The following is a 72,089-nucleotide window of genomic DNA, read 5'->3' on the forward strand; positions in this document are numbered from 1 at the left end:
AAATAAAATATTAAAAACAATGCTCAGTGGCTAAGTGCCCACACATTCATAGCCTGGGTAACAAGATATGTATTCTCTTCTTAGAAAACAAAAGGAGGAACACCTTATGACAACTGTGAATTTATACAAAATGATCACACTGATTATTTTATTGAGCCTGCACTGAACAAGGAGGCTTTCCTATGCTTGGGCCCCACTAATAATGATAGTCCCCTGAAGTCTTTTGGGGGTACATCTAACACTAAAACAACTGATTGTGGTTAGTTGAATCACTCTGTAGTTTTCGCCTCATGCTCCTGCCTGGGATACATGTATCCATATTTAATTATATTATGTTAATTCACTGCTGAGGGTAATTCAATTTTAAGACACACAAAAAAGGGAAAACTGCTGCCACATCTCACCTGGATTCCTCTAAAATGATAGTGTGCCCAATTATTGTCGAGGACATGTATCATTACATAAACATATGTGTTGTAAAATATGTATAATATACATAAACACATACAAAGTTTTATATATATACAATATAAAAATAAAATTTTGTGGTGCAAAATGTAAAAAGCTTTTAAAAATTGAAATGTTTTTAAGTATCTTGAAACTCAAAACATACATACCCACAAAAAGACAAATCAGAAGGCAGGTTGTATCCATACAATTCCTACAAGTTCCTCATGGGCCCCACACTCATTATCAAGTACTTAGGGTCTGTGTGATATTGGTACTACTGTGAAAATTTGAAAAAAATATTTTTTCTTATGATCTAGAGACATTAAAAAAGGACTTGAAAATTTCTATCAGCCTGGTAGAATGGGTTTGGAAACAGTAGTCACAACTTATAGAATTCCAAACTGTCATTCCTTTAACTTAATCACTTCAACTGAGTTCCCTGCAAATGTGACTGCCATTGGGGTAAAGGTTCAGAGACCACTTTGCTCCTGTTTTAGATGAGTGTGAGGTCAGCTTGGGCAACAGAGTCCACCACTGTCTCAGGAAAAAAGGGGGGAACCTTGGTGAGGGTGTAGCTCAGTGGTAAAGCAGACATGGGTTCAATCCCCTGTGGAGGCCAGTGACAGAGATTGGGAGACAGTGTCTGAGATTGGGGTCTCTGATGACTTCATGGCAGTCCCATGCTCAGTGACTGGGAAGGTTTCTATGCAAAAGTATAGGATGCCTGGTTGCTATGGCAATGCTCTCCATGGGGGTGACTCTGTTGTGACAGCCTTCTTGGCTTTGACCTTATTCTCAGTCACACAGCTCCTGGGAATAAAGGAACTTCCTGGCTAAGACAACCACAATGTTTCACCAGGTCTGCTGCTACTGGATCTGCCCCAAAATTAGTAACTTTAAAGGATGGACTTTCTTCAGAGCTGCACAGTGCTCATAACGTTGTGCATTGCAACTGAAGAATGTAACTGAGGAAATAGCTGCATACTGTTGCTAACTGTGTAACTTTCATGAATACAAACAATAATGCTTGCATAGTCTTTAATCTGATTAATGAGACATATGTAATAAAGATTGCTGGTGTAATTCTTTAGACCTGCTGCTCCATCAGAGAGCAGCGCTCCACCAAATCCCAGCTGTTCTATCTTCAAGTTCTGCATGTGTTAGTCTTTATTTTTTCCAATCTCCCATCAGCCTTTCCAGAACGTACTACTTTGTTCACACTGGTCACAGCAATACCCAGTACCAAAAATAAATAAATAGATAGATAGATAGATAGATAGATAAAACAAACACCATTGATCTCCAATTAAATTACTTCATACATTTTTTGATATGTTAAAACAAGTTTTATGGAAACTAAAATTTCCAAGGAAATGTGATGTGCTTCTCAGAATATTTAATATTTTCCAATTTGTTAAATATGGAAAAATCAAAATTATATCTAGGCATCCTGAAATCTTTAAACACAGTCACTGATAATCACAGAGAAACAATGAAATTCCAACTACAGAAACACAGGTATTCTCTATCTCAACTTTTGCCCGGGATAGATAACTGCTAATTTCTTGTGGCTCAATCTCTAAGTATCCATGCTCAATAAAAAATATAATGAAAATTACTAATCCTATCTAATTAACAACTGGTATATATGTTGGCCTCAGATTTGGCTAATATTTTCTGGTTTCTCTATTTCAATAGCATTCTAATGCAAATTGCCCTTATCACTAACAGGACCAAATAAATTTTCAGACTACTCATCAGCTTTTCACAAATGAACTGAGCAGAGACTCACAGCATCAAGTTGTTGCAAAAGCACATCCTAAATTGCTGACTTCCACCTCCTAAAGTCCTTGACACACTCCTTAAAGACAAGAAAATCTGACACTCTTGGACTGCACTGGAGCATATGGCAACGTGTTCTCCACTTATCAGTTTCACTTGAGCTCCCCAATGACATCATCTATAAACCAGAGACCTCCTTACGGAACTCCTCCACCAAAAGACTCTGAAAAGACAGGCGCTTTTAGCACCTTCAGAAACTCCTGCACAACAGAAGCTTCCACAAACTCTTTATGATAAGGACGTTATGACGACTTGTGAAGACTACCAATTACTGAGGGTTCCCAGAGCAGGAAGCTGCCCTTCATGGACCTTGCTATATTATTATTTTTTAAAACCATACCCTTGCTTTTTATTGAATTGATAAATTTTACAGAGTTCCTGAATTAGTAAACCATGCCTGAGAATCCAAAGAAGAAAACAGTATAATGGAAAAGCGCATCCACCCATCATACAGTTTGTTAAATCTTGTTTCCTAATGTATTTTTCTTGGAGGTACTGGGAATTGAACTCGGGAGACTCAACCACTGGGCCAAGCCCAGCCTTCTTTTTTATTTATTTGAGTTAGTTTTTTACAAACAGGGTCTCACTGAGTTCTTTACTCTTTGTAATCCATGTAAGTACCTTACAAATCACAACCCTTGGGCTAAGGATGTGGTTCAGTAGTTGACAACATGCCTAGCATGTGTGAGGCACTGAGTTTGATTCTTAGGACCACATGTAATTAAATAAATAAATGTCCACCAACAACTAAAAAATAATTTTTAAAAAATGAAAAAATGGGCTAGGGATGTGGCTCAAATTGTAGCGTGCTCACCTGGCATACATGGGGTACTGGGCTCCATACTCAGCACCACATAAAAATAAAGATGTTGTGTCCAATGAAAACTAAAAAATAAATAATAAAAATTCTCTCTTTAAAAAAAATGAAAAGAATTCATAATCCACCTGTGTAAGAATCTTGAGCAACTGGGATTTCAGGTGTTTACCACAGCATCTGGGGATTCACAAGAATTTTGAGGATTTCACAGTCTTTCACAAAATTTTAACAAGAGTAGAATTTAAGTCTGCTGCAAGTCTTTAAAACTTCTAATACACTGTACCACTAAAAAAATCTCTCCATATTCATCTCAGTTTGTTTCACATAAGCATCACACTACAAAAGTTTGTGACAAAATGCATATATAAAAGGAAAATATGTGATTCAAGGTCCAAGAGGTTACATGTTATTGTGTTTGGCCCCCAAATCCTGTCTTCAGTATGACACAGAATATTTTAATTCTCATTTAATCATTATATAGTGTCACTACTTGCTCACCTAAAAAACCCAAATCCATCAGAAGGTGGCCATCCACCTGCTGACCCACATGACAACACTATTCACCAAAATGGGGTAGGCAGATCCTGTCAGGAGATTCTGTAGCCCTCCTAGGAGTCTGATTTCTGCACTGATGTACTCACCAAGACTGAATTCCTACAAAGAATGCCGGCACCCTAGGACAGTTGCATTCACTCCAGTTCCTCACACTGCCCAGGAGCAAGCTTGCAACTACTGATTTGACAAATGAACTTATTACAAAGAAGTCCAGAATGCATCAAGTACTCATACACCAGTATGCAATATTTCTACTAAATCAAAGATGTAAAACTAGGAAATTGCCACACTGTCTCATTAAGTGGAAAGAAAGTTTAGAGCAATCCTGGATGTCTTAAGGTGTATTTACTAAAAACAGAAGTGCCACAGCACACTCTTTTGGCCTTCCTTTCCAAATGAACACTGAGACACTGCAAAAGCCTGGCAAGTGATATAGCAGTGACAATTATCCCATCGTTGGCATGTTGGTTACCTTAAAAATTTAAACAAAAGTATGTAAGGAACTCTTAGCTATGATCACACAAGATCCATGATTCCTGAATAGGTTGTGGATGAGGTTTTGCTCAGGATGCTTTGAGTCCTTAGGACAGGTCATTGAATTTCCTTTAGCCTGAGCAGAAACAGCCCTCTCCACATCATGTACTGCACAACATCACCTGGTTGGAGGCTGCAGCTCCTTTAGTGATGTAGGGCACATGAGGCTAGACACCCAAGGAATGTTCCAGGAGCAGATTATTAGATGCAGGGTTCTGAGGGGTATCACCTAAAATTTTTTGGATCGCTGCTTGGAATTTCATTGATCTTTATTTACACACAGTGTGACAGGGAAGGAGGTTTATATTTTTTGTAGGGGTACACATAAAGGTGTTTTTTTTGTTTTCTTTTGTTAGTTCACAGAAAGTGCTTTGTGTACAAGATTGGTCAGAGGTCTTCAAAGCTTTAACACAAAAACTGAAGTCTGTGTAATAACCCCCATTGAGATCTTTGCAAAATCTTTTCCTGACATTCTGTTAAAAGAAGATTATGGTGAAGGTCTCTCGAGAACCTTATTTAAGATTCTTTGGTGGAGAAGAGAGGGCCACTATACTAGGACATCTGACTGGGATGCTCCTTACCAAGCCTTTGGTCATGTAGTGTGCATTAAGAAAACCATCACACAATTTTCCCAGGGCTACTGAGCTACTCTAAACACAGAGAGAAATGAAGCCTGGGTTTTCTGGAATATTCAACCTAAGTATTATTCATAGGAAGAAAAGGTAAGCTGGATGTAGGTTTTTTTTTTTTTTTAAATCACTTGTATAAAAAAACCTTTAAGAAGGAAGAGACCATCTGCAATTGTGGATGAAACACCTGCAGAGAAGCATCTACTGACATGGACAGTAGTGGGGTCCACACACACAGCAGCAGCAAACTCACCATTTGAGTTATGGGAGTGCTCAGTGCTAGGATGCCTGCCTATCATGCACAAGACAAGATTGGTCCCCAGAACTGGTAAAAGAAAAGAGAAAGCAACTCAAGCATAGGGCAAAATATATTTTGAGATAGTGCCTCTCCAAATAATACACACAAGTGACATGATATTAAAATGCTTTTTAATGTGCCTATATACAACACAACACATGAGACTTAGAACAACCACAAATGATATGAGTGGGGTCCCAGAGTCATCAACAGATCAATAAGCAATCAGGTTAAAATAAAGAGGCCAGCTGCAGGATACATAAACACATCCCTATGGTCCCAGTGGCCAGCCTCACCCCATCTCAAAAAATAACAATTAAAAAGAGTGTGGAGCAACTCAGTGGTAGAGCACTCCTGGGTGGAATCTGAACAAAAAAAGAGAGGAAGGAAGTTCAGAAGACACATTTCACCAATTTATACCAAAGGCTGGAGTGGAGAGGCCTAAACTAACATACATAATATGTAATGAAACATGAGACACAAAAGACTTAAAATACAGGAAAATGGAATCTAACAATAAGAGAGATTTAACCCAGAAAAACATGCTGCTTTCAAATCTTCATGCTGATGCAATGCTCCTCTCCAATGCAGGGTGCATTTTTGTTACCTCTGAGTACATAAAAAAAAAAAAAAAGAAAGAAATGAAGGCAGACACCTTTTCACACACCTACAGTGGTTTTATCAAAATAAATAAATAAAATGAAATAAAAGAAAAATTTCCTCAAGTCTGAACAAGTTCAAATGGATCTGAAACGAGCAAAGGTCCTACCACATTTCTACATACAGGGCTTTTGTCTAATGTGATTTTATTTGATTTTTTTATTGGTTGTTCAAAACATTACAAAACTCTTGACATATAATATTTCATACATTTGATTCAAGTGGGTTATGAACTCCCATTTGTACCCCAAATACAGATTGCATAATCACATCGATTACACATCCACATTTTTACATAATGCCATATTAGTAACTGTTGTATTCTGCTACCTTTCCTATCCTCTACTATCCCCCCTCCCCTCCCTCCCATCTTCTCTCTCTACCCCATCTGCTGTAATTTAATTTTTTTCCTTCCCCCTCACAACCTCTTATATGTAATTTTGTATAACAATGAGGGTCTCCTTCCATTTCCATGCAATTTCCCTTTTCTCTCCCTTTCCCTCCCACCTCATGTCTCTGTTTAATGTTGATCTTTTCCTCCTGCGCTTCCTCCCTGCTCTGTTCTTAGTTGCTCTCATTATATCAAAGAAGACATTGGCATTTGTTTTTTAGGGATTGGCTAGCTTCACTTAGCATAATCTGCTCTAATGCCATCCATTTCCCTGCAAATTCCATGATTTGTCATTTTTTAGTGCTGCATAATACTCCATTGTGTATAAATGCCACATTTCTTTATCCATTCATCTATTGAAGGGCATCTGGATTGGTTTCACAGTCTAGCTATTGTGAATTGTGCTGCTATGAACATCAATGTGGCAGTATCCCTGTAGTACGCTCTTTTAAGGTCTTCAGGGAATAGTCCAAGAAGGGCAATAGCTGGGTCAAATGGTGGTTCCATTCCTAGCTTTCCCAGGAATCTCCATACTGTTTTCCAAATTGGCCGCACCAAATTGCAGTCCCACCAGCAATGTACAAGAGTACCCTTTTCCTCAGATCCTCTCCAGCACTTGTTTTGTTTGACTTCATAATGGCTGCCAATCTTACTGGAGTGAGATGGTATCTTAATATGGTTTTGATTTGCATTTCTGGGGAGAAGATGGCAGTAAATAGAGTGCATCACCTCCCTGTACTGCGTCACTGCGCAGGTCAAAAACGAGGTACAACGACCAAAACCTATCTTGTTAGGAATTTCCAGCAAAATTGGGGTGCACTGAAACCTAGAGGAAGGATTTCCATCACCGAGGACCGGTTACTGGGTCACAACCGCAACTGAACTGTGTGACTGGAGATCTAGTGTGATTTTCAAAGGGACCTGGAGAGTTGAAAGTCTTACTACAATTTTTAAAGAGAGTAAAAGGATCTTCCCAGATGTGAATTCACTACATCTTTGAGTAAAACTCTGAAAGCTGAATACTGCCCCACATGGCTTATCCTCACTATTTTCTACACTATGCGTCCTTTCATACAACTGAACAAAACTAGAACAGCTGAACCCTTTTTATTTCTTACTTGCATAGGATTTATACTTTTTATTCCAAAAGAATCTTCCAAGTCCTTAGTAAAATACTGAGATAACTAGAAGATTTCCCACATTTCTCACACTCAGAGGGCTTCTCTCCGTGAGGGTTTTTATATATGAAAATGAAAACAGGGCTGAATGGGAAGCTGACAAGATGTAGAAAATCCCCCACAGACTGTTTTTTTTTTTTTTCAATGTGATTAAAATGGCTTTGAGGACAACAGGGGAAATGGAATGATTTGTGATATTTTTTACATTTAAAGAGTTATTCAGTTGGATGTGGTGGTGTTTGCCTTTAATTACTGAGACTTGAGAGATGGATTCTGAAGGATCAATGTTGGAGGCTAGCCCCAGCACCTAAGGAAGACCCTAAGAAACTCAGCAAGTCCCTGTCTCAAAATAAAAAGTAACTAGAATGTAGCTCAGTGTAGAGCACAATCAGACATAATCCTCAGTCTCTCTCTCTTACACACAAACACAAACACACACACACACACACACACACACAAACACACACACATTTTCCACAGTGTGAGCTTTTTCTTGTCTTTGAGGATGAAATGAAATATTGATTTACCATGTTTTACATTCAAAGGATTTTTCTCCAATAACGTCCTACATGTATATGAGTGAAACAGTAATAACAGAAAAGTTTACTAATTGTTTTCATGCATACGATTTCTGTGCAGTATCTGTTCTTTCACATGTGTGAAGTGGACAGGATGTGGCAAAAGCTTTTCCACATTGTTGTTATTCATAGGGCTTTTCTCTGGTATGTATTCTTCCATGTTTGTGAAGCTGAGAAGATGTAGCAAACACTTTGCCACACTGCTTACATTCATGGAGCTTCTCTCCAGTATGTATTATTTCATGTTTGTGAAGGTCACCAGACCTAGCAAAGGCTTTTCCACACTGCTTACAATCATAGGGCTTTGCTCCAGTATGAATTTTTTTATGTGAGTAAAGGTGAGCGGACTGAGTGAAGGCTTTCCCACACTGCTTACATTGATAGGGCTTCTCTCCAGTATGAGTTCGTTCATGTATCTGAAGGAAAGAGGCAGTAGAAAAGGCTTTCCCACACTGCTTACATTCATAGGGCTTCTCTCCAGTATGTGTTCTTCCATGAATCTGAAGGGAACCGGATGTAGAAAAGGCTTTGCCACACTGCTTACATTCATAGGGCTTCTCTCCAGTATGCATTCTTCCATGAATCTGAAGGGAACCGGATGTAGCAAAGGCTTTCCCACACTGCTTACAATCATAGGGCTTCTCTCCAGTATGAGTTTTTTCATGTGAGTGAAGGTGACTGGATCTAGAAAAGGCTTTGCCACACTGCTTACATGCATAGGGCTTCTCCCCAGTATGAATTCTCTGATGTATTTGAAGTAAACTGGGATAATCAAACTCTTTCCCACATATCTTACATTTGAAATGTGCTTCCCCTGTGTATGTGATCCTGTGCCTTTGAAAACTTGTGTGTGAAATACAGGTCTGAACACCTTGTTGACATTCATAGAGTTTCTCTCCAGAATGAGTTTTTTCATGTCTTCTAAATAAAGAGGAGAAATGAAAGGCTTTCCCACATGTGTTCCATTGAAAATGTTTACCTCTGCTGTGTGTTATCATGTGTCTATGAACACCGGTGGGATAAGAAGAGGCTTCAACAAATTGTTGCCATTCATTGGGTTGTCCCCCAGTATGAGTTTCTTCATGTCTTTCAATGTCATTGGAATAATGGATGACTTTCCCACATACTGTACTTTCATAAGATCCATCTACCGTTTGTATTAACATTTGTGTGTGAACACTTTTGAGAGAAACCAGAGATTTCCTATATTGTTTCAATTCACATGGCTTCTCTTCACATTCCTCATGCTTGTAGTATTTGTGTCCAGAGTGAGATGTGATCTGCCTATGAAGGAATGAAGGACATATGAAGTCTTTTGCACACATAATGAAGTCACATGGATTTACTCTATTAAAATTTTTCTTTGTTCAATAAAGAATTGGAATTGATTTGAAGGTTTCCCCACACTATTCTGTGCCTTTGAAGTTTACCATGACTTCTTTGAAGAAGTGACCAACACATAATCAATGCTTAATTCATTCACAATTTTGTATGTATTTATAGACCCTTACATTACTACCAATATCAGGTAAAGGCTAGGTTTTCTGACTTGTTCAACTTTTCTGAAAATAAAGAGATTGAAAGAAAACAATCCTTCGCAACACAGCTTCTCTGTGGCTATTATCCAAATAGTGATATTCACATATGCAATTTTATAGTACTTTTTGCATGCCAAATACTTTGAAAAGACTGAATATCTGTTATAGCTAAGTATATATTTCTGGTAAAAAAAATATTATATGACAGTTCTCAGATTCCCTCACGAATTCCTCTTGTGAGTACAGTTACCTTACATTGCTCCCAGAGTTTTCAATCTGATATTCAGTGGTTTTGTCTTCCCACCTGTTTCCTAAAACAAGGGAACAGAACAAACTTTATGAATATTTAGGAGCTAGAAATGTTTTGCCAAATCCTAGGTGCCATTTATGCTGCAATAGTTCACCAACTTATTCCCTTTTCACCTTCTACATAAATGATCAAAATAAACATGAATTCTCTATTTGATTAATTTTAAAAACATCATTATTACCTATAGAAGCCAGGTTTCTGAGGACTTCCAGCATCACATCTCTGTAAAGGTTCTTCTGGGAAGGATCCAGCAAAGCCCACTCCTCCTGGGTGAAGTTCACAGCCACATCCTCAAAGGTCACTGAGATCTGAAATATCCCACAAATGTATAGTGGAGGCCAGGAGAGATTGACAGCATGAGAAATCAATACTCAACATGCATGATGTTCACATGATTCCCTGGCCTCTTGATTAATTCTATGATTTGATCCATCAAATCTTTACTGTACTCAATTTTTTTACACCCATTCCAACACTAGAAATTGGCTACTCAGAAGGCAAACATCCTTTTAGTGCTTTATATCCTTCCTTTGGTGAGTTCACAGGAAGTGAGATGGGCTCCCAGATCACTCCTAACTTCTTTATTGGTTGCACCTCTATTACATGTCTTAGAAACATCCTGTGGGGTACAGAGCTAATATAAGCAATTCTGATAGTACTTATCTTTAGAAAAAAAAGATGATGAGTAGGAAATTGCAAGAATCATAAAACTAAGCATTTGAGATAGATTCTGCAAACTACACTGGCTCCCTGTACCTACAAGGTTAATATAAACAACATGGTATTTACTAATGTCTTGTTTCCTCTAAAAGTCTATCATTCCAGACTTAAAGAAGTGCCTAGAACCAGCCCACACCCACACCCTCTGGGAATGGGGTCAATAAGGAGATTCCTTCATAGACAACATTTAGACAACCTTTCACACAGGTTGTCACAATATGGTAACTGGAGATTGAGTTCATCCTGTGTGATTATACACAGAACAATTAGAACTTTGCAGGTGCTTTACTCCAGAACAAATTTAGTCAACTAGCTTACTATTAAGTGACAAAAACAAACATAAGTTCTCTATTTGATTAATTTATTTATTAATAAACACAACAATTTGATAATTTCCTGTGGTTACTGTCAAAGAGAATGGGGTAAGTGCAAACATGGCACGTGTCTTAGAAATAACTCAATGACCCAAAAATGTCACCTTGTCCAAATAACAATCTTACAAAGTTTTATCTCTCTCAAAAAATCTTCTTAATAAACAGCAGGCACTACATTTCTAAGTCTCATAGTAAAAGTAAATGTCCAATGATTGTCAAACTGTTCTTAACAGCAGCCAGTTAATTACCATAATGTACAGTCATGAGACACATACCAATGCTCTGCTCAAGGACATTTTGATCAAGGTTGGGCCACATGTGCAATGATTGTCTGTTGTGAAAGAGATTCATGGTGCCTGCAGCAAAGTGGTGCAAAAAACCATAAAGCAAAAGCTCTTCCAGAGTGTGGTAAAGTAACAAGTTTGTAGACCAGAATCCTGAACTATCCCACACAATCTGGGTGTAAAAAAGGCCACCATTCACAACTGTAAGCATGTTATGATGTCTGCACAGTGATGGAACTGGCAAAAAGAAAATGTCCCTGCAAGTGACACAGAACCATACTCAAGGACTGAAAACATACAGAACTGCCCAAAACAATGAAGAATCCACAATTACACTCAGAGACATCAGCCCAACTCTGTCAGGACAATGATGCAGACAGGAGGGCTTCATGGGCCTTGAAGCAAATAGGAAGCACACTGAGGTCTCAGGGTCACAGCAACACTCCACAGGACATAAACCACACCCCTACAAGTGCACCACCAGTGAAATCCCATGTATGCTCAAAGAACATGAGAGCTAAAGCAGAAGCAGCTGAAAAGCCTCCAGGGAAGGGGACATGAAACACAAGACTCTAAACAGACACAGGACAAAGAGGGGACTCAAGATTTCTCTTGAGTTTTTTCTGACCATTTTGAAGGAAAAAATGTAAAAGTCCATCTTCGGAAATTCTTAGAGAACACCAGAGGTGGTCCTGTATTGCTTTCTAAGTCATCCAATACACATTTCAGAAAAGAAGAGCTAAAAGCAATCATTGAAACTGCCACTTCAGAAAAACAGAGAAAGAAGAGCAAGAAAACCTAAATTAACCACAGGAAGGTAACAGAAGGTGTTGATGAAACCACAACCAGGAAATCCACAGTCTACAATATCAAGTTCTTCATGAACATCAGCATCACTGATACACTGACATAATGCTAAGAATACAGAGGACAGGGACTGGGGTTATGGCTCAGTGGAAGAGGGCTTGCCTACTGCTTGGGAGAAAGTGGGTTCAATCCTCACTGACACATAAAAAGAAAAAAAGTGTAAAATATACAATAACATTAAAGAAAAAAGCAAAGAAGACTGAAAACCTAGTAACACATTTAAAAGTATCATCATCAACAATGCATTGGGACTTCAAGATTATCATAAACGTGCTTGATACAAATTAGACAACTTGCAAAAACTGGACCATTTATTTGAGAGAGACAATTTCCTATAACTTACACACAAGGGGAAATACTCAAAACAGATGAGCCCATGACTACTGAAAAAAACAGACTCAATAACTACTTACTACCCAAAAGCAAGGCAAGGCTCTGACATCTCAAACAGGCTTCCATGAGACACTTAAGAACTGCCACCAATTTTCTACTTTTATTCCAGAACATAGAAGCTGAGTTAACACCTCCTAATTCTTTCTGAGGCATAAGTTACCATATTATCCAAATTAAATAGATAAAGAAAAGTATTAAATAGATAAAGAATAGTATTAAATAGAAAACAAAACTATGAATGATGCTCATAATCATAAATGTAAAAAACTGTACAATTAAGTCATCACACTCCAGGTGTCTATGCAAATGATGGGGAAATTATGGGCACAGGAACCCTCACTACAGTGACGCAGCAGCCATATCCAGAAGTGCTCAAAGCTAGATGCGAGGAAGATACACCTTGCAATACTGAACGGACAAGTTGCAGTTTACCCACACCAAAGAACATCACCCAGAAAATGAGCTCTGCAGCCTGGAACGACACAGCACCCTTAAAGGCAGACTGGTAAGAGAGAGAAGCCAGTTTGAAATGGCCAAGTGCAGTAAGATTCCAAGTCAAGAATATTCTGGAAAAGACAACATTATAGATGCACTAGCAGAACTGATGGGTACCAGGGACTCATGGAGCAGAGAGGGAGGGAGCAATGAGGAGGAGTGATGAACAGGGGGAACACAGGTATCCCAGAGCAGTGAAACTCTTCTGTATGACATTATCTTGTATACTACATGACACATACAATCACATCACACAGAGGAGGAACCCTAAGGTAAAGAATGAACTTTGGCTTATCATAACATGTTGCTTCATCCATTCTCCTTATCAAATGTTCAACAACGGTTTAGTAACCAACAAACACCCTACACCAATGCAATATGTTGGAAACAGTGGAGACTATCAGCTGGAGAGAAGGGGTATTCGATACTATGAGTAATGTCACATTTAATTGTCACCTTGATTGGATTAAAAGATGCCAATGATTAATAACCTTATGGGTGTGTCTATAAATGATAGGCATGTGGAACAGTGTGTCTAAAAATGATTGTCATGTGGAACAGTGAACCAAACTGGAGAACCTCCTTAAGCTAGGCAGCACCATCCAAAAGGACGGTGTCTTGGGTGAAAAAAAGTTGGAAGAAGAAGGAAGCAGCAGCAGAGCAAGCTCCTTTCTTCTCCAATTTGTTCTTGATGGCTGCTGCAATGGCCTGAGGATATCAGACTCTGCCTCCTTCAGTCTCCCAAAGTGGACTCTGCCGGTGATTCTCCAGGGAGTTTCTAAAACCTTAGGTCTGGATTAGGGAAGTACCATTGATCCCTCTTGTTCTGAGGCTTCAGCCTCTTGGACTCTGCAGCAAGCACTCCTAAAACTCTCTAGCTACAGATGGCCACTGTGGACATCCAGCTTTGGGTCAAGTAGGCCAATCTAAAATTCCCCTTTTATAATCATACTTCCTCTTGTTGCTATTCCTCTAGAGAACACTGACTAATAAACTATGTAAGTCAAAAATTGCTCTGAAAAAAAATAAAGTTTTATTATAAAGAAGTGAATAAACTACCAAGCCAGGAAGTTTTACAAACATATACATGAGAAACAATTTTATATGCTAAATACCATTTTCATAATAATGCAAAAATAAAGCAAAGAGGAAGAGTCAGAGTAACAAATTTCAAAACAATGGACAAAAGCAAGGAAACTGATTTTCAATACTATTACCATCTTGAAAGAAATTGGATGATAAGTCTTCAAAAGTCATTGTGTGGTCACATACACAAAGTGTTAAGTTTTGCTGTGCTTAGCAAAACAAAGGGGTACTGTGAGAAACTATGAACTCTTTGAACTGTGTCCTTGTTGCCATCTTAAGATAAAAGAATGTTCTGCCAAGTTTAAAATATATATATATTTGTGCTTGCCAAGAAATAACTAACTACAAGTAGTATAATAAGAAGTATAGAGCACTGTGACCAGTAACAAAGTTATGCTGAGAATGTTTATCCATGCTGGAAAAGATTAAGCTGCCAAGAGGATGTGTTTTCTTTTTTGCTATATAAAAGAAGGGAAAAAAATAAAGAGGTGCTCATTCCTACTGTGTGTGTGTGTGTGTGTGTGTGTGTGTGTGTGTGTGTCTTTCAGCATCTCTGCTGTTATTGCCTGATCAGGAACTACAGATTGTCAGCAGGGTTCATTCCAACTGCTGGTGTGGTGGTGTGCACCTGTAACTTCAGCCAATAGGGAGGTCAAGGCAGGGAAATGGAAAGTTGGAGGCCAGTCTAAGCAATTTAGCAAGACACTCAGAAATTTAGTGAGACTGGTCTTCATTAAAAATTAAAAGAGGGTACTGGGATGGAAGCTGAGTGGCAGAGCACTTGCTAGCATGTGTGAGGAAAGGGGTATGATCCTCAGCACCACAAAGAAATTTAAAAAAAAAAAAGGTATTCTGTCCATCTATAACCATACAAAATATAAAAAAATAAATAAATACAAGGCTGAGGATGTGCTCAGTGGTCAAGTGACTGTAGGTTTATTACCCAGTAAAACACCTGCCCACCGCCAGAACGCTGCTCACAAATTGAAATTCATTTCTGGAAGATAACTAAGCATGAGCAAGTCCATGGCATCAATCCCCAGCACTCAATAAGTAAGCAAATAAATAAAAAACAGTCTACAATACTAATTCTCTTGGGCCGGAGAGTAGCTCGGTAGTAGAAAACTTGCCAAGCATGTATGTGGCCCTCAGATCAATCTCCAGCAGGCTACACACACACACACACACACACCAAAAAAAAAAAAAAACCCAACTAAAATACATGTAATGAGAGATAAAAATGATTATAATATAAAAGGTACACAATTAGAGGCATAAAATACAACAAAATCAATGGAAAGACAACACACTTTCTCACAAGGGAGATTGAATGTTTCCATAATCTACACTCTCTAAGAAAACACTGAGCATTTCAATAAATTCTGTGAAATTTAGGGCATGATTTACTGTATATTGGAGGTAAACATAAGAAAAACTACATTTAAAAATAAAAACAGTATTGTTGGGGGCTGGGGATGTGGCTCAAGTGGTAGCCCGCTTGCCTGGCATGTGTGCGGCCTGGGTTCAATCCTCAGCACCACGTACAAAGAAAGATGTTGTGTCCACCGAAAACTGAAAAATAAATATTAAAAAAAAATTCTCTCTCTCTCTCTTTAAAAAAAAACAATAGTAGGGCTGGGATTTTGGATCAGCAGTAGAGTGCTTACCTAGCACATGAGAGGCCCTAGGTTTGATCTGTTAAGGTCGGGCGAGCGTTGGAGGAAGAGACCACCAAGAGACTGTCTCATGCAACAGCAGGGGGTTTATTGGGGGTCCAGCATGCTGGGGCTCAGAGCTCACTTGAGAGGAGCTGAGAGCCCCGAGAACAACTTAAGCAGAGCTTATATACATTGTTTGAACTGGGGAGTTCATGAGGAGGTCAGGGAATGTGGGAGGGGTTGTTTGCACAGAGCAACCAGATGGTCAGGAGACATTTCTCAACATACATTTAACGGTTTTTCCAGGAATTGTTTTGACACCTACATAAATTTCAGGTTTCAGGAAAACAGAACTTCAACCAAGAAAACAAAACTTAACCTTTACATTCTTAACCTTTCTTTCCCCACTTCTTTTTGACTACTTTTAATCTTAAAAGTGATAAATTACTGAGGGGTATCACACTCTGTTTCTGCCAGTGAGGTATATTGTTGTCTGATTACCATAAGTTTAACTTGTCCAATTTGAGCTTGGAGAAAGGAAACTACACGGTTGAGCAGACAGGGTCCTACAGTTAGTAATAGTATGAGGATTATTAAAGGGCCGGCTAGAGCTGATAAAAGCGTGGTTAACCAGGGGGACTGTGTGAACCAAGACTCAAACCATCCTTTTTGGGCCTCTCTCGCGCGCTGACGCTCTTCAAGGCTTTTTCTTAATTTACTCATAGATTCTTTTACAACCCCAGTATGGTCGGCATAAAAACAACATTCTTCCCTCAGTGTAGCACAAAGGCCCCCTTCTCTCATGAAGAGGAGGTCTAACTCTCACCTGTTCTGTAAAACAACTTCAGAGAGAGAGGTTAGGGATTCCTGCAAAGCTGTGATGGAGGTTTTTAATGCCTTTAAGTCCTGGTCTATTGCTGCTTCTAACTGGGCCATTTGTTGTGTCCCATGGACCAGGGCATCAGTTCCCGTACCCACTCCTGCAGCAACTCTTACCCCCAATAGGATGGCCAAAGTGAGGGATATAGGTTCCCGGCGGAACCGGGTTGTGTGTCCCCCTATTTGATCTTCGAACGAACCTGCATCATGATAGAGCACGCTGGGAAACATCTGAACCATTACACAGTAATTTACAGAGCTGTTAACTATCTGGGCTGAAATGCAAGGAGTTAACCCTGAGTCACATGCCCACCAGGTTCCATTTTTAGGGATAAGGAAGCCCCATGTGGTACTGATTCTTTTTGTCTGGGTACATAGGTGTTGTTTACTTTTAGGTGGGGAGCCTAGACATAAGCCTGCCCCAGTTACTTCTGGGAGGGTTAACTTAGGGTTTTCACCCCAGTTACAAGAAGAACTTTGTGCTTTTACTGCATAAGTCCCGTCAATTGCTATCCCTTCATAGTAATGGGGAGCAGTGGAGAGACAGAGCCAGCAAGATTGAGTGAAGTCTGGTTGCATGGAGTTCAGTGCAGTATAGGTTCCTTCGATTAGCCCCCAAGGGAGGGGCTGGCCTCGCTCTGGATTGGGGGAGTAGGTGAAGATGGAATTTGGGAAGTATGGGATGGTGGAGGGGTTCTGGTAGATTTAGGCATGGGAGGTTTAGGAGGCCTAATTCCTGGCTTGAGGGGATTGGGTCCTATTGCTGAGGGATTTTCTTTTTTTTTTAAGCTGGATGGTGAACCAGAGGCCAAAATCATATGTTGGGGCATAAAATCGCATTCCCCAAGTATTGCCTGTAAGCCATGACTGGGTGTGCCCCCTTCCTTTGAGAGTGAAGGTTATATTTAGAGGGTTACATAGACTATTTGTTCCATAGCGAGTGCTTGCATATTTGCTAGTGAAACAGTTATTGGGGTCTATCCAGGTGTCATTTTGTCCTACCCGAATCACACTGTCAGGGGAGTTCGGGTTCCACCAGGCAGCCCCTGTCTGCTCACATCCCCATGAATTACAGTAGAAAGCGTCTTGTCCCCCGCATAACCATGACTGCTTGTGGCTTCAAAAGTCTCCAGGGCAGACATAGTAATCTAAGCTGGCTAACCTGCATCTGGCTTGTGGGTCACCGCAACCATAAGTCATGAGGTTACATTTGTGTGTGTAGGGATCAGTAAGGGGGTCGGGGTTCAGCGGGATTTTGTTGGGATCTTCCACATCAGGAATATCCCAATAGGAGATACCTATAGCAAGCTGACAAATGTCCAGGTGAAGAGATGGCCACCAGGTCCATAGGGGGGCTGTATGTGAAATGGACCATACTTCTTGCCCAGTAGGATTTATAATTTGCCATCGTTGTTGAACAGGCTGATGGGGATTAGGGCTGCTGGTGGCCAAGGGGAGAATCCATAGCCCTATCCACATGGCGAATATGCAATTTGAAAGGCTTACCAGTCTTTTCCAGTTTCCAGCTGGAGTCTGGGGTGGGTACAGGCTTAAGATGGGAAGCATGGATCCAGGAAGTGATCCCGTCCACTTTCACTGCTGTAGGTGTTATAAGTAGCACCTGGTATGGTCCTTTCCAGCAGGGCTCCAGGGATGACACCTGATGCTGCCTCACGTAGACAAAGTCTCCCACTTGGTATCGATGTGGGGTTCCCTCGTCTCCAGGGTGGTAGGCAGTGGCCAGCTGTTTCCACAGGTATCGCTGGGTTCTTTCAAGAGCTTTAAGTCTGTCAAGTAAGGGGGTATGGAAGGAATCATTAAGTCTCAGAGTTGGGGTTAGGTCCCTTACCGGAGGAGAGGCACCATAGAGAATTTCATAGGGGGTGAGGTTACACAAAGAAACAGAGGGAGTATTTCTTGCATGAAACAGTGTGTAAGGCAGGAGCATAGTCCAATCTTTTATGCCGGTCTCCAAGCTTAATTTCGTTAAGGTCTCTTTGATAGTTCTGTTCATTCTTTCTACCTACCCTGAGCTCTGGGGTCTATAAGCACAATGTAACTTCCAATTGATCCCCAAGGTCCTGGCCAACCCCTGACTTACCTGGGCCACGAACGCCAGTCCATTATTGGACCCTATTACCTTAGGTAGGCCATATCTCGGAAAAATATCCTCCAGGATCTTCTTGACCACCATTAGAGCCGTTTCTTTTTTGGTGGGAAAGGCTTCGACCCATCCTGAAAAAGTATCTACAAAGACTAGGAGATATTTAAGTCCATACCTTGCTGGCTTAATTTCAGTAAAGTCCACTTGCCAGAATTGTCCTGGTCTGGTTCCCCATAGGTGCTTTCCTGCAAGAAGCTTGGAAGGGTAAGCATTGACTAATTGACAGACCCGACAGGTTTTTGTTACCCGTTCAGCCAGTTCCTTTCGCTGTGAGTCGGTTAGTGGAAAGCTCTGTTCTTGATCCTTCAGGAACGCCTGTAGTTTTTTTTGAACCAAGGTGAGTGAATTGATACACGGTTTTAATATAGTTTAGGGCTTCCTGAAGTTGCAGGCAAGGCTCAGAGAGGGGTTCAGTGTCAGTGTCCTTTGATGGTGAGTAGCCTGGGTGCTCTGGCATGGCTAAGTCTCCTGATTTTTGTTCCCCCAGTGTGGAAAGTGTTAACATGGTTACTCTGTTTAGGGCTGCCAATTTAGCCTCCTCCTCTGCCCTTCTGTTTCTGACCACCACGGGATCGTTTCCTTTCTGGTGTCCTGGACAGTGCACTATAGCTAGTTCCCTGGGGCTTTGCACTGCTGAGAGAAGGCAGAGAATCTCATCTTTTTTATTTTTTTCCCAGCTGAGGTTAATAGACCCCTTTGCTGGTAGATAGCACCGTGTACATGAGTGGTAGCAAATGCATAGCGGCTGTCAGTGTATATGGTGGCCTTTTTGCCTGCTGCTAGTTCCAATGCCTTTGTAAGGGCGATCAATTCTGCCTTTTGAGTAGACGTTCCCTCCGGGAGACCAGAGGACCAGATGACTTTAGTTCTGCTAACTACTGCTGCCCTGGCCCGCTGCTTACTGTCCTGGAGGAAGCTGCTGCCACCCATGAACCATATGATCTCAGGATGGGGCAGTGGCTGATCCTTCAAATCCTGTTGTATACTGGTTTCTTCTGCCAGTATATGCTGACAGTCATGAGTGACGGGTCCTGATGATTCTTCAGGTAGTAGTGTAGCCGGGTTAAGTGGGGCTGGGGGTCCCAGCGTTATTCTGTCCTTGTCGAGCAATAGGCTCTGATAGTGAGTTATTCTAGAGTTTGGCAGCCATCTGTCTGGAGGCTGGCAGATGATGCTCTCCAGGGCATGGGGGGCTACAATGGTTAGCTTCTGTCCCAGCATTAATTTATCAGCATCTTTTATTAGAAGGGCTGCTGCTGCTATAGCTTTTAGGTAATGGGGCCACCCGCTAGCCACTGGGTCCAGCTTTTTAGACAAGTAGGCTACAGGCATTTTCCAGGGCCCCAAAGTCTGAGTAAGCACTCCTGATGCTATTCCTTTCTTTTCCTCAATGTAGAGAGTAAAGGGTTTTTCTACATCTGGGAGTGCTAAGGCCAGAGCAGATAGCAGCACCTTTTTGATATTATCAAAGGCTTGTTGGTGCTCAGGGGTCCATTGGAATTGGGCATCTCCCTTTAACAGTGGGTATAAAGGAGCGGCCAGGGACGCGAACCCAGGAATCCATAACCTGCAAAAGCCAGCAGTCCCAAGAAACTCTCTGAGTTGCCTCCTATTAGATGGGGGTGGTATCTGCACAACGGTTTGTTTTCTGGGCTCAGTGAGCCATTGTTTGCTGTCCCTAAGGGAATAACCTAGGAAGATTACTTCTTGCTGGCAGATTTTGGCCTTTTTGGCAGAAGCCCTATATCTGAGCTGAGCAAGCTCGGATAGTAGTGCTCAGGTCCCAAACTCAAGAATTTTCCTTGGTGTCGGCTGCCAGTAGCAGGTCATCCACATATTGAAGCAGGGTGACTTCTGGGTGTGTAGTTCTGAAGTTATTGAGATCCCTGTGGAGGGCTTCATCAAAGAGAATGGGGGAGTTTTTAAACCCCTGTGGGAGTCTAGTCCAGGTTAGTTGGCCAGATGTTCCTGTTTCTGGGTCTACCCACTCGAAAGCAAACAGCAACTGACTATCCTTATGTAGAGGCAAGCAAAAGAAGGCATCTTTTAAGTCCAGGACAGTATACCATTTCTGCTCAGGATTCAGAGTGCTGAGCAGATTATATGGATTAGGTACCGTGGGGTGAATGTCCTGTACTCTGTTTTTGATCTCTCTTAGGTCTTGAACAGGATGGTAGTCCCCGGTTCCTGGCTTCCTTACTGGTAGCAGGAGAGTGTTCCAGGCTGATTGACAGGGCCAGATATTTCTGAATATGGGACCTTATCCCATCTTTAGCTTCTTTGCTTAGAGGATATTGTTTAACACTGATTGGGGAGGCAGAGATTTTTAATTCCACTACTACTGGAGGTTGTTTTACTGCTAGGCCTAACCCAGCAGTTTCTGCCCAGGCACCAGGGTAATCTATTATCCATTTCTGGGGTAGCTTGCCTGTTTGATCAGTCTTCGGGGGTGTGAAGAGTTGATGTTCATCTTCTACTGACATAGTCAAGGCCGTGACTATGGGAGTTTTTCACTGAAGGATTTAGAAACTCCACTTGGGGACCATCAGGGTTAAAAGTTATTCTAACCCGGAGCTTGGTGAGCAGATCTCTGCCCATCAATGGGGCCGGGCATTCTGGGATTACTAGGAAAGAGTGATGGACTTTTCCCTTCCCTAAGTCCATAGTCCTCTTAGTTGTCCAAGCCCAATATTTACTGCCATTAGCCCCTTGAACCAGAGACCTCTTGTTTGACAGGGGGCCCAATGGAGTCTTAAGGGCTGAGTATACCACTCCTGTGTCCAGTTCAAAGTCCACTGGGGTCCCCTCCACTTCAAAAATTACCCTGAGCTCGGGGAGGGGATCTGAGCCCCGACTCCCCTAGTCATCTTCCGGAGTCAGAACGGCTGGCTGGCGTGGATGTTTCTTTTTAGGGCACTCTTTGGCCCAGTGTCCCTTTTCTTTACAGTAGGCACATTGATCTGAGGCCAGGGGGAGCCTTTGGCGTGGGCCCAGGTGTCCTTTTCTGTCTCCCTGCTTTCTAACTTTTGGTCTATTTGCTGTTGTGACCAGGACCTTAGCCAACACCTTAGTCTGCCTTTTGCTTCTTTCATCTTCCCTTTTTTCCCTTTCTTTCTCCCTTCTTTGTTCCCTTTCTTCCTCAGTTTCCCTCTTATAGTACACATTCTCAGCTTCTCTGACTAAATCTCTCAAGGTCATATCTTATAATCCATCTAAGCGTTGTAACGTTCTCTTAATATCTAGGGCAGCCTGCCCAATGAAGGCCATCATGACAGATGTCCTCTGATCCTCTGCCTGAGGATCAAAAGGAGTATATCTCCTATATGCCTCCATAATCCTCTCTAGAAACATAGGAGATTCATCAGGCCCTTGAATAATCTCTCTTACCTTGGCCAAATTAATCGGTCGCCTGGTGGCCGCTCGGAAAGCCACTATTAGAGCCCGGCAATAAGTGGACAGATGCTCCCTACCTTCAAAGGTGTTGGGATCCCAGTTGGGTTGAAGGGGAAGCTGGCTTCAATTATGTTGGGAAGTTGGGTTGGTTGCCCATCTGGTCCGAGGATATTTTTCCTGGCTTCCAGGAGGATTCTTTCTTGCTCTTCGGTCATGAAGAGGGTCCCTAGGAGTTGTTGGCAGTCATCCCAAGTGGGCTGGTGTGAAAACATTAGTGACTCAACCAAACCTGTGAGTCGGGTGGGGTCTTCAGAAAAAGGGGGATTGTTATTTTTCCAGTTATATAGGTCAGAAGAGGAGAAGGGCCAATACTGGTAGGCTTGCATTTCTCCCCCATGTCCATCATCAATCATTGGCCTGTAGGGACAGAGGGAGAACTTCACTGGAGCCTCAGGGTTTTCAATCATTCTCTGCTGGTGGGTTCCTCTAGCTGGCTCAGCCTCCCCCAGGAGAGGAGGAGACTGGGTCTGCTGCAGGGGAATCATCCGGAGGGGGCTGGGCTGGCCCAGCTTCCTCCAATGATGGAGAGACTGGGTCTTCTGCACGGGAATCATCCAGAGGGCGCTGGGGATCAAGGGGCAAGGGATAAGGGGGAGGAGGAGAGTCCAGTAGGGTCAAATCTTGAGACTCAGGGAGAATGGAGGGTGGAGAGGGAGGAGCAGAGGGTTTGAGTGATAGAATAGTGGGGGAAGGAGTGGGGGTAGGGACAAGGAAAGGCTTCACCCATGAAGGGGGAGATTCGCAGAGGTCTTGCCAAGTTAGGATATATTGCTGTTAATATGGATGGCCATGTGGCCCCGGTTGGAAGACAATATTTCTGATTTTTTGTATTAGAGAGAGTTGGAAGAATCCTTCTGGGGGCCATCCAGCTCTGAGAGTGGGCCATTATGATGTGCAGAGAGTCTGCCAGGTTTGGCATTTTACTGAAAAAGAGAGATTCTGGGCCCTAGAGTGGACTTCAGTCCAGTGATCAAGGGTCAGGGACAGAGGAGTTGAGGTGCTTTGTCCCATAATAAGAGATGCACAAACAGTGAAAGCAATGACACAGACAATAAAGACAGACAACAGACGCGCAACACAGGTTTGAGACAGAGACCAAAACTGAGTAGCCGGCAAAACCTACAATAGTGTCACCGAATCAGAGGTAAAATACAACCAAGTCAAGGAGACTATTTGTTCCTCGACCTCCTGAGTCCTCTGAGGCATCCCCCAGGGATGTGGCCTGTGGCTCTATGACACACCTGTCAGCCACTGTCAGGGAGAACTCACGTTCTTCACCGACAGCCACTTTGCCAAGCCCTAAACCGAAAATCGTACGAAAAGAGGCACCTTACTTACCCCAAGAGGAGTCCATTGATGTCTCCCATCCGCCACTGCCAGATCTCGATGGAACCTCCAGATGTTAAGGTTGGGCGAGCGTCGGAGGAAGAGACCACCAAGAGACTGTCTCATGCAACAGCAGAGGGTTTATTGGGGGTCCAGCATGCTGGGGCTCAGAGCTCACTTGAGAGGAGCTGAGAGCCCCGAGAACAACTTAAGCAGAGCTTATATACATTGTTTGAACTGGGGAGTTCATGTGGAGGTCAGGGAATGCGGGAGGGGTTGTTTATACAAAGCAACCAGATGGTCAGGAGACATTTCTCAACATACATTTAACGGTTTTTCCAGGAATTGTTTTTTTTTTTTAAAGAGAGAGTGAGAGAGGAGAGAGAGAGAGAGAGAGAGAGAGAGAGAGAATTTTTAATATTTATTTTTTTAGTTATCGGCGGATACAACATCTTTGTTTGTATGTGGTGCTGAGGATCAAACCCGGGCCACACGTATGCCAGGCAAGTGCGCTACCGCTTGAGCCACATGCCCAGCCCCAGGAATTGTTTTGACACCCACATAAATTTCAGGTTGCAGGAAAACAGAACTTCAAGCAAGAAAACAAAACTTAACCTTTACATTCTTAACCTTTCAGATCCTCAGCACCACATAAAAATAAATAAATAGGCATTTTGTCAGACTACAGAAACAACAAAAAATAGTTTTCAAAAAATTGAAAATAATAGACTGTATCTAAGACCAGCCAAAATGTTGTACAGGACAGAGAGAATAGAGAGGGCATTTATGCTGCTCCCAAATTTCATAAGGTAAAAGGCCAGCTCCCAAAGGGTTGGCCCTAGGAGGAGGCACTTAGGAGGGAACAGGAATCAGGTGACATACTGGGAGTGCTCTTGAGGGGATCAGCACCCTTATTTAGACAGACGTATCTCTCCTTTCCAGAAAACGAGTGTCATTTACTATTTCACTGATATTCAGTGATTAAATGATCATAATTGGGTATTTCAGGTATTGCCAAAATTGTCCTTAAATTTTACAATGAAGAAGGAGTGATGGTGCACACCTGTAACCCAGCGGTTCAGGAGTCTGAGGCACTAAGCGATGTAGCAAGACTCTGTACCAAAACAAAGAATCTAAAAGGGGCTGGTGGATAAGCAACTCTGGCTTCCATTCCTGATACCAAAAAACCACACAGTTAACATGAACCTGCCAAGTCCAGACAACAACAGTGAAAAAATGTCATCCTTTGTCAAATTCATCACCTTGTTGGGGCTGGGGATGTGGCTCAAGCGGTAGCACGCTCGCCTGATGTGCGTGCAGCCCGGGTTCGATCCTCAGCACCACATACAAACAAAGATGTTGTGTCCACTGAGAACTAATAAATAAATATTAAAAAAATTCTCTCTCTCTCTCTCTCTCCCTCCCTCCCCCACTCTCTCTTTAAAAAAAAAAAATTCATCACCTTGTGAAGGACAGTTACTAGATTTCATGAAATCACATTCATAAATTTATCCACCACTATTTTTATAGTATTGGGCTCAAATTCTGCAGCAATAATGCAAAACAGAATCTAGAGTTGGATTTCAATTTGAAATCACTGAAAAGACAAGATTGAATCATACAAACTTTCTATACATACTCAGGGATAGCAAAAGGTAAATTAGGTAATTAAGTGTTTTCTTTTTCTTCTCTTTCTTTCTTTTTTGATAGCCCCGAGATGAAAACCAGGGACATTTTACTACAGATCCACATCCCCAGTCATTTTTGTACTTTATTTTGAGACACAGTCTCACCAGGTTGCATAAGGCCTGGATAAGTTGCTAAGGCTGTCCTCAAATTTGCAACACTCCTGTCTGAACCTCTGGAGAAGAAACGATCAAAGGTGTGCACCACTGTACCTGGCTGTAAGTTGGGATTTTTAACAATGGAAATGTAACTAAGCTTTTTAAAATCCACTTCTTTCTTGCCTCTTTAATACTAGTCCATCCCATTTGGCTCTGAATAAATAAACCTGGGCCTCAGATAAGTGAGCACATCATTTCAAAATGATTCACAGAAAGCTTTGGTGCTGAGGGAACAGACATGTGTCAGGCTCAAGGGGCAGGGAAGGTTCCTGACAGCTGGGACTTGCTCCCTCCTGGTCTTGCTCACTGAAAGCCTCCAGGATCACCCTCCAAGAGACCTGGACCATGACTCCACTCTAAGAGGCTTTTCAGGTTTGCACAGCTCTGCACTGGGGTGGGTGGCCCTTATGCTCTGGGAGAGGTTTCACTCCTTTACACTGTGAGAGACTGAAAGGGCAGGAATCACTGCTGACCTGGCCCCTCAGCACCAGCATCCACAGGCTAACTGTCCACCTGTCTCCAAGGAATGGGGAAAGAGCTTGGGGAAAACAAGTTCCCAAGGAAGTAGCTGTCTAGATGAGGCCTGTTCCAGGAGATTCCTCAGCCCAGGGTCCCCAGCAGCTTCCCTGAGAGGCTGCACCCCACACCTCAGGCTGTCCTCCAGGAGGAGCTGACCCAGGGCCTGAAGTTCTGGTCACCCTGCAGGGCACAGGGAACCTGTGGGCACCTTGTGGCAGCTCCAGGAGAGGATAGTGGCTGAGGACATGGGACCCTGTGAGGCATCCAAAAGGAACCTCTGCCCAAGAAATCTGACATAGTGTCTACACCTAAGGAAGATAAAAGGAGAAGCTGTGAACTCAAGTTCTCCATACAGTTGCAGCTACATCAAAGAACCTTCAGAGTACTTGATTTTGGCGAACCAGACCACCATGATGGTGGAAAGGCAGGGTTGTGTATGGAGAGCAAAAATTATCTTGGGCTATCTTAAGTCCTTTCATAGCCAATTATCTTAATTTCTGTATCAGACCACAATTCTCAAAACTTCCCAGAATATATCACTAACCTTACCAAATGCCTAGTCTCCAAAATCTACCAAAGCTCAGAATGCAATAACAGACATACAGAAAAAAATTTCTTTATTTTTTTTTCTGTACCCCATTAATCTGATGTTCCTACCAATGCAATTGGTTAATGTGGTGATACACAAGTTTCTTTTATAAAAGTTCATGTAGGCCAGACACAGTGGCACACAACTGTAATCCCAGCAGCTTGAGAGGCTAAGGTAGGAGGATTGCTAAATTCAAAGCCAGCCTCAGCAACTTAGTGAGACCATAAGAAACTTGGTGAGATCACATCTGAAAATACAATGTAAAAAGGGCTGGGGATGTGGCTCAGTGTTTAAGTGTCCCTGCGTTCAATCTCTGGTATATGAATGAATGAAAGAAAGAAAAGAAAGAAAAGAAAGAAAGAAAGGAGGGACACATACATCATTTAGGGTAACTTGAATACATGTTCATTAGTATGGTCATTAATATTTGGGTTAAAATGAACTATGTTTTGTAACTGGGGTTGTCAATGCCTTTAATCCCAACAGCTTGGGAAGCTGAGGCAGGAGGATCACAACTTTCAGGCCAGGATGGGCAACGTAGCCAGATCCTTTCTGAAAATCATATTGAAAAGAACTGGGGATGAAGGACAGTAAGTGAATCAGACATTATTGTAGTGGCATCCCCTTCCTTCACAGAAAATTTTAACTGGGTTTCTCCAGAAATTTTCACCATGGCTAATTTTAGGACTGTCAACAAGAGAGTGTCCCCAAAAAAGTTCAGTGTAGATAAACTTCCTATTTTCGTGTTGCCCTATTTTACTGGGTGGCTAGTATGGGAGAAATTAGCACTCCAAGTGCTGGACTCGAACACCCCTTACTAGTTTTTTACACACTTGTATCCAGTATAGTAGTTTGTAGAAATGTGCAAACAAGGCCTCTGGCCTTGAGCTGGGATTCACAGACATGTCAAGAACTGGGCACCATGGAAACAGCTGGTGGGGGAGGAAAGAAAGGGGAGAGCTTCTTCTCCCCTTCTCAGGTGCTATCCTTGAAGGGTTAGTTTGGCCAGAACAGAAAAAAAAAAAAAAAGCTGCTTTTATGTGTGTGATGTGACAACTTGACTATGGTGACTCCATTTTGTGAACTCACCCATGACATTTAAAAAGGTCATGATTGGGGAAGTTTGCATTCTTTTGTACATGAAAATCCCCCAAGAACACAGAATGATCTATGTGCCAACCAGAGACTAACTGACCACAACTTTCCAGCTTGCTGGCATTGCCTGAACCTACAAATGTCCCTTTTGTGGTTTTTGTGCTTAAATATGGAGCCAACTGAAGCCAGGGGCCCCACTCTGACAACCTCATTCTTTCGAGAGCAGAGTGTCTGCCACTGGCCAGCAATAAAGGCTTAACTGGAATGAGACTGTGTGGTCTGAGAGTTATTTGTGAGTCTCAGTATTACAATGTGAACTTCTGAGTCCCTCCCCTTACATGCTGGGTATAAGATTCTGAAACCACCTGACCTCGGGGTTGAGGAGATGAATTGATTGATTACAGCAAAAGCTGTGCCCTCTGAGACTGGCTGCAGCCAGATAAAACTGTTTCTGGCTATCTTCAGTGCCTTGCCTCCTTTGTCCCTACATCATTATTACCCTGTGTGCTTACGTGACTACATGACTGGTGTGACTCTACATCATGGACTATCAGAAAGGGGAGCAGTTATACTCTATTGATGAAGCCCACGATTCCATATCCTTGGGATCTATAAACAACCTCCTTATTCCCTTTAAGGCAGTTATTTTGACCAAACACAAGGAAATGTTAAGTGATTATTCTTTCCCCTCAAGTATAACATTCACAAATAGAAAACAAATGCTTTCAAAATTGTCCTTCTTGCCAGGGACAGTGGCACAGGCCTGTCATTCCAGATATGTGGGAGGCTGAAGCAGGAGGATCACAAGTTATGGCTGAGGGAGGGAGGGAGCAAAGGAGGGAAGGAGAGAGGGAGGAAAAAAGGGAGGGAGGGAGGGAGGAAAAAAGGGAGGGAGGGAGGAAGATTTTTTCCAATATTTCACTAGATGAAAAGTGACAATTAGCGGACGGTGTCCATTGCTGGGAGCCATCAGCCAAGTAGGTATGACAATCTCCTTGCCAGCTTACTTCTATGCTGTCTGTGGAAGGACTTCTGAAAGGTGACCTTGCTCAAGGACCAGGCACAGTCCTTAAGCCACATTAACCTCACTCCCCCACTGGCACCAAGGCCAAATTTGGGGGCCAACAGAGGTGAGGCAAAGAACCTCACCCCCCCCCCACTGGTGCATAGACCTATCCACAAGTATGGCTGTATGCTGGACCGGTAGTCAGTGACGGGTATGATCCAGTTGCAGTGGTATCAACCTAAGACAGGAGGCTGATGCCTAAAGGTCAGTTTTCCAATGACAGGTAAGAGCCATATGTTGAACTGGACAACCTACCAGGCACGGTCCTTAAGCCACATTACTTGTTGTTTAATTAATCAGAAGGGGGGAGATGCTGGGAGCCATCAGCCAAGTAGGTATGACAATCTCCTTGCCAGCTTACTTCCATGCTGTCTGTGGAAGGACTTCTGAAAGGTGACCTTGCTCAAGGACCAGGGCGGTTTAGCATAATAGGAGATTAGGGTGTTCCCCCTTTAGAATAGGGTGTATCCTGCTGCTGAGTTCCTCTTGCGTTCTTAGGGTCAGACAGTATATTTTGGGAGACAGAAGCCCATGCGGAGTGGATTTGGGCAGAGAGTGGATTTGGGCAGAGAGTGGATTTGGGCAGAGAACGTGGATTCCCCCAGAACGTGTTTGTAGAGGGCCAGTGTGAGTTCGGGAATAAAGAATTGCTGTTTGAATCTACAAGCTGTGTGGAGACTCGTGATTTGTGCCCAGCCAGAGACTGCGGCAGTCCATTTGTCCCGAGTGGGAAGAACGAACGTCTGGCCGAGCTGTGAGGTGGAGGGAAGGTGGGTTTTAGAAGGCAGGAGGCGCCTGCAATTTGGAGGAGCTACAGCAGTCTCCAGAGGAGCTCCCCTGGGAGGAGGAAGGTGCATTTGTGGCCCTGCTTCATACACGTTGAAAAGAGTGGGTGTGGGCCAACAGTAGGGAGCAAAGGGGACACCAGGGCCCTGAGCCACCCTTCCAAACCCCCAGGGAACCAGGGGACAGGGGCCAGGGCCACCTGCCAGCGTGGAATCCGCCGCCCTCCGCAGCTCACCCCCGCGCCGGGCCCCAAGGCAGGTGCCGACCCCGCACCTTCAGCCCTGGTCGCAAACTCACCATTTTTGGCTTCCGTGGTGACCCAGCGTCCTCTGGAGGAACTTCCGGGCCCCCGAGATCCCCGGGGACACAGGAAGCGGCAGAGTCAACAGCGTCACTGGAACAGAAACTCTGCCAGAGTAGGAGTAGCCCGGAGGGTGAGGAAGAAAAGCCCACGGTGTTGTGGAAGCCCGCCCTTCCCCTTCCTCTACGCACTGATTGGACAGTTGCTCCAGCTTCCCGGATGGATGGCCTCCAGGCCCGCCTCTGCATCGTGACTGACAGCTAATATCATCCAATCACTGCCTGAAATTGGGTAGAGTGACAGATTCTTGGCCCCAGCCCTTTTCAGGAGGAGCTTCCCGGCTGTGCTGGGAACTAATCTAGGTGAAAAGCCTTGGCTTTGCCTGTGATACAGAGGTGACACCTGGCGCTGCTTTGGGAGCTTGGCAAGGCCCTGGGTTTAACCTCAACACAAAAACAAATCACAGCTTCTCAGGGAGGCGGAGGCTGGAGGAGCCCAAGGTCAGTGAGACCCTCTCTTAAAATAAAAGTAAAAGGGTGGGATGTAGCTCAGAGGTCAGGTCGAGCCCCATTGGGTTTATTCCCCAGTACCTTTAAAAAGAAAGAACGATATTGCATCTATACATATATTTTTCCCCTCAGCTGGTGCGACCTCAAGAAACTTAGAAAGACACAGTCTCCACATTTTTGAAACACTATTTAAAGATATCATATGTATGACCCATACATAATATCTACAAATGAGAACAATTTGAAAACTATTTTAGTAATTCTCATCACCTCCTGGACTCTGTAGCTTTGAGGAGGCAGCCTGAGCTATGAAAGGAAGCAGTTGGGGTTGGCTCTGATGCTCAGGGTTCCATCCCCAGCAGAGAGGGTGGGGGAGGAAGGAAGGCAGTCCTCTAGGGCAGCAATGTGCGGTGGAAGTAAAATGGGTGCCTCGTGCTTAGTGAGAATGTTCTACTTCGGCTGTTAGGAAGTCTCATGCAGAGACCTGACTCTGGGGATCCCACAGGTCTGGTCAGGTGTTTGCCTCGATATCAAACAGAAAGGGTCATGATGCAAAGCAGGAAAGGAACTTTGACCAGTGCAACTACACCAGGAAGACAAGGAAACCCTGTCCTTATGCTGTCTTCAGGTGCTGACAAGGACTTTGAGGTTTTTATAGAAAGGGTAATCATAGGCATGTATGTATAGGGGAAATTGTATCTAGGATTTAGTATTATCTGTAGGATTTAAGCTTCAGGCATCTGTGGTCTTATAACATGTCTGTGAGCTCACGCTCACTTGCCCCCTTGACACATGTCACTCTATTGCAAAGACTGACCTCACTTTGTCAGGAACAAGTCCCCCTCCAGTGTATTCTTTCCATGTTAAGGTTTTCAAGAAAAGCCACAAGCCCTAGGAAGCAACATACCCCCAGAAGCTGACCCAGTGCTCTCAGCTTCCTGGGTTTCAACTGATAGTCAAACCAGAGAGAAACGAAAACCCTGCTCAGCTTGGCCCATTAACCCTGCATATAAACCATAAAAAATTGCCACTTGGGGCCAATACTGCCTGTCATGTCTACCCCCCTCTTGGAAATTAAGTACAATTTTATTCTCTGCTCTTAAGTTGGGCTTTGTGAAGTCTTTCACATCCTCCTCACTGGCCCAAGTTCATTCTACCTAACAATATTGCCCATGGCCAAGGGGGGCTATTGTGTAAGAAGTTATATTCCCACCAGTGTGGAAAAGTGGGCACATAGCTGCCCAGGGCTGAGAATTGAATTCCAGGTGCTTTTATTGTGCTCATTTGAATCTAGCATCAGTAAAAATGAGGTGCTAAGCAACTCAGTGAGAACCCGACACTAAATAAAATACCAAACATGGCTGGGTATGTGGTGCAGTGGTCAAGTGCCACGGAGTTCAATCGCCAGCACCATAAATAAACAAATAATAAAAATAATAAACAAAATTCTTAATTAGATCACTGGAATCCTTTTAACTTCCTCAAAAGACTTAGAATTTAGAATTTCCTGATGCAATAACTTTTCCAGCCAGGTACTATTTAGTTTGTAATTTTAGAGATATGACATGTATAAGACTAAGTATACAAAAATGGAATGTAGAAAAGGACTTACAACTGTTTGTGGAAGGATGGAGAGCTAGGTAGGATAATGGTTTTCTGTTTAGCTGGAGTTGTTAGTATGAATGCGTCGCTTATTCTGATTAGATGTACCTGGTGTGAGAAATAAAAAGTCCACTGATCTATATTCAGAATATAGTATGTTGCCTTAAATGTAGAGTTGAGACATAAGAAAGGCAGCCTGAGGGCAAGTAGAGCAAAATGGATACTCGTACAGCCCCAGACTGTGAATGTGGCAGATGCCGAGTCCATGCACCTGAACCACCCTGGACACACAGGAGGTAGGGGAGGGGTCACCCTGACCAAGAGAGAAAGAAACAGTGTAGATTTAGGAAAGTAAAAACGGTCTACATCCAAGATGAACTCAATCCAAAAAGACTTTCCTGGCACAAAAGGACAAAAGGAGGTAAGGACAACTAATGGTGTATTGGTTTATATACAAATATGTGGGAGTTTTGATACCAGGGATTTAACTGAGGGCTGCCTAACCACTGAGCCAAATTTCCAGCTCTTTTTTACTTTTACACAGGGTCTGGCTAATTTGCTTAGGGCCTTACTAAGCTGCAGAGGCTGCTTCAAACTTGCAATTTTCCTGCATTAACCTCCCAAGCCACTGGAATTTCAGGCATGTGCCACTCTGCCCAGCAGCATACTTCTTTAAACAGCCCAGTGGGAAACCCAGGTGAAGATCTGGAAGTTGGTACACCCCATAGTACTTTGCCAACAAGGAACTGGGGTGGGAAGTGGGGGGACCTTGTGAACCAGAGGATAAAATGCTGACTGCAACTTGCCTGCTTCCCCAGGTGTTCCATCCTGAAAGACTCTCAGCGAAAGCTGTGCTTTTTCTGTACCTGTGTCTCAGTCTTTTAGTGGACACACACTATAATGGTGGGAACAGAAGGTTAAGAGAATAATCCTGTAAAATGGGGCCCACCGTGCTGATCTGCACATGCATTCTTTTCCAAAAAGAAATTTACTGCAACTCTGCCTGGCCTAAGTGGACAGGAGATGTCACATTCCTCAGCAAACTACCTGTGATCTGCATGAGGAATGCAGGCAGGAAACCCCCTAAGAGGAACCCAAGTTACTAGGCAGGGACAGATTTTGTGACTCTTTTCACAGACCAGATTTTGGAAGAAAGGATAATTCTTTGGATAAGTATCCAATTTGGCTCATCATGGGCCAAGGTGACATAGAGTTGCCATGACAGTCCAGATTTGAAAATATGATGTCACCCTGCTGTCAAAAGTCAAAAGGTGCACCTGGGCAGGACTCTCTGAAAACTTCCCAGGGACTCCAATAAAACTGGAGTGCAAAAGAGGCACAGTGTTCCTCTGCTGTCTGAGAGGACCCACTCTCACCCTTGAGAATGTCCCGTTCCCCTTCAAGAAGTTCATGCCTGTTACAGGGTGACGTGTCTGAAAACTTTCTGATGCGATTGTAAGAATCAAGGGTTCAAGGGGATCTTTTCATTGCCTCAGTTTCTCAGGAGGTCCCAGCTCTGTAATGAGTTAATTCTCTGAAAAAAAAAATTTCAGAAGTCTTCATTAACAAACAGCTAAACAAAACAAACAAAGAAAAATAAATAAATTAGTAACTTGCTAGAGCAGCTTCAGCAATTTAGCTTCACTCTGTCTCAAAATAAAACCTGCAATGGAGATGTAGTTCAGGGGATGTAGTTCAGTGTTACAGCACCCCTGGGCTCAATCTTCAGTAAAACACACACACAATGAAGAGGGATAGAGGAATAAAGAAGATGTAAGGGTCAGGCATGGTGGTGCACACTTCAAATCCCAGCAGCTTGTGAGGCTGAGGCAGGAGGACCATGAGTTCAAAGCCAGCCTCAGCCATGATGAGGTCATAAGCAATTTGATGAGATTCTTTCTCTAAATAAAATACAAAATATGGCTGGGGATGTGGCTCAATGGTTGAGTGCCCCTGCTTTCAATCCCCAGTCCCCACCCCCCTCAAAAAAGACATAAGAAAATAGAATGTAAAAGGGCAGATATAAATATAACGACATCAACAGTGACGTTATATGTGAATTGACTAAGCAATCTTATTCAAAGGTAGAAGTCATCTAAAAAAATAAAAACAATGTCCAATTCTATGCTATCCACAGGAGTCCCTGCTTGCATGGCAATGGATCGAGTTTGAAAACAAAGGATGTGAATCTGCACCAGCAAACAGGAGGAGGAGGAGGCTGTGCTACAGCATCTACTAAAATTAGGCAAAATGTTTCAAACACAAATATTTAGTGACAGCTAACAGCTGTGGGGGATGGAAACATGAGGTTAAGGAGTTACTGAAAACTCCATCCTTGTCCCCAGTGCCAATCCAATAATCAGGACACAGCTTTGGGGGGAAAAAATGTTGTATTGCTTTGTTAGTAAAGGAGAAGCAGGGGAGCTTCTGTCTCAAAGGTCATGATTCTTCTCATCAGCAGGAACAGGGGGCTGTTTTTTGGAGAGGTGGGGTACCAGGGATTGAACTCAGGGGCACTCAACCTCTGAGCCCCCTCCCAGCCCTATTTTGTATTCTATTTAGAGACAGGGTCTCCCTGAGTAGCTTAGCACCTGTCTTTGCTCAGGCTGGCTCTGATCTCATGATCCTCCTGCCCTCAGGGCCTCCGTGGAGAGTGGATATGGAAGCATCCTTTCACATTCTGACCAAAATGAACATGCCAGGCTCAACTTCCATCACAAGCTACTTTGGGGCCTGAAGAAGGGCCTGGTGTCTGCACAGAAGAGTGGGGTGCCACGAGGACAATGGGAGGGGAGGCAATGACAGGGTGACAGACACGCCACATCTTCTTCCCACGAAGAGGCTGGGTTCTGGAGGCTGTTCTTGCAAGGGGGAGGGGACATGAAGCTCTGTGACTGGGGACAGTGTCCCAGGCTCCCTGGGCTGCAAAGGTGATGGAGGGCTCTACACAGAGGCACTTTCAAGAGAGTGACAATCCCAGCATGGCTAACCCCCCAGGCCCACTTTTCATCAGCACCTGAGACCCAGATCAGGAAACGTAATGAGCAAACTAGTCCCAACGTTGCCCCAGATCTCCCTCCTGGCTGCCTGAGTGAATGCAGGTTGGGGCTCTGGCTTCCAACAAGACTCCGATCAGGAAGGGGAGACCACAGAGGGATGGGGAAGCCCTGCTAGAGACCAGGTCCCCTTGGTCAGGATAGCCAGGAAGGGCTTGGGGTTGGAGGTGGGCTCTTCCTCCAGCAGAAGGGCCAGGCCAATAGCCTCCCAAGTGCTCCCTGGGAGGGGGATTTGAAATTTGAAACTCTCCTGCCCACCCCTGGCCAGAAAAGTAACGAGAAGTGTCCTGCCAGCCCCGTTTTGGACGGTTTCAAAGTGAAGGGGGGGCCGCCTTGGTCTGGGTGAGGCTCACACTTCAGACAGCTCGAAGAATCTGAAAGTGGACAGGGACCCTGTCTGCATCACTGGCTGCCGCTTCCTCACACGGAAACACTCAGGGTCACTCCAGGGGAACTGAGCTGCACGGAATAACCACACGAGAGACACTGAGACCTTTTTGGGGGGGTTCTGTGATGGCTCCTCTGACCGTAAGGGTCTGCAGAGAGAGAGAGAGACAGAGAGAGAGAGAGAGAGAATTTTTTTAATATTTATTTTTTAGTTTTTGATGGACACACATCTTTGTTTGTATGTGGTGCTGAGGATGGAATCCGGGCCGCACACATGCCAGGCGAGTACGCTACCGCTTGAGCCACATCCCCAGCCCTTCCTTAATATTTGAAGGCAATTGGGAAACTATATCCTTCCGTCACTGGATTCTTGGTCCCAGGTCATCATGATCTACTCTTGAAACACAAAAGGCATTAGTAGAAAACATACTATCTCAGGGACATAACCAACTTGGAAGATCCAGGTTATTAATATTATTATTCTGCCAAACACTCATCAGAAGAGTCTTCATCTTTTCTTGATTTATTGGGAAGCCTTGCACTTGGCAATGGTAACATGGACATTTTCATTTGGCGGGGTGTTTCAGCCTTTCCATGGAGCAGAGGGCTCAGTCACAATATTTATTACAGTGGCTTTTTAGAGCATTTTAGCTCAGTTCTAATTTTTCCATCAGCATTTATCTGACTATGAAAGATCTTGGAAGTAATTTAAGTCAAACATAAAGAGAATCCACATGTTGTAAGTTTGAAACAGAGCCCTAAAGACTGTATCACACAAGCAAGGAATAATATTTAAAGTAGTCACTTCAAAGATCATGAGACCAGGTACTGGCCTAGGTCTGGTTCATTGGCATGCACCTGTTTCAGACCCCAACATTAACTTCAGCAGAGTGTAGCTCTGAAATACCAGCAATGCCATAAGGTGAGTTGCATTCATACAGGCTACAGGATATTCATCATCCTTCCTCTTAACTCTCATATTTAAGGAGTCTATTAGGTTGGTCAGTGATGTACATATTCTGAAGGCAGAAGACAAACATCCAAACATCCTTTTGGGTGCCATCTCACTGAGGGTTAGGGTATTACCAAACAACCTCCAGGTGCCAGAATCCTCCTGTAATTGCTCTTGTCCATTCTAGGAGACCAGCCTAAAATGCATCCACTATTTCTAGACCTCTTGTGTTGTACTGACCAGACATTTGCATAATACTTAGGAATACTCAGGAAGAATACTTAGGAAAGGTGCCAGTTTCTATTGTAGAATGATCAGGGCAACCATGCATTGGTGGATACCTTATGTAAACAACTGGCCTGTATAGAAAAATTCTATTTCAACAAGCTTTCTATTTGGACAATTGTCCAGATACGTAGTCTTAATTTTAAAGGGTCAGCATGATTGTCTGGTTTAGGTTTCTCATATGCTGTGTTTTCCTCAAATATAATCCCAGACAACCTGTTTACCATAGGATCAACATATAACTGACCACTACAGTCAGCATGATTAATCTAGTTTCATTGGTGGACTTTCCAGTCCACACCACAATGTACATTAAAAATGGATCTGAGGACTGGGGTTGTGGCTCAGTGGTGGAGTGCTCGCCTAGCATGTGCGAGGCCCTGGGTTTCATCCTTGGCACCACATAAAAAAATAAACGAAATAAAGGGATTGTTTCCATCTACAACTAAAAAATAAATTTTAAAAAATAGATCTGAGAAATGGGTACATAGAAGTCTCTTCATAATTTTTACTTACCTGGCAAGCTCATGAATCTGCATAGTTATAAACTCTGCAGTTGGAAGATTTACCTTCCTGTGTCAGGTATTTCAGTCATTTTCATGATGACAGGTTTAAATTCTATCTTTTCAAATCTGATTTAATTTACTGAATCATGTTCAGCAGCAGTGAACATGATTCAGTAAATTCAGCAGCAGTCTCAATTTTTTTTTCTTTTTTTGGTGGTGGTGCTGGGGATTGAACTCAGGGCCTTGTGCATGTGAGAAAAGCACCCTACCAACTGAGCTATATCCCCTGAGATTCTCAATATTACAATTAAGGAAAAAAATAAATATTTTGTAAGATCTAGTTTGTGCCTCTGGGTACTGTATTCCCCCTTTTCTTAATTTAATAAAACTGAGTAAAGACTTGGCATAAGCCATAGTATCATCAGTTTAAGTTATAGATAGTAGTAAAGTATTTAAATCATCAGATTTACCTTGTGTTAATTATTGTAATTTCTCAATATATACTAGTTGATCCATCCTAACAATTTAAAAAGAATCCTCAATGTCTTTCAGAGAGAAGGTCTCACAATATCTTTATGTCTCAGAATATTATCCTTTAAATAGATGTCTCTCAATTGTCTTTTCAAAAATATGATTAAGCAGTATATAAATCCTACCATATTTTTATGAATAATAGGTCCAGGCAGAGAACTTCTATAATGTCAATGAATTTTCAACAAGGTTTGCAACTTTTATTGCTCAAAACTAACATACAACTTTAATTTGGAGAATATCAGTCCTAATGAAATTCCCAGATCTCAAAATTATTCAACAAACAAAATATGCAAGAATGAACACTCTTTGAATCAATCAAATTTAGTCTCCAAGGAGAATTGTAAAAATTGGAATCTAAGACAGCACTTTAATATATTTAGTTTGTTTAATCAAGGATGTGAATTTATTCACCAAAATTAATCCTTGCCTTAAACAATAAGAATCACTAGGCAATAAAGACCTTGCTTAAAGGAGTTAAACTTAACATTTTAATAGGTCTGTATCATGTCAAAATATGAACCAAAATATTAGCTCACTATCAGCATAGATAGTAAAATCAGAGAAATGGCCTGAAATATCCTTGAATTAATCAGTTAAAATTTTTAGTCAGTCCAGTACATATAAATCTTTTTTTTACCTTTCTCTATTTTCTGTCTAATTAATAATATAAAAATATTTCTATTTAGGAAAATATTTTTATCATTAAAATCTAGAATATACAGATCTTGGTTTACCCAAAGATGATTTCTTTCTTCTTAGGACCTCCAATGTGTGCTTCTCCTCTGTTGAAATTCCTTTTAGAATTTTTCCTGGTTATACTTTGAAATAATTTCTGAAAACCTTAGAATCTTTGTACCTTGATAAAAAGAAATATCAATGAGGGCTGGGGTTGGGGCTCAGTGGTAGTACGCTTGCCTGGCAAGCATGAGGCACTGGGTTTGATTCTCGATACTTCATACAAATAAATTTAAAAAGTAAAGGTCCATCAACAACTTTAATATATATATATATATATATATATATATATATATATATATATATATATGAAAGAAATATCAATGAAAATATAAAGTCCTTGGATATTTCTGTAGATAATTAATACAATATACATAACCTATAATTAATACAATATAATTGATTAACTTTATGTAACCACGTGGTTCTTAAGATATTTTGGATCCATTTCAATTTGTTTTTAACTAGAAGTGAACGCTTGCATGTGATGTCACGTGATGTGGCTGATGATCCTTGTGTATACATTTACTTATTTCTTTTAATTATATAGTCAGGAACAAGAATAAGGATTTTGGGGTCATCCCAGGAACATTGCCAGCTTTGTTTCTGCGACAAGCAAATGCATCCCCATAACTTTCAAAATTAAAAGCCAAATGTGAGATAGCAACATTTAGCAACATAACCATAGAAAGGAAAAGGAAGGGTCCCAAGGGAAGCTGCTGAAGGATAAGAAATCAAGTTATTTGGCCTTGAGAGCAAGTCCGGCTTAGGCTGCAATGAATGAAACTGTGGAATTAGATTTTGCCTGAAAAAGAACTTTGTTGGCACTTGCTGGGAGCCATCAGCCAAGTAGGTATGACAAATTCCTTGCCAGCTTACTCCCATGCTGTCTAGTGGAAGGACTTCTGAAAGGTGACCTTGCTCAAGGACCAGGGCAGGATCCGTGTTTAGGGTGTTCCCCCTTTAGAATAGGGCAGTTTAGCATAATAGGAGAGTAGGGTGTTTCCCCTTTAGAATAGGGCGGTTTAGTATAATAGGAGATTAGGGTGTTCCCCCTTTAGAATAGGGCGCATCCTGCTGCTGAGTTCCTCTTGAGTGCTTAGGGTCAGACAGTATATTTTGGGAGACAGAAGCCCATGCGGAGTGGATTTGGGAGAGAGTGGATCAGGGCAGAGTGTGGATTTGGGCAGAGAACGTGGATTCCCCCAGAGCGTGTTTGTAGACGGCCGGTGTGAGTTCGGGAATAAAGAATTGCTGTTTGAATCTACAAGCTGTGTGGAGACTCGTGATTTGTGCCCAGCCAGAGACTGCGGCAGCACTTACAGGTGGGTGTTCTTAAAAAACGCAGGCTCTGGGCAGCTCCAGGAGGCAGGTCTGAAACAGGAAGTACAGGTTAGCGGCTGGAAGGCGGGACCAGAAGTCCTGTCTGAGTGACAGTTGTGCGGACCAATGGGAAGCCTGTGGAAATGCAGGAGGTGGGACCAGGAAGCCCGCTGTGCGGCCAGGCTTGGGCGGTTACCATGGTGATGGAAACAGCTTGGAGCCCCCTGCCCTAGGGCTTCCCTAGCCTCTGCGCTTGCAGCTTGTGTCCTCCTGCCTTTGTACTTTCCCTGGCAGCACGTGGGACTTTAAAAGTGAGCTTTAATGGCAGACACCAGCGTTACTATCAGATTTTAAGGCAGTCTGAGATGGGCACCCAGGCTGGGTTGCTTAAGGGTCAAAAGCAGTGCTGGCCGTGAGTCCAGTTACAGACACCACAGGGAGCAGCGGCCGAGTTGCAGCCATCGGACCCCCGTAGGAGGTTCAGTATAAACTGAGTGTTCACAAAAACAACAGAAAAATAAAACTTACTTCTCTCCAGGGAAAGAATCCTGTATTGAGTCTCATCACAACGTTTTCCTTCCCTGTTTTCTCACTCTCCAAGCGCTTAACTTCTACGTTAACCCAAAAAATCTTTATCTGATATTTTAAAACATAAAGATTCATACAAACAATCTAAAAAATATCCACAAAAGCACTTTCCCCATGGGAGAGGACTCAACAACATATCCCACTAATCATCTTAATAACTCATTACATTTATTTAGAGTCTCTAGAATTATTTAAAAAAAAAAAATCTAAAGACAAAATATTCCCAGATAGTAAAAAGTTTAACCTCACAGATTTTTCTTCTGTCTAATTTATTTACTTTCTACAATTCAGTCCTCAATACTCTACAATCCTAAGCGCTCTTAACTTCTGGAGAGAAATTCCAAACGAACTGAATTTTTAAAACTCACCCTGGAGTCACCATATGGGCAACCAACTGTCCCATTCCTCATGACTAAAACACTCAGGGTCGCTCCAGGTGAACTGAGCTGCTTGAAATAATCACACAAGAGACACAGGCAGAGGTACCTTTTCCTTTGGATGTTGTGATGGCTGCTCTGACCTCAGGGGTCCATGGAGAGAGAGAGAGAGAGAGAGAGAGAGAGAGAGAGAGAGAGAGAGAGAGAGAGAGGGAAAACACACACACACACACACACACACACACACACACGCACGCACGCACGCGCGCGCGAGCGCGCGCGCGCTGAACCCTTTTATTGAGGAGAAGCCATTCAAATGAGGCAAGGGGTCAGGTTTCAGGGGGCTGAGTCTAGCTTTCTGTTGTCTGCTGCCAGCAGGTTGATTGACGTCTCGGGAGGCCACACCCAAAGGCACAGCAAGAGAAGGGAACACACAAAGGGAGTTTCCATGGAACATTTTATCCCAAACAGGGCAAAGGGGTAGGATTACAATAGAACAGGTGAGTGTCGCTGAACCCCATTGGTGACTCATCTACATCTGAAGACATGCCTTTTACTTCTTGAGCTGTGGCAATGCCCGAGTGATTGATTGGAGCTTCTTGCTTCAGGACTGGAAGGTGTGGGTCATTCAGAGTGACTCCCCACAAATGGCCCCTGTGCTGAGTGGGTCTCACAAGAGGCTTAGTTTCCTCCTGTGTGACGGGGACAATCTGTGATCCTCTACGTGTGTCTACCTGAGCAGATGAGGTGCAGTGGGCATGGGTGTTGGGAAAAGTACAAACGGCAGGTGGGAACAGAGTTGATCTGGGTCAAAACAAAGATGATCCCCAGCAGAAGGAAATTCTGCCACCTAGAGTCTGTGCCCTGGGATCAGCATCCTCGTCATCCGGGTTTCTAGATCATTAAGGAAAACACTAGAGGAGGACAGAAGAGGAGCAAACAGTACCTGTGGCTATGTGGCCCTGGCTGAGGACAGCACAGGGTTTGTTGGTGGGTGGTCACCTGTGTCCCGAACTATAAAGGAGAACTGTGCTAAAGACTAGGCCCTTCTGGGGCTGTCCTCTGTCTTGGGCTATGTTAGAATGACCTGGATGGCTTCAGTCTCCGGCTTCCTGATTCTCCAAGCTCACTGATCTTGTGGCCTCTTTCACTTGTTTCGTGTGATGCTTGGGACACTTTTCTACATGACGGGCTCACATGTGTGCACTTTTGTGTGATAATAGCTGGATCACACTGGGCAGCGGGAGTGAGGGGCCTGGCACACGGTTCTGAGGGAGGCCTTATGGAGACCCAGCCTCCCATACAGTCTCCTGGCCTGCGGGTCAGAGCCCTGTCAGTGGAAGAGGCTCCTCACACAAGGTCAGGCGCACCCACTTCCTCAGCAGCAGGTGAAGCTGGGGCCCACCGAGATCCAATCAGCATCTCCAGCTCTGAGGAGCCAGGAATACTGGCCAGTGTCTTCTGGGATTCCAGGAAGATTATGGAAAGAGATGTCTACTCTCCACCTGACAACGTTTTCCCAGCTCCTATTATGCTGGTTTGTGTGTGGGTGGGGGAGGCTTTTATTTTTTTATGATTAGTTAATGCTAGAGTTGAACATGATGCTAACTCTATCCTTTACAGCTTTAGAGTTGTTCTGTATCCTCACTTCCAGTGAAAGCAAAAATGAGAGTCAGACCCCATCATTCCTCCTCCAATTAAAAAATCCTGCAGGGGAAGGGTGAAGTGTGTGGGAAGGGCGCCCCCTGCTGGGCTCTTGCAGGAACCCATGGCTGCAGAGTTCTCAGGGTCCACGCTAGCCTCAGATTGTGTCACCTGAGCAGCAAGTGGAGACATACTCTAAGATCCCCCAGATTTCAGAGGTGGGGGTATTTGCACAGAGCATATCAATAACCTTTGGAAAAACAGGTGAGTTAAAACACCACTGCAGGAACCCTGTTCTGATCCAGGATAGGGGCGGCCTTACTGTAGGATCATCCCCATGTTCGGGACTGAAGGTTGACAATTGCCATTTTGAACTTCATCCTCAGGGAACACCATCTTCACCACCTTCAGCAGCCACCTTCAGGGTTTCACAATTCTGAACTCATTTTTTAATTGGCCAACCGTCATTTAATTATGAACTCAATAGAGTTCGCTATAATCTAGACACTAGAAAGAAACTAATCAAATATATGATGTGAAATACTGTCTCCTGTTCAGCAGCTTCTTTTTAAAAATATTTTCACATTAGAATTATTTGTATAATTATGACTTAAAACATTAGTTAGTAAAATAATGATATATTGATGTATGCATAGATTTTGGAATGCTTAAATCTAGAGACTGTTTTCACATTCTTTATGGAGTTTGAAGAGAAAATTCTTATAAATTTGATGAGGTACTCTTTATCAAAATTTCTGTTCTTGCTGGTGTAGTGGTTCATGCCTGTAATTCCAGCGGCTCAGGAGGCTGGCGCATGAGGATTTCGAGTTTTAAACCAGCCTTGGCAACTTAGTGAGGCCTGAAGCATCTTTGTCTCTAAATAAAATATAAAGAAGAGCTGGGCATGTGGATCAGTGGTTAAGTGCCCATAGGTTCAATCCTCCATACCAAGAAAAGAAAATAAAAAATTAAAAAAATTAAAAGTTGTTCCTGATTCTACCTTCAGTGTAATTCTAAGACATCTTCCCTCTCTCAAGATCACCAAAATTCCCTCTTGTTTTTGCCCTGATAATTCTAGTAATTTCAGTATTTGCATTTCTGTGTGTTCCCTGACACTAGAGTATATTTTGACACATTATACATACATGGAGAGTAACTTATTCTGATTAAGATCGCAGTCTTTTGGTTGTACATTAGGTGGAGTTACCCTGGTCTGTAGTCATATATGAACATAGGAATGTGTCCCATCCAGTCTACTCACTTTCCTACACCCTCCCTCTCCCTTCCCATAATTTCTCTTTGTCTAATTCAATAGACTTTTATTTTTTTCTCCCCACACTCCATGTGTGTGCTTGTGTGTGTATGTGTGTGTGTCACTTTTTTTTTATCCATTCATCTGCTGAAGGGCACCTGAGGAACCAGCCTCTACCTCAGAGCAAAGCCTGTTCAAGGAAGGGGGGCATGATCCTTGTCTTTGGAAAGACCCACAGAGAACTCCTAGGCACAAATCCATCCTGCTGAGTTGTTTATCTGCAAATAACAGGGGAGATCTGCTGCACCAGGTGTCCCTGATTCAATCAGGCTAGGTAGGGAACCCTAGCAACCCCCTAGCAACCACCAATCAGCATGAGCAGGGGAAATACCTGGGATGCCAGATGACCCTCCCAGTAGTTGATGGTGTTGGGAAACTGCCACCGTCTGGCTGGGCAAAATTCACAAGCCACTTGTCAAGCAGAAACAAACTTTATTTTTAGAACACACACGCTACACCACACGAGCTCTTCAGGAATTCCCTCAGAGCCCAACTGCCACCACTGGTTTCCCACAAGCCTCTCAACCCCCCGACTCCTCCTGCTCTTGAGGCTGATTGGCTGGGTCACGTGGGAAGAGCCAAAAGAGTCCCCCAATAGAGCAGCTCCGTGGTCTGAAAGGGTGGGGAAACAGCCCTATGAGCATCACTACAGAGGAGCCAAACAGCTAGCAGCTGGAAGTTTGTTAGGGCCACGGTGAGCCAATCAGATGGAAGTTTGCTGGGGCCCCTTCGGCTGTGGCTCTCAACATGTCCTCCTCTCTGTTTAAACAACAGGCATATGGCTTAGGGACCGTGCCTGCCTTAGGTTGTCCAATACTACATATGGTTCTTACTCATAATCGGATGAGCTGACCTCAAGGCATCAGCCTCCTGTCTTAGGTTGGTACCATTGCAATTGGATCTTACCTGTCATTGACAACCAGTCCAGCATACAGCCACACCACAGCCACACCACATACCCCAACACTACCACAAGTTGCTGCACCAACAGATAGTTCACAATGCATACAGGTGATACATAGTCCAAGCAAGTTCTGCAAGCAGTTCAGTGATAGCTATTGCAGAAGCTGTAGATTGGTTTTATCTTTGTCTTCACTGGCACTGGGATGAAGATAGGAATTCTGGCAATAATGGCTAAAGAAAAAATTATGTAACATTCCAGCAGGCACTAAAAGAAAACAATTTTCTGAACAATTTACATTATCCTGAACAGAATTATTAAATATAATGAAAAGGAAAGGTGAAAGTAAACAAACAGGTCTGTTAACCTCCTTTTTTGTTCACATATTAAAACAATCCTCAACAGCTGTTTACCCAATTTAAATTAAACCATTTAAATCATGTGAATAAGAAAAAAAAATATATGGATCCATTTTTTATAAGCACTCATCATATATGGTATATGGACATATGTACATACAAACATACAACACAAAACACAAATGTGCACACATAATATAATACATACAACATATAACATAATAGTAAAGGCCTTATAACTTTTTACAGGTGAAATCTCCATTGCAATGTTTAAAAACTCTGAGTCAAAAAATAGAACTGATCAGCAAAACATTATCCTAGGTCTGTATGAGCTCAAAAAACAAAATAGAACTTCATGATGTGGAAAAGGGCAATAATAAAATAGATATTGAAAAAAGCATCCTGGTTCTGTCGAAGATGTAAGAATAACTGAACTGGAGTTCTGGATATCAGCTGTTATGGATTTGAGCCAAATCATCTTCTTTTTGGTCTGTAGAAATCACTTTAGTTAATCTCTCTAGAATCCAAATCGGCAGCTGTTCTCCCTGTGAAAACATACAAACAGACCCCCTACTCCGGACAATCACTAGGTCAGGACCTTAGTTAATCTTCTCTGGAATCCAAATTGGCTGCTGTTCTCCCTGTGGAAACACACAAACAGATCCCCAACTCCAGATAATTACTGGGTCAGGACCTTTCCATTGTCCTGTTAGAATATCCTTCCAAAACACCTTGGGCTTATGTACATTTTTTGGACACATATGCCTTTCCACAGCACTAAGCCCTGATGAATCCAAATTTAAAAAGTTTAGAGTAAAAAGGGTTATTTTAAGTTTATCTTTGGGGAATATATACCCCTTCCCAATTCCCTCTTTTTGCTTTAATAAGTACATTTTAATAGTTTGATGAGCTCTTTCAACTATGCCTTGTCCCTGTGGATTGTATGGGATTCCCATTATATGAGTAAGGCCAATTGATGAGCAAAATTGTTTAAAAGAGGTAGAAGAATAACCAGGGGAATTATCTGTTTTTAACTGTTTTGGAACGCCCACAGTGGCAAAATTTTGTAATCAATGAGCTATACTATCTTTAGTTTTTTCTCTGGCATGAAGGGAGCCCATCAAAAATCCAGAAGAAGTATCAACTGTCACATGCAAATATTTTAATTTTCCAAATTCTGGCAAGTGTGTGACGTCCATCTGCCAAATATGGTTAAGTATCAGTCCTCTAGGATTGACTCCAAGATTAACTTGTGGTAAAAAGGTCACACAATTTTGACATTGTTTTATTATTTGTCTAGCTTGTTCCTTAGTTATTTTTAAATGCCTTTTTAAAAGTATGTGCATTGATATGGAAGGATTTATGAAAATTTGTAGCTTCTTCTAGCGTAGAAAAAATATGTATGTTTTATCTTTTAAATCACTGCCCAAACTAAGGGGTCCAGGCAATCCTGTATGTGCCCTGATATGTCCTATAAAGAATGGATCTTTTCTGTCCCAGATTAGACTTTGTATAGTGGAAAACAAAGAGAAAACAGTAGAGGAAGGGGAAATCCTACCAGCATTTTCAAGGGATTCTGTAGCATTAACTATATACTGACTATCAGAAAATAAATTAAATACAGAATCTTTAAACATCACAAAAGCTTGTAATACTGCATTAAGCTCTACCTTTTGAGCTGATTGTTTGGGTACTAAAAATGTAAAAGTTTGATCAGGTGTAACTACTACTGCTGTACCATTATTTGACCCATCAGTGAATATATTTGGAGCATTCATGATAGGTGTTTTTCTTGTCATTTTTGGAAAAATTACAGGATGCGATGACCAACAAGACAACAAAGGATTAGATGGTAAGTGGTTATCAAATGAAACATTAGATTTGCATATGATTATTGCCTAAGCATTTAACTCATTAGCTAACTCATCAATTTGATCCATAGTATATGGAGTAATAATTTTATTGAAAGAAATTGCAAACACTCCCTTTGCTGCTTTTATTCCTTTGAGTATTAATTGTCCTACAGCCTCAGGATACCTAGTAAGAATATTGTTAGTAGAATAAGATAAATGTATCCATAATAATGGACCTTCTTGCCAAAATACTCCTGTAGGAATATTTTTTGTTGGTAGTACAATAAATAATAAAGGCAAACTTATATCAATTCTATCCAAATGCATATTTTCCATATATGTTTCAATGATTTTTAATGCCTTTCTTGCTTCCGGCGTTAACATTTGGGGTGAATTTGGATCTGATGGACCTTTTAGGATATCAAATAAAGGTCCCAACTTTCCTGTTGGTATGCCTAGATAAGGCCTTATCCAATTTATGTCTCCTAATAACTTTTGAAAGTCATTAAGTTATTTGAGTTGATCTACTCGTATTTGAATTTTTGGTGGACGGACCATGGTTGAGGACAATAGAACTCCTAAATAATTAATTGGAAATTTTAATTGTACTTTATCTATTGCTATCTCTAGATTATAATTTTTTAATAAGTTTGTAAGTGTGGCATAACATTCTAGCAATGTGTTTTTATCTTCGTGTGCTAATAATACATTATCCATATAGTGAAATATTTGTAGTTCAGGATTTTGATTTCTAAGTGGCTAGATTACTTTGTTAACATAAATTTAACACATAGTTGGACTATTAGCCATCCCTTGAGGGAGTACTTTCCATTCATATCTCTGATCAGGACCTTCATGATTCAGTGCAGGGATAGTAAATGCAAAACGTGGACTATCCTCAGGATGAATTGGAATTGAAAAAAAACAATCTTTAATATCTATAACTAAAACATACCAGGTTTTTGGCAAAGCAGACAATTGGGGAATCCCTGATTGACCAGGTCCCATAATAATCATCTCATTATTAATGGCTCTTAAATCTTGCAATAATCTCCATTTACCACATTTCTTTTTGATGACAAAAATGGGAGTTTTATGGGGAGATACAGAAGGTTGTATATGTCCCTCCGCTAATTTTGTTTGACCAGGTCATAGGCTGCTTGTATCTTTTCTTTAGTCAGGGGCCACTGGGGAACCCATACTGGTCTTTCTGATTTCCAAGTAATTTTTATTGTCTCAGTGACCCCTCCTGAAAATCCAATCCATGTCTGTCTGTTCCTTAATCTATTTGTATTGGTGCTGCTATACCTTGTTCTTGTTCTCCTAATCTTTTTCCTTTCCTAAAACCTTGTCTAGCCATAATAGTCGATGCATTTGAATTGATGTTATTTGTTAATGTTAGTTCTAATTGATCTAGGACATCTCGTCCCCATAAATTTATGGGAAGATAATCCAATAAATATGGCTGTATAGTTCCTTCACATCCTTCAGGATCCTTCCAATCTAATACCATTGCACTTCTATGGGGATTAGTCACTACTCCTAGGCCTCGAAGCGTTTGAGTGGCTTGTTGTAATTGCCGATGTTTTGTCCATTCTTGACGAGAGATGATGCTACAGTCTGCACCTATATCCAGTAGCCCATTAAATTCATGTCCTTGAATATTTAGTTTTAGCATGGGGCGAGAATCTAAATTTAAAGAAAGCATAGCCCAATCTACACCTATGGAGCCTAATCCCCTGGAACCTCTTTCTACATTACAACTGGAAAATTTATCATATAGGCTGGGTATTATTAATAATTGTGCTATTCTATCTCCTGGTGATATACCCTTTGGAGAACTGGCTATAATTTTTATTTCACCTTCATAATCGAGATCAATTAACCCAGGACTTATCATAAGTCCTTTTAGAGTAGAAGAACTGTGTCCCAATAATAAGCCTACTGTTCCTTTGGGAAGAGGTCCTTTTACCCCTGTGGGAATGATTTGAACTCCCATCTCTGGAGTTAGTACTGTTCTGGTGGAGACACAGATGTCCAATCCTGCGCTTCCTCTGGTTTGTCTAGTGAGGGGTCTAATGGATAATGTGTCCTGGGCACTACCCTGATGGTGTTGCTGGGTTCCTCCAGTACCCCATATATTTGTGGTCATGGGCCCCGGAGCATTGGGCCCCCCTGTCAGTTTTTTGGCAATGGAGCCCGATGCCTTTCTCCATGATTTCGTGGATAGACACCTGGTCCTTGTTCATTTTTTTAATAATAGAGTACCCTGTATGGTAGTTTGAGAATGGCATTCATTAGCCCAATGTCTCCCTCTACAGCATCATGGGCAAATACCCGGTATTCTACTCCTTTGATACCTAGTTTTGTTAAACCCTCCTCCTATGGGGCAATTCCTTTTAAAATGTCCTGTTTGTTCACAATTGCAGCATGTTTTTGGCCTGGCATCTAAAGCCTGTTGTACTGCAACTGCCAAGACTTGCCCTTGTTCATTAATGTCTCTACATAATTTAATATATGTGTTTAAATCTTCATTTTTCCATTGTCTAATGACTTCTCTGCACCAACGATTTGCTTGCTCATAAGCCAGTTGATTTGTTTTATTTTTTTTTGACATGTTTGTTGTGATATTTCCTTCTTCATCTTGTATTTTAGTAATCTGAGTTTTCTCTCTTTTTCTCTTTTTTTTAAGAGAGAGTGAGAGAGGAGAGAGAGAGAGAGAGAGAGAGAGAGAGAGAGAATTTTTTGATATTTATTTTTTAGTTATCGGCGGACACAACATCTTTGTTTGTACGTGGTGCTGAGAATCGAACCCGGGCCGCACGCATGCCAGGCGAGCGCGCTACCACTTGAGCCACATCCCCAGCCCCAGTTGATTTATTAATGGCATTGCTTGTTCTGTATTCCCAAAAACTCTGGTAGCTGTTTGAATAAGCCTATCCACAAATTCAGCGTAAGGTTCATTAGCTCCTTGTATTACCTTAGATAATTGAACTTGTAAACCTCCATGTCCTTGTAAAGTCTACCATGCTCTAACCACAACTACAGCAATTTGTAAGTATATGGCAGGATCATATGCAGTTTGTTGCTGCTAATCCTCTTAAGGTCCCTTTCCTAACAACATACCTAGATTTCTCTGAGGATAACCGGCTACTGCATTTCGCCTAGCCGTCTCCTTGCAAAATTCCTCATTGGCAACCTTCCATAACAGGTAATGTCCTCCATTTAGCACCGCTTTACACATACTAGTCCAATCTGCTGGCGACATGTTCAAGTTGGTAATGGATTCGATGATGCTTACAGTGAAGGGTTCTTGAGGACCATAGGTTGTTATAGCCTCTTTTAGCTGCTTTACTGTTTTGAAATCTAAAGCATGGTGAATTCACTGCTCTCCTGCCTGCTCAAATACAGGGCATGCTAATATTTGAGGTCCTGTCTCAGGATCCCATCTATCAACTACGAAGGTTGGGGCCTCCCAACATATAGAGGTGGCTCTATTGGTTGGACACTTACACCCTCTGGTGATAGAAAGGTGTTAGTAGCAGTCTCCTGTTGTAACTTTTCCCCTGATGGCTTTTTCTGCTCTAAACTTGCTTCCTCTGTCTGACTAGCTCGAGAGACCTTCTCTTTTACTTGAAACTATATGTCTTCTCCTTCCTCTACCATTGTCTGAACTGAAGGCTTTGGACTAAGCAAACAAGATACGAATGTCCATTATGGCAATGTGTCAACTGGAAGAGTTCCTGGGCTTTTCTTTTCTTTTCTATTCTATTTAAAATCTTCACCATGATGGTTCCATTGTGATATATTTAACAACTCCTCCTTAAAAAGCCATGGGCTACATTTTTGTATTGTATCAACGTATGCCCTGACTGCTCTTGATTTTACTGGGATGCCTCCTTCCTCTAACAATTTACTTAACACTCTTTCAGATTGTTTTTTACTAATTTCTGATACCAAAAAAGAAGTAACATCATCAAAGGGGCCCCAGCAAACTTCCAGCTGCCAGCTGATTGGCTCCTCTGCAGTGATGTTCATTGGGCTGTTTCCCTGCCCTTTCAGACTACGGAGCTGCTCATTGGGGGACTCTTTTGGCTCCACCCACATGACCCACTTGTGGCGTGTGTTCTAAAAATAAAATTTGTTTCTGCTTGATAAGTGGCTCGTGAATTGTGCCCAGACAGACTGGGCACAATTGTGCATTTGGTGGCCTGCACGGGAATGACTGAGGGTTAGTGATAAGGTAAACTGCTCACCCCTGAGGGCAGGAGCGAGAGGATGGGTAGCCATTTGAAGATTCTTCTTTCATTTTGTTTCACTTTTGTTTTAAGTTGCCTGTCCGTGGAGATGGGTGAGATGGAAGAAAAACCGCTCACATCTGAGGAAAAACTATTTGTGACTGAGGAACACATAGAGAGAAAGAATGGATGGACATTTCAGGAGGATAGAAAGGGTGATATAATGATTTTTTGTTGTTCCGTTTTTGTTTCATTCTGTTTTGGTTTTGTTTGGCATTCTCTTGTTGAGTTTTATTATAGTAGAAATATGGTGAGGGTCTCTGGAGAAGCTTATTTAAGATTCTTAGGTGCAGAAGGGGGCACCAATACATTAGGGCATCTGACTGGGTCCCTCATTTCCTAGTTTTGATCACAGGCTGTGTATGAAGAAAAGCATCAGATTATGTTCCCAGGGTTACTGAGGTACCCTGAACACAGAAACAAGACCAGCCTGGGTTTTCTGGCATATTTCACCTAAGTATTAGTCATGGGGAGAAAAGCTAAGGTGGATGTCAGTGGTTGAAATTCCCTGCTGTACAAGATGTTTAAGAAAGGGACCAGGTGAAAACATGGGAAAAACCTGCAGAGCTGCATCTACCAAAGTGGTCCTCAGTGGGGTCCATGCACACAGCAGCAGCAACCTCACCACCTGAGCTAGGGGAGGGCTCAGTGCTAAAGCACCTGTCTAGCAAGCACAAGGCAAGATTGGGCCCCTGGCACCAGGGAAAGAAAAGAAATAGAAAGCCACTCAATTAAGTACAGGGCAAAGCATATTTTGAGAAGATGCCTCTCCAAAGAATACATACAAATTACAACTTTTATATTGCCTTTTAATGTGCATACATACAACACAACACATGAGACTTAGAACAAACACGAGTGACAGAGTGGTGGTCCCAGAGTCATCAACAGGACAATAAGGCACCAAGGAAAAGGAAGAGGCCAGTAGCAGGGCACAAAAGGGCACATCTCTATGGTCCCAGCTGCTAGGAGGCTGAGGCAGGGTGACCACAAGTTTGAGGCCAGCGTCACCCCATCTCAAAAAATAACAATAAAAGGGCTAGGGGGAAGCTCAGTGGTGGAGCACTCCTGGGTGAAATCTGAAGGAAAGAAGGGAGCAAAGGAGGAAAAAAGAGACATTTAGCCAATCTTTACAGAATGCTGGAGTGCACAGGTCTCAACTCACATACACAATGTGTAACCAAACTTTAGAAACACACAAAAGAATAAATTGAGAAGTCATGAAGTAATAATTAATTTTTGAGAAAAAGCAGTGGGCAGCATCGTTGTGAGAAAAGTCAAAGAAATCAATAGTTGCATGACACAGTGAGGATGAAAGAACTGCAGTAGTGAGGGCATGTAGAGAAAAGGGTGACTTGATCCTGTTCTTATCCTGCCCTCGCGGGGTCCAGGGGTCCTGAAGGATGAGTGGTGTCGGCAAAAAGATGAGACAGGAGTCCTTCCGTTGGAGAAATCTCCAGAGAGAGAGAGCTCTAATGCAGCTTTCTCTGGGCCATCTTTTATTGCAAATTTTCTCATCATTATAGATTCAGATACGCCATTGATTATACAATCTAAAACTTTTGCCAAGACATGACATTTCCTTAACCATGATTAGGGATACAAAAAACGTAACATTAATTTCCATTTTTCCAGGATATAACCTTTAGTTATTTAATTATTAAAAGTACAGAATCATTAATAAAATGCATCACTAATTTACATTTTTCAGATTTTCCCAAGATTTACTATTTTCTTATTGACTAATGCCAAACTATGAAACCAGACTCTAAGTCTCCGAACCTATCATTAACCTTGAAGTTTAAAGTACACCTTTACTTTATTTCTAATCTAAAATTCTCATCTATAAAAGTCCCCTTAAATCTTATACTTAAAATATCCTAAAGTTTATAAATCATTCTTAAAATATATCCGAAACCCATACAACTGAAAACTTCAGAATTTCTAAACCCCAAAGTCTAAATAGGATAATATTTCTAACATTATTCTAAAAATATACCTTATAAGGCTACTTTAATTACTTCCTAAATTTATTCTCATAAACCTGGTTGAGCTGCTTTCTGAAAGAGTTTCTTTGTTTCTCAGTCAAGGTGCACTAGTTCTCATATCTTTATAATCTTTCTCAATAGAAAGTAAGTTCTAAACATCAGTCCACTTTCCGCCAATATTAACTATGTTCATCATAAATCCCTATGTAAAGTAAAAAAGGGGTTATAAAAAGAGAATATACCTTTATATGTTTTAACTTTCCTAAGTGTATAATATAACTTTCCTCAATCAAAAATGAGACTACATATGGTGGGCTTTGAAAAATAAGCATAATAATTAGGTTTTCTAAGAGCTTGGGTTCTAGTTGATATAATCGATGTGGTGTCTAAAATTCTCGTGACTTTTCAGAGGATGATTGTTGTACAATATCACATTTGTCCTCAATGTACTGAGATAGAAGAACAGCCTTCTACTTTGTCCTTGATATGCTGAGGGGTAGCAGAACAGCCTTCAAGGCATGAACTACCTGTTATGTTCTAGCCATCTGAAATTTAATTTGTTTCACATTTAACATACTCATGCCTCCTGTCAGAAACATAAGCATGAAAATGAAAAGTCCCAATTATATAAAAAAGGGTCTCATGCTTTCTGTTTCCCACCAACCAGTGCAGCTTTGCCAGCATTCACCCTCACTGTGATCCTGTCAAGACAGTGAGTGGGAGATCGCCTTCACCATGGCTCTGTGATAGATGACCACCAGACTAAATCCCCAGTGCTATTGATAGATAGATAGATAGATAGATAGATAGATAGATAGATAGATGACAGATAGATAGATAGATAGATAGATTCAAACATGTGAGCACTTTCTTCTCTTTGAAATGGACAAGAAATATTGATTTACCACATTCAAAGAATTTTTCTACAGAAAACTTATTACATGTTAATGAGTAAAACCTTATTAACAGAAGACTTTGCCAATTGTTTTCATGAGTATGATTTCTCTGCACTATGGGTTGCCTCATGTAAGTGAAGCTGAGCAGATGTAACAAAGGCTTTTCCACATTGTTTACAACCATAGAGCTTCTCTCCGATATGTGTTCTTCCATGTCTTTGAAGTTCACTGGAACTAGCAAAGGCTTTGCCACACTGCTTACATTCATAGGGCTTCTCCCCAGTATGTGTTCTTCTATGTCTTTGAAGGCTACTGGATGCAGCAAAGGCTTTGCCACACTGCTTACATGCATAAGGCTTCTCTCCAGTATGAATTTTTTTATGTAAGTGAAGGTCAGAGGAACGAGTGAAGGCTTTTCCACACTGCTTACATGCATAAGGCTTCTCCGTAGTATGAATTGTTTTATGTGAGTGAAGGCCAGAGAAATGAGTGAAGGCTTTTCCACACTGCTTACACTCATAGGGCTTCTCTCCAGTATGTGTTCTTCCATGAATCTGAAGGGAAGTGGATCTAGCAAAGGCTTTTCCACACTGCTTACATTCATAGGGCTTCTCCCCAGTATGTGTTCTTCCATGAATCTGAAGGTAACTGGATGTAGAAAAGGCTTTGCCACACTGCTCACATTCATAGAGCTTTTCTCCAGTATGAGATTTTTCATGTTTGGGAAGGTAACTAGAACTAGCAAAGGCTTTTCCACAATGCTTACATTCATAGGGCTTCTCCCCATTATGTGTTCTTTCATGTCTGTGAAGGGTATTGGACCTAGCAAAGGCTTTGCCACACTGATCACAAGCATAAGGCTTCTCTCCAGTATGAATTTTTTTATGTGAGTGAAGGCCAGAGAAATGACTGAAGGCTTTGCCACAGTGCTTACACTCATAGGGCTTCTCTCCAGTATGCGTTCTTCCATGAATCTGAAGGTCAGTGGATCTAGCAAAGGCTTTTCCACACTGCTTACATTCATAGGGCTTTTCTCCAGTATGAGTTATTTCATGTGAGTGAAGGTGACTGGATGTAACAAAGGCTTTCCCACACTGCTTACACTCATAGGGCTTCTCTCCAGTATGAGTTCTTTCATGTATGCGAAGTTCACTGGATCTAGCAAAGGCTTTTCCACAGTGCTTACATTCATAGGGCTTCTCTCCAGTATGTGTTCTCTGATGTATTCTAAGTAAACTGGGATAAGCAAAGTCCTTCCCACATACCTTACGTTTAAAATGTGCATTCCCCGTGTGTGTGATCCTGTGCCTTTGAAGATTTGTGTGTGAAATAAAGGTTTGACCACCTTGTTTACAGTGATAGAGTTTCTCTCCAGAATGAATTCTTTCATGTCTTCTAACTAACGAGGAGAACTGAAAGGCTTTCCCACATACCTCACATTGAAAAGGTTTTCCTCCACTGTGTGTTCTCATGTGTCGTTGAACATCTGTGAGAGAAGATGAGGCTTCACCACATTGCTGATATTCATAGGGTTGCCACCCAGTATGAGTATCTTCATGCCTTTGAATGTCACTTGAACAACTGGAGACTTTCCCACATACTGTACGTTCATAGGGTCCATCTTCTGTTTGTATTAACATTTGTGTGTGAACACTTTTAAGAGAAACCAGGGATTGCCTGTGCTGTTTAAATTCACATGGCTTCTCTTCACATTTCTCAGGCTTGTAGAATTTGTGTTCAGAGTGAGATGTGATGTGCCTATGAAGGAATGAAGGGCATATGAAGTCCTTGGCACACATATAACAACCACATGGACTTACTCTATTAAAATTTTTTTTTGTCCAGTTAAGAACTAGAATCTCATTGAAAGTTTCCCCACACTATCTTCTTGGCTGTTGAGGTTTACCACATGGCTTCTTTGAAGAATGACTAGCACATTATCAATACTTGATTCATTCATGATTTTATACTTATTTATGGGTCCTAGGCTTACATTACTACCAACATCAGGTAAAGGCTAGGTTTCCTGATGTGTTCAAATTGCCTGAAAATCAAGATATCCAAAGGAAATAATCCTTTGCAATGCAGCTTCCCTATGGTAATTATCCAAATAGTGATATTCACATGCAATTTCCTATACTTTTGGCATGCCAAGTACTTGGAAAAGACTGAATATCTGTTACAGTTAAGTATACATTTCTAGTAAAAAAAATCTTATAAGAATAAATACATTTCAAATTATGCATACTTCTTGGGTTGGTCTGTTTTAAAAATTATATGACTTTCTCACATTCCCTCAAGAACTCCTCTTGTGGGTACAATTACCTTAGAATAATCTCAGAATTTTTGATCTCATCTTCAATGTCTTTTTCATACCATTTGTTTTCTGAAATGAGAAACCAGAACAATCTTTAGGAATTTTTAGGAGACAGAAATGCTTTGCCAAACTTGTAGGTGCCTTTTATGCTGCAATAATTCAACAATGGATTCCCTTTACATGTTCTATATAAATGACCAAAATAAACATGAGTTCTCTATTAGATTAATTTAAAATAAAACATCATTATTACCTATAGAAGCCAGGTTTCTGAGGACTTCCAGCATCACATCTCTGTAAAGGTTCCTCTGGGAAGGATCCAGCAATGCCCACTCCTCCTGGGTGAAGTTCACAGCCACATCCTCAAAGGTCACTGAGATCTAAAATATCCCACAAATGTTTACTGGAGGTCAGGACAGATTGACAGCAGAAGAAATATGTACTCAATATGCTTGATGTTCACATGATTCTATGAATTTCTGATTAATTCCATGATTTGGTCCAACAAAACTTTTCTGCACTCAATTCCTCACAAACATTTTAACAGTAGAATTGGGCCACTCAGAAGGCAAGCAATTTAGTGATTTTCTCCCTACCATTGGTGAGTTCACAGGAAGTAACACAGGATCCTGGGTCACTTTGTTGGCTACACCTCTATTACATGTCCTAACAACCTTCTCGGAAGTTGAGAGCTAATATTAGCACCCTCGAGAGTACTTACCCTGAGGAAAGAAAGCTGACTGAGTAGGACATTGTTGCAATCACAGAACTCAGCAACTGAGAGAGATTCTACCAACCACAGTGGGTCAGTGTGCCTACACAGTTAATATAGACAACACTGCATTCACTGATCTCTTGATTCTTTCTGAAAGTCTATTGTTCCTTCTTTAAGGAAATGCCTAGAACAGTCCCCACCCATGACTTCTGAGCATTGATCACAAAGAAGCTTCCCCTACAGACAACATTTAGACAACTTGACACTCAGGTTGCCAGAATTTGTGAACTAGGGATTCATGTTGTGGGATTACAAGAAGAGAACAACTAGAAGTTTGCAGGTACATTTCTCCATTAAAAAATTAATAAAATAGTAAACATGCACAATGATTAATAAACACAAAAATTTGATGATTTCTCAAGGTTACTGTCAAAGCAGAATTAGGTAAGTTGAAAGATGGAACATGTCTTACATATAACTCAATGACCCAAAGATGTCACCTTGTCCAAACAAAAACCTTGCAAAGTTTTGTAAGTCTCAAAACAGTTTTCTTATTGAAAAGCAGACATGAATTTCTAAATCTCATAGCAACAACGAATGTACAAGAATTGTCAATAACCTACTGAAAAGCAATCACTTCACTACCATAAGGTCATGTTCCACATAGACATGTTCCACTCAAGGGCAGTTTGGTCAAGAGTAGGCCACATGTGCACTGGTGTCTGTTGTGAAAGAGTTTCCTCCTGCCTGTAATGATGGTGGTGCAAACAAACCTAAGACAGAAGCATTTATAGGGTGTGATAAAGAAGCAGGGTTGCAACCCAGAATCCTCACCTATCTAATACAGTTTGGGTGTGAAACACGCCACTTCATGTACGATCATAACAATACTATGATGTCTGCCCCGTGATGGAACAGCCAAAAATATCACCTGCCAGAAGGTGCCCCTGCCACTGACACACAACCATTCTCAAGGACTTAAAACATGTGATCTCCTGAGCAGCACAGTATCAGCAGAGGTGAGTAACAGACCATGAGGAAGGCTTCAGTGGGCTGGCCTTCACAGCATGGAAAGATGAGTGAGAGCAGGTGTCTTGGATACAGATCACAATGATGGTCTAGGCAAACTCGAATCTGGTGGCAAAGGCACTAATTCCGTAGTCAAAAATCCATTTATTATACATTCAAATATGAAATACTAAAACACTTTTAATGAACTGACAAAAAAATCCATTATATTTATTTGTGGTCAGAAACATTTAGAAAGTAAATAAGCAGGGACTGACCATAGGGCACTTAATGACTGAGCCACATCCCCAGTACATATGCCATTTTGACACAGCACTCAAAAACTTCCTCAGGGCCTTGTGAGAGGCTGAGGGTAGCATTTAAATTTATGATTCTTCTGCCTCATCCTCCAAGGCTGCTAGGAACACAATCATGCACCATTGCACCTGTGGAAATTTAGTTTTGTAGAAGAACATGTTATATGATTCCCTAGTGATAAGAAGAAAAACAATTCAACACTCATAGCAAAATGACACAATGGGGAGCCTGGAACCATCTCACTCCGGCCATGAAATAGAACAAAAGTGGAAACACAATCCAAACCATCAGAACAACAATGTCATCATGCCCCAAAGCCCTGAAAGGTTCACATCAGCTCCATGAAGCAGTCATAAAGAAGAGTGCAGTACAGCAGCCATGGTTTAACATTCACGATCCCTTCAGCCTGACCCTATCTGATGCTGGACACTGGCCTGACATCTCAGTGTGAGGGCCTGGTCACTGACAACAGACTACACACATCTTCTTCAGTTTGGGGCAATTTACACTAAAATCACCATGGAAATATCTTCTTTATTTTTTTAAATTTATTTATTAGTTTTTCAGCGGACACAACATCTTTGTTTGTATGTGGTGCTGAGGATCGAACCCGGGCCGCACGCATGCCAGGCGAGCACGCTACCGCTTGAGCCACATCCCAGTCCCAGAATTATCTTCTTTAAAATATTTTGTTTTTTAATTGTAATTGAATTCAATATCTTTATTTATTCATTTATTTATTTTTTAATGTGGTACTGAGGATTGAACCCATGGCCTCACATGTACTAGGTGAGTGTTCTACTACTGAGCCACAACTCCAGCTCAACCATGGAAATATATTAATGCCTAAGACCAAATCTCACTCTTCTACATCAGAAGTAATCACTGTAAAAAATCAGCAGAAATTCCTTAAAAGGATTTAAGTAAACAAACAGCCTGCATCTAGCAAGAAAGCAAACTATTGTCTACCGGCTCAACCATCACCTAAAATTTGACAAAGAAATTTTCAGAGAGTTTCTTTTAGAAATCAGGTCTCAATAATACCCAGGTTCAGAAACCTGAGGCAGGAGGCTTGCAAGTTCAGTGCCAGCCTTAGCAACTTAATTAGGCCCTAATCAAGTTGGCAAAATCCTGAATAAAAGTTAACAAAAATAAAAGTTAAGGAGGAAGGTTCTGGGGATTTGATTTAGTGGTGAAGCACCTGAGGTTTCACTCCACAGTATGCTCCCCCAAATAAAACCACCGAGATATTCTGAGAAAAGAAGGAAGTTCACACAGACCAGGAGGAAACATTAAAAAGAGGACCATGACCCACATGCTCAGCACTGGTTGCTCTCTCTAGGTGGGGATCTGCAGAGCAAAGGCACAGCAGAGTTTTAAATAGCACCACTGTGTGTTAAAGCACAGGCTCCAGCACAATTACTCACAAAAACCAGACAAGTGAGATTTTGCTGTTTCTACTGTTCTTTTATAGTTTTGGGTGTAGAAAGAAATGAGGCCAAGGGACACTGAGATCTGGTAGCAATAATTGATTGTGACACCATAGACCCCTCCCCCCCCAAAAAAAAATTCCTAAAGCCTGAGGCCTGAGCACAGCTGGGCTTTTACTTTTACACATAAACAAGTTTTGAGGACATTAAAAAGGAAATTGGGGCAATATATTGGAGAGTGAAGTTTTTATTTCTTATATGGAAACAAGCTTGTCAATGGCCTAAAGACTCATACACATTAGGGACTTTTACTACGCTCAACCTGAAGAGGGATTGTTCTTTCTCTGCTATTTTGTTGGCTGCTTCTACTACTGCATTACAGCTACCTGCAGCTGTGGCCAGCCCTCATGGTGAAATGTCAGAGAGCACAGCTGCTGGGTATCAGTCTCCAAATTCACAGCCTGTCAGCTCTGAAACTCCTAAAGTTTCCATTCTTTCAGATGACCCTACCATTCAGGGAAATCTTTCAAAGGAACTGAACACAAAATAATTCACTAAAAATAGCTCAGACACCTAGTCTCTAAGCAAAGGCATGAAGCCTTCAACAAACAGGAACCATAGTATAGGAGAAAAGGAAAAACATATTTTCTGTTTTTAATTTTTTTTTTAGTTGTTGATGGAACTTCTTTCAGTTGTATGTGGTGTTGAGAATCAAACCCAGTGCCTCATGCATGCTAGGCAAGCACTCTACCACTGAGCCACAACCCCATCCCCAAGAAATAAATTTCATTCACTTTTAAAAAATGTACAAAGAATACTGAGGAACAGGAAAACTTAACTCATGAATGGAAAAATACCAGACGTGAGATTGACCGTGCCTGAGTAAGATAAGACTCCAGAATCCCTGGGATTAATGTTTTTCTATTCACTTATTTTTTTCTTTATTTATATTTTGTACCAAGGATTGAACCAAAGGGTGCATAACAAATAAGCCACATTCACTGCCCTATTTTATTCTTAATTATTTCTATTTTGAGAGAGAATTTCTCTAAGTGGCTCAGTGCCTAACTTGTTGAGCCTACCTTTGAACTTCTGATCCTCCTGCCTAAGAGTCCTGAGCTGCTTGGATTAAAGGGATGTGCCACTGTGGTGGCTCTAGGCTAAACTTTCAAGTAACTGTCTTGAATTGCTAGTATGCATGCACCTGAAACAAAGTCAAAATACACCAGGCAGAGACATACAAAACTTCCCAGGACAATGAAGAATACATGGCTACATTGGGAGACATCACCACAACTCTGTTGGGTCTGTGACCCCTGGCCATTAGTCAACAGTGAAACACACAGCCTCCTCAGGATCATAGTACGACTCCCCAGAAAAGGCCACATTCTGAGCCATAAACTTCACCTCAACAAGTGTGCAATGCCAGTGAAATCCCAAGTAGGCTCAAAGAACATGGGAGTTAAAGCAGAAATCAGATCAGAAGCAGCTGGAAAACCTCTAAGCAATGGGAGATGCAACAAAGGGCTCTAAACAGACATAGGAAGACGAGGTTACTCAAGGGTAAATTTGATCATGTTTAGAAAAATGAAATTAAAAAGTCCAACATGGAAAACAGCAGAGATGGAGCACTGGGGGTATCTACACTATCCAAAGCACATATTAGAAAAGAAGAGATAAAAGCAATCATTGACCCAATACTTAAGGAAAGCAAAGAAAAAAGAGCAAGGTAAGGGTAAATTAAGCACAGGCAGGTAAGAGGTGGTGTTGGTGAAACAACAATCAAGAAATCAGCAGGGGCTGGTGCTGGAGCTCAGCTGTAGCACACTCTCCCTGCATGTGTGAGGTACTGGGTTCAATTCTCAGCACTACATATAAATAAATAAAGATCTATGAACAATTTTTTTAAATTAAGAAAAAAATATAGGAAAAAAAAAAAAAAGAAATCAGCAGTCAGCAAAACCAAGTTCTTCCTGAACATCAGCATCACTGACAAACTAATATGTGGCTAAGGAAACAGAGGACAGGAGTGAGGTTATGGCTCAGTGTAGAGAGCTTGCCTAGCACCAGTTACACACTGGGTTCATTCCTTGTCAACACATAAAAGTAAATAAATTAAAACAAAGCTATGAGAAATAAAATAACATAAACAATTAAGAAAACTGAGGACACAGAATCTATCCATTAGAATTAAAAGACCCACCATTACCATCCATGGGCTCTTCAACAATATCATGAACATGCACTTGACACAAATTGATAACTTAGAGGAAGTGGCCCAATAATTTCAGAAAGACCATCTCCTACAACATACACAGAAGGACAAATACACAAAACACATGGGCCTGTGCCTAGAGAAGAAACTGACTCAATAACTCATTACCATCAAAAAAGTGAAATGTAGGACTTTTAGACATCCTACAGGCTGCTACCAGACACTCCAGAACTGCCACCAATTTTCTACATTTCTTTTGAGAATGCAGAAGCAGAGAAAACACCTTCTAATTTCTTTGGAGGCATACGTTACATTACTATCAAAATCAACTTGATAGGAGCTAGGGATGTGGCTCAAGCGGTAGTGCGCTCGCCTGGCATGCGTGAGGCCCGGGTTCGATCCTCAGCTCCACTTACAAACAAAGATGTTGTGTCCGCCAAAAACTAAAAAAAAATAAAATAAATATTAAAAATTCTCTCACCTTTTTTTTTAAAAAAATTAACTTGATAAAATGAGGAAGCTATGAATTACTCTCATGATCATAAATGCAAAATACCTCTACAAACATTACTTAACTGAACCAAAAATAATTAAAAAGAATTGCATGCCAAGTCCAAGATGTTGAAAAGAGTTGAGACTATGAGCTAGCGAGAAGGGGTGTATTATACTATGTGATGGTTCATGTGAATTTTCACCTTGATGGGATTAAGAGAGACTGATGATTGATGGGCTTCTGGGTTTGGCCATGAGGCTGTGTCTAGAAGTGAATGACATGTGGGATAGCAAACTGGAAAACCTCCATATGTGTGGGTAACATCATCAAATAGGATGGTGGTTTGCATGAAATAAAAGTTGCAACAACATGGAGCAGCTGCAGATGCAAGCTCAATTCTACACAGATGGGTTTTCCACTGCTGCTGTGACTGCCTGAGGATATCAGACTTTTCCTTCTTCACTCTTCCAAAGCTGATCTGCCAGTGATTCTCCAGGGAGTTTCCAGAAGCATTGGATCTCACACTAGGGTAGCACCATTGATCTCTCTTGTTCAGAGGCTTCAGCACCTTGGGCTGCACAACTACTACTTATCCAGCTCCCCAGCCAGCAGACGGCCATGGAAAACTCTCCAGCTTCTGGTCACCTAGGACAATCCAATAAATCTCCTTTTTGTATTCATTCTTCTTGTTAATTCTGTTCCAATGGAGAACCCTGACTAATGTACTATATAAGACTATAATCACTATGAAAAATAAATTTAATAAAAAAGTGAATCAACTACCACACCATGGAAGATTCACAAATATATACATAAGAAACAATATTACATACTGAATACCTTTTCCATAATAATGCAAGAGTAAAGGTGTTAGGGTCTGTAAACAAGTCAAGATGGTGCTTGGCATTTTGCCAGGGGAAGTGGTTTATGAAGTAATGCCAGTGAGCCTTTAAGTGTGGAGATTCCTTATTGGTTGACTGCTGTATCTAGTTTATGTTAATTAAGATAAGCTGTGTGTAATGTATATATACCCCTCCGGTCCTACAATAAATGGCTCCCACTCCTGCTGTATCAACCTACACAAGTTGATCGTCACCCCCCGGTTATTTTGCTGCAGCTGGGCTGCACCAGATGGTGGCCCGTACGGGGAGCCCTGGGACACTCAGGGGTGATGAAAAAAAAAGCTGCCCGTCCATAAAAAGATAGGACGGGAGCAAATCTGCTCATCCCTAAGCAGACAGGGCGAAAGAAAGAATGACCATTTTAAGAAGATGGAGAGGATTAATACAGCATGTTTGTGTCTTGTTTTGTCTCAGTGTATTGTATTGTCTTTATGATGAAAATATGGAAGGGGTATTAAGTAAATTGCTAAGAGAAGGAAACACCCCAGTGGAACCAAGAATAGTTAGGGCATGTGTTGATGGAAGTCCAGGAACTCTAATCAGAAAGAAAAAGAAAGTTAAGAAGAAGGGCTGGGGATGTGGCTCAAGCGGTAGCGCACTCGCCTGGCGTGCGTGCGGCCCGGGTTCGATCCTCAGCACCACATACAAACAAAGATGTTGTGTCTACCAAATACTAAAAAATAAAAAAATATTAAAAAAAAAAAGAAAGTTAAGAAGAAGAAGGATTATCAGGAAAAAAGTTGCAACAAAAGGCTATTACTGAATACTTTTATTTACCGGAGGGTACATAAAGGCTGTCACATGCACGAGCCAGTCATGGCGCAGAAAGGACTTTCCAAGCAGCGGCAGCTGGCTCTTCCCCACCCTCCAGCCCAGGGAGCAGGACACCACTGCGAGAGCCCAAATCCAAACCTGACCAGAGGCACAGTCTCGCAGGCTCTTGCTCGCTGTGCCCAATGGCAGTTTGAGTCCAGAACACTCCCCGGACTCTCCCCGGGGCCATCTGGGGCTGCCTGGGACACTGCAGCCAGAAGACAGCCCGGGTCCCTGAAGTTTGATCATTTCCAAGGCCAGTAACTACAATGGTTCTCCCACACCTGGAAGCTAATGAGTAATGAGCACTATTAAGGCCTATTTCAAATGTAAAAAACCCTGAGATAATGTACTAAATTGTTCAGAAGGGTGTTTTCTTAGTGCCTGCTAGAATACTACAGGATTTTCTTTAGCCATCTGGAGTTCCTGCCTTTGTCCCAGTGCCAGTGAAGACGAAGGTGGAAGAATTTCCAGTGTTACTGAGACTTCGGATCAAGCTAGCTGCCTGCAGAACTTACCTGGACTGTGATTTAAGCTAGCTGCCTGCAGAACTTACCTGGACTGTGAGTTAATCTATTGAGACACTGCTTTACCTGGATTGAGACAACAAACTGTAATCTACAACAAACTGTAACTCAGTATCTTTGCTAACAGTGTTATTGCTGGTATAATTTTTTCAAAGGGCTTCTTGCATGGAGCCATCAATTGGCTTGGTATTGTGGCATGTTGTATCCTCCCCTTCTGCTTGTAGCAGACTATTTATGGTGTTTGTGTAAAAACCACTATGGTTGTTATTTAAATTAAACAAAAGGGGGAAATGTTAGGATCTGTAAACAAGTCAAGAGGGCGCCTGGCATTTTGCCAGGGGGAGTGGTTTATGAAGTAACGCCAGCGAGCCATTAAGTGTGGAGATTCCTTATTGGTTGACTGCTGTATCTAGTTTATGTTAATTAAGATAAGCTGTGTGGAATGTATATATACCCCTCCGGTCCTACAATAAATGGCTCCCACTCCTGCTGTATCAACCTACACAAGTTGTTCATCACCCCCCGGTTATCTTGCTGCAGCCAGACTGTGGCATAAAGGAAAGAGGAAGAGTTATATATACAAATTTCAAAACTATGAAGAAAAGCAAGGAAACTGATTTTCAATACTGTTTCCACTTTGAGAGAAATGGGTGACTTATCTTTAAAAGTCATTATAACTCCTGGTGTGGTGGTGTGCACTTCAGATTTTAGGAGACTGAACTTCCCCAAGATCTACTCTCTCTGAAAAAACCCTGAGCATTTTAGTAAATTTTGTGAAATCCAGGACCAGGAGTGCTGTACTTCTTGGTGAACTTAACAGAAACTACGCCTAAAAATGGAAATAGTGGACCATATCTAAGATCAGTGAAAATCTTGTAGAGATCACAGTGAGTATGAATATAGTATTATGTAACTGCTAAATTTCATAAGCTAATAGTCTAGCTGCCAGCGTGGTGGCACAAAGATGAGGCATATTTTTTTAATACTTGTGATTGAACCCAGAGGCAGTTGACCACTGAACCACATCCCCAATCTTTGAAGTCTCATCAAGTTGCATAGGGTCTCCCTAAGTTGGTAAAGATGTCCTCAAACTTTAAACCTTCCTGCCTCAACATCTGGAGCACCAAAAGGTACAGGGGTGCACCACTGAATGTTGCTGCAAATTAGAATATTTAACAAATGAAAATGTAAGTAGACTTTCTAAAATCCCCTCTGTCTTCTCTTTTTCATAATATTTCACCATATTTGGTTTTTAATAAATAAACTTGGGCTTCAGATAATAAGCAGATCATTTCAAAGTGATAAAGACAAAATGGCTGGTGCTGAGGAAGCAAACCTAATAGGCTCAAGAAGTACGGAAGGTCCCTGCCAGCCGGGACATCCTCACACCTGGACATACCCACTGAAGCACTGTATGATCACTCTCCCAAGAGACCTGGACCATGACTCCAGCTTATGAGGCTTTTCGGGTTTTCACAGCACTGCACTGGGGTGGCTCGTCCTTAGGCTCTGGGATAGTTTTTGTTCTTTCACACTGTGAGAGATTGCAAGGGTCAGGAATCACTGGTGACCTGGCCCCTCAGCACCAGCATCCACAGGCTGACTGCACACCTGTCTCCAAGGAATGGGAACAGGGCTTGGGAAAAATAAGTCCCAAGAAGTTAGTTGTCTAGATGACACTTGTTCTAGAACATTCCTTAGCCCCAAGACTTCCAGCTGATCCCCCAAAGGCTGTACTTTACACCTTAGACTGCCCTCTAAGAGGAGCTGACCAAGTGCCTAAAATTCCTTGAACGATGCAGGATACATGATACCTGTGGGCACATTGTGGCAGGCCCAGGAAACACTAGTGATTGAGAACATAGGACTCTGTGAGGTGTCCAAAGGAAACTTGCCTGAGAAAATCGGATATGGTGCTTATTCCTAAGAAAGATAAAAGGAGAAGCAAAGAATTTTTGCAGGTATGAACTGAAATTCTCTATGAACTTGCTCTATATCAATGGAACTTCAGACCACTTGACTTTGGGGAACTAAACCACCATGAAGGCAGTAAGACAGGGTTCTGGATGAATGGCAAAAATTATCTTGGGCTATCGTAAGCCCTTTAAAAGCCAATTACCTCAATTTCTGTGTTAGTTCAAAATTCTCAGAACAAATAAACTTCTCAGTATATATTACCAACCTTATTTGACATATAAGCACCATCTTCCAAAGCTAACAATGTAATAACAGACCTAAAGAAGAAATCCCCCAACCCTTTTTACTGTAGTCACCGATCTGATGATCCTACCAATGCAACTGGTTAATGTATTCTTACATAACTTTCTTCACAAATGTTCTTCTCGGCTATGCACACTGGAGCACAACTACAAAACCAGCAGGTTGAGAAACTGAGTCAGGAGGACTGCTAAATTCAAAGCCAGCCTCAGTAACTTAGTGAGGCCCTAAAGACAATCAGGCCTCAAAATAAAATATAAAAAGGGCTGTGGATATGGCTCACTAGTTAATTACCCCTGGGTTCAATCCTTGGTATTAAAAAAAAAAATAAAAAATGTAATTTCTTCCAGAGTGGAACACATACATCATTCAGGATAAGTTAAATGAACATCCTCATGTTCCTGAGGATGGTCATTAATATTTGAGTCAAAATAAACTATATTCTTCAGGTATGGTGGCCAGAGCCTTTAATTCCAACAGAATTGAGAAGCTGAGGCAGGAGGATCACATGTTCCAGGTGAGGCTAGACAACATAGCCAGATCCTGTCTGAAAATAAAGTTTAAAAGGGCTGGGGGTGAAGGACAGTATAATAAATCAAGCATCATTATCCTATGTGCGTATATGACTAAATGACCATTATGTACAACCACAAAAAGGAGAAGTTAAACTCTGTTTATGTATAATGTGTCAAAATGTTTTTACTGCCATGTACAAGTAATGAAAACCAAGTAAAACAAATAAATAACTTCTGCAAAAACTAACAAACAAAAAAGGGCTGGGGATGTAGACCAAGATTCAATATCCCTTATAAGAGGTGCCTTATTTCATTAAAGCAGCTATTTTACCCAAACACAGGATGTGTCAAGTGATTATTCTTTCCCCTCAAGTATGATATTCAGAACAGAAAACAAATGCTTTCAAAAGTGTTATTCTTGCCAGGGATAGGGGCACAGGCCTGCAATGCCAGGGACACAGGCGACTGAGCCAGGAGGATCACAACCTGGAAGTGAACATACAAAACAACTGAGATAGAATCACACTTTAAAAAAATAAATAAATAAAAAATAAGGGAGGGGGTGTGCCTGAGGATTTCACTGATAAAGCTTCTCTAGTTTTGATCCCCAACATAAAAACAATATATTCCTTGCAATACTTCACTAGAGAGAAAGTGAAAATTAATAGACTGTGTCCATTGGAAACACAGGAGGAAGACCAGATATTTGAGAAGGATGGGAAGAGAAGAGGAAGATGGCATTTTAGAACGCAGCAGGCAATTGCAAATGAAGGACCTACAGCAGCCTATGGAGAAACTAAACTGGAGGAAGAAAAGTAGATTTGCCATCCTGCTTCCTACACATTTGGAAGAGAGGGTGTGGGCCACCAGCAGGGAGAGGAGGGGAAGCCAGGGACCTGAGGCACCCATTCAAAAATGGAAGCCAAGGGACAGGGACAGGGCTCAAGGTCACCTGCCAGTGGGAACTGGGCCTCATGCTCTGCAGCTGACCTCAGGGACCAGCCCAGAGAGCAGAAGCCCAGGGCCATCCACCATGAAGGACTAGACTGCACCCTCTGCACCAACCTAGGGCACCCAACACCCAGCTCACCCCGAGGGACCAGTGGACAGAGGTAGGGCACCCAACATCCAGCTCACCCCGCAGGACCAGTGGACAGAGGCTCAGGATCAGCTGCCAGCGAGGTGACTTTAAGGATCTACCATCCAGCCCAACCCCCAGGACCAGGGGACAGAGACCCAGGGCAACCTCCAGAGGCAACTCCGCCAGGCTCTGCAGCTCACCCAATTGTGGGAAACCCAAGGTAGGTGCTGACCACGTACCTTCAGCCCTCGTCACAAACTCACCATTTTTGTCTTCCTTGGGGACCTGGTGTTCTCTTGAGGAAACTCCAGACACCAGAGATCTCGGGGACACTGGCTGCTCAGAATCACCTAGGCTTTTTGAGCAGAGCACATGGGGCCCGGAAAGGAAAGAGCCGAGTTGGTGAGGACAGTTCCACCCCAGCATCCCTAATGGGCCACCTCCAGGAACATCTCTGCCGTGTGACTGACAGCTAAGGTTATCCAATCACTAACTAAAATTGCCTAGAGTGACAGTTCTTTTCAGGTGACAAGTCTTGGCTGGGCTGGAAAAAATTCCAAGTTAGAAGCCTTTGCTTGGAACTTGGTAAGGATGGGATTGAGCTATGGCTCGGGGAGACTGCTTTCCCAGCATGGGTGATGCCCTGGGTGTTACCCTCACCACGGAAACAAACAACAATTAACAAAAGAAGTTGCTTGGGGAGCCTGAGGCAGGAGGAGCCCAAGGTTCAGGTCAGGATCTACAGTGTTACCCGTGTTTACTGTGACGGGTCCTTGCTTCCCCAAATGCTGAAGTATAACACCAGAGAAGCACGTGGAGAGTGGAAAGTGGAAGGCTTAATTAAGGAAGAGCAGAAAAGATTCGCCCCCACCCCCCAGGAAGATGGCGACTGGAAAAGAGAAATCCCTGGAAAACCGAGGTCTTCTCCCTTTTATACCTAAGGTGGCCTTTTGTTCTCCCACATTCCTGTTCTTTCTCTTTATTGTGCATGTGATGGGGGATGCAAGTGGAAGGACAAAGGGTAGGTAACTGGTGGACTGATGGGGCAGGGAGCAGAAACCAGGGCAGGAACAGCCTAGGGTGGTTTCATTAGCATCTCCCTGTTTTACTGGGAGCTACTTCATTATCCCTTGTTAGGACCTGCCCAGGGTCATGGGACACTAATATTTCAATTTCTCAGGTGTTTTTCTGGTTTTCCTAGGCTCAGATTAGACTCCATTTTCTTGATGGTTCCTAATAAACCCCATTAACCTAGCTACATAAACTCTTCTCTTTAAATCTGGTTTCTCAAAGAGGGAGATCCTAGCCAGAACAGAGAAACAAAAAGTGGCTTTTATGTGTGTATGTGACAACTTGACTATGGTAACTCCATTTTGTGAACTCAGCCATGACACACAAAAAAGTCATGACTGGGGCAGTTTGTATTCTTTTTTTCATGAAAAGCCCCCAAGAACACAGAATTATCTATGGTGCCGGGCTGGGGATGTGGCTCAAGCGGTAGCGTGCTCGCCTGGCATGCATGCGGCCCGGGTTTGATCCTCAGTACCACATACAAACAAAGATGTTGTGTCCGCCAAATACTAAAAAATAAATATTAAAAATCTCTCTCTCTATCTCTATCTCTCTCTCTCCCCCCCCAACTCTCTTTAAAAAAAAAAAAAAAAAAAAAAAAAAAGAATGATCTATGGTGCCAACTGGAGACTAACTGACTGAAACTTTCAGCCTTGCTTGCACTGCCTGAACTCCCAAACGTCCCTTTTATGGTATTTGTGCTTAAATATGGAGTCAACTGAAGGCACGTGCATCACTTTGACCATCTCATTGTTTCGAGAGCAGAGTGTCTGCCAGGAGCCAGCAATAAAGGCTTAACTGGAATGAGACTGTGTGGTCTGAGAGTTATTTGAGGGTCTCAGTATTACAATGTGAACTTCTGAGTCCCTCCCCTTACATGATGAGTATAAAATTCTGAAACCACCTGAACTTGGGGTTCAGGGGATTGATTGATTGATTACAGCAAAAGCTGGGCCCTCTGAGACTGGCTGCAGCCAGATAAAACTGTTTCTGGCTATCTTCAGTGCCTTGCCTCCTTTGTCCCTACATCATTATTACCCTGTGTGCTTACGTGACTACATGACTGGGGTGACTCTACATCATGGACTATCAGAAAAGGGAGCAGTTATACTCTATTGATGAAGCCCACGATTCCATATCCCTGGGATCTATAAACAACCTCCTTATTCCCTTTAAGGCAGTTATTTGGACCAAACACAAGGAAGTGTTAAGTGATTATTCTTTCCCCTCAAGAATAATATTCACAAATAGAAAAAAATGCTTTCAAAAGTGTTCTTCTTGGCAGGGACAGTGGCACAGGACTGTCATTCCAGATACGTGGGAGGCTGAAGCAGGAGGATCACAAGTTAAGGCTGCGGAAGGAGGGAGGAAAGGAGGGAGGGAGGGAGGGAGGAAGATTCTTTCCAATACTTCACTAGATGAAAAGTGACAATTAGCAGACGGTGTCCATTTGTCCCGAGTGGGAAGAACGAACGTCTGGCTGAGCTGTGAGGTGGAGGGAAGGTGGGTTTTAGAAGGCAGGAGGCGCCTGCAATTTGGAGGACAAACAGCAGCCTCCGGAGGAGCTCCCCTGGGAGGAGGAAGGTGCATTTGTGGCCCTGCTTCCTCCACGTTGGGAAGAGTGGGTCGGGCCACCAGTAGGGAGCAAAGGGGACACCAGGGACCTGAGCCGCCCTTCCAAACCCAGGGAACCAGGGGACAGGGCACAGGGCCACCCTCCAGCGCGGACTCCGATGCCCTCTGCAGCTCACCCGCGCTGGGCCCCAAGGCAGGTGCTGACCGCCTACCTTCAGCTCTAGTCGCAAACTCACCATTTTTGGCTTCCCCGTGGTGACCCGGTGTCCTCTGGAGGAACCTCCGGGTACAGGAGAGCCCCAGGGACACAGGCTGCGCAGAGTCCCCGGATTTCTGGAGCAGAGAACTCAGCCCCGAGAAGGAGGAGCCCAGTCGGTAAGGAAGAAAAGCCCGCGAGATTGCGGAAGCCCGCCCTCCCCCTTCCTCTGCGCACTGATTGGACAGTTCCCCCAGCATCCCGGATGGATGGCCTCCAGGCCCGCCTCTGCATCGTGACTGACAGCTAACGTCATCCAATCACTGGCTGAAATTGGGTAGAGTGACAGATGCTAGGCGGAGCTTTTCAGCTGTGCTGGGAACTAATCCAGGTGGGAAGCCTTGGCTTAGCCTCAGGTACAGAGGTGACGCCTGGCGCTGAGCTAGGCTTCAGCCCTAGAGTGCTTTCTGAGCATGGCGAGGCCCAGGGTTTAACCTCAACACAAAAACAAAGCACAGCTTCTCAGGGAGGCTCAGGCTGGAGGAGCCCAAGGTCAGTGAGACCCTCTCTTAAAATAAAAGGAAAAGGTGGGGGTGTAGCTCAGAGGTCCAGGTCAAGCCCCACTGGGTTTATTCCCCAGTACCTCAAAGAAAAAGAAAGAACTATATAACATATTTTTTTTTTCCACCTGATGCGACCTCAAGCGACTTAGAAAGACACAGTCTTCAAATTTTTGAAACACTGTTTAAAGATATCATATATATATGACCCAAATATAATATCTAAAAATGAAAACAATTTGAAAACTATTTTAGTAATTCTCATCACCTCCTGGCCTCTGTTGCTTTGAGGAGGCAGCCTGAGCTATGAAAGGAAGCAGTTGGGGTTGGCTCTGATGCTCAGGGTTCCATC

General features: G+C 42.3%; 2 protein-coding genes and 1 long non-coding RNA gene across 4 annotated transcripts; all 3 read right to left on the reverse strand.

Annotated features, from left to right (window-relative positions):
- Nucleotides 1-5,239: 5,239 nt before the first annotated feature.
- On the reverse strand, nt 5,240-29,816 carry LOC143639804 (uncharacterized). Its single transcript, XM_077107864.1, has 6 exons — nt 29,676-29,816; nt 23,492-24,854; nt 18,043-18,323; nt 9,962-10,088; nt 9,721-9,781; nt 5,240-9,216 (listed from the first exon to the last, which is right to left on the reverse strand). The coding sequence occupies exons 3-6, from the start codon at nt 18,100-18,102 to the stop codon at nt 8,055-8,057; spliced, it is 1,410 nt and encodes a 469-aa protein (XP_076963979.1). The 5' UTR covers nt 18,103-18,323; nt 23,492-24,854; nt 29,676-29,816; the 3' UTR covers nt 5,240-8,054.
- A 5,604-nt stretch (nt 29,817-35,420) lies between these two features.
- LOC143639782 (uncharacterized) lies at nt 35,421-40,734 on the reverse strand. 2 transcript variants are annotated; one of them, XR_013154798.1, is made up of 4 exons: nt 40,643-40,734; nt 39,569-39,619; nt 38,245-38,366; nt 35,421-35,629 (listed from the first exon to the last, which is right to left on the reverse strand). It is a non-coding gene; the product is annotated as an uncharacterized LOC143639782 (long non-coding RNA). The 2 variants fall into 2 exon arrangements; XR_013154797.1 differs by having other exon boundaries at nt 40,525-40,734.
- A 13,139-nt stretch (nt 40,735-53,873) lies between these two features.
- LOC143639798 (uncharacterized) lies at nt 53,874-71,401 on the reverse strand. Its single transcript, XM_077107859.1, is given in 7 exon segments — nt 53,874-53,996; nt 53,999-55,542; nt 56,110-56,170; nt 56,355-56,481; nt 65,922-67,740; nt 68,599-68,690; nt 71,218-71,401. Coding segments are annotated over 5 exon segments (1,815 nt in total). The 5' UTR covers nt 65,967-67,740; nt 68,599-68,690; nt 71,218-71,401; the 3' UTR covers nt 53,874-53,958.
- Nucleotides 71,402-72,089: the final 688 nt, after the last annotated feature.

The sequence above is a fragment of the Callospermophilus lateralis genome, chromosome Y, assembly GCF_048772815.1.
Source record: "Callospermophilus lateralis isolate mCalLat2 chromosome Y, mCalLat2.hap1, whole genome shotgun sequence".
NCBI lineage: Eukaryota > Metazoa > Chordata > Mammalia > Rodentia > Sciuridae > Callospermophilus > Callospermophilus lateralis.

Excerpts from the sequence above, each read along its gene's own strand:
- LOC143639804 (XM_077107864.1), bottom strand. The coding sequence starts at position 18,102 with ATGCTTCCCATCTTAAGCCTGTACCCACCCCAGACTCCAGCTGGAAAC. Across the intron at positions 10,089-18,042 it reads CTGGAAACTGGAAAAGACTG|ATCTCAGTGACCTTTGAGGA; the intron begins GTAAGCCTTTCA and ends GGGATATTTCAG. Across the intron at positions 9,217-9,720 it reads AACTCTGGGAGCAATGTAAG|GCAGATCACATCTCACTCTG; the intron begins GTAACTGTACTC and ends ATTCCTTCATAG.